The 72,089-nt window shown below is 38.6% G+C and overlaps 3 protein-coding genes across 3 annotated transcripts; 1 reads left to right on the top strand and 2 right to left on the bottom strand.

Annotated features, from left to right (window-relative positions):
- Positions 1–18,622: 18,622 nt before the first annotated feature.
- Positions 18,623–25,982, bottom strand: LOC140246871 (GDH/6PGL endoplasmic bifunctional protein-like). Its single transcript, XM_072326197.1, has 6 exons — positions 25,748–25,982; positions 24,746–24,891; positions 23,407–23,593; positions 22,572–22,724; positions 21,815–21,931; positions 18,623–20,959 (listed from the first exon to the last, which is right to left on the bottom strand). The coding sequence occupies exons 1-6, from the start codon at positions 25,980–25,982 to the stop codon at positions 19,323–19,325; spliced, it is 2,475 nt and encodes an 824-aa protein (XP_072182298.1). The 3' UTR covers positions 18,623–19,322.
- A 572-nt stretch (positions 25,983–26,554) lies between these two features.
- Positions 26,555–32,906, top strand: LOC140226386 (isochorismatase domain-containing protein 2-like). The gene is made up of 4 exons (XM_072306865.1): positions 26,555–26,758; positions 27,841–27,947; positions 29,291–29,430; positions 30,645–32,906. The coding sequence occupies exons 1-4, from the start codon at positions 26,575–26,577 to the stop codon at positions 30,799–30,801; spliced, it is 588 nt and encodes a 195-aa protein (XP_072162966.1). The 5' UTR covers positions 26,555–26,574; the 3' UTR covers positions 30,802–32,906.
- A 3,466-nt stretch (positions 32,907–36,372) lies between these two features.
- Positions 36,373–60,885, bottom strand: LOC140226592 (splicing factor 3A subunit 1-like). Its single transcript, XM_072307044.1, has 18 exons — positions 60,773–60,885; positions 57,909–58,105; positions 56,359–56,397; positions 54,840–54,997; positions 54,192–54,337; positions 53,291–53,450; positions 52,027–52,180; positions 50,793–50,941; positions 48,857–49,039; positions 47,754–47,913; positions 47,075–47,176; positions 45,968–46,137; positions 44,766–44,830; positions 43,111–43,194; positions 42,067–42,386; positions 41,289–41,485; positions 40,337–40,510; positions 36,373–38,036 (listed from the first exon to the last, which is right to left on the bottom strand). The coding sequence occupies exons 2-18, from the start codon at positions 58,027–58,029 to the stop codon at positions 37,935–37,937; spliced, it is 2,484 nt and encodes an 827-aa protein (XP_072163145.1). The 5' UTR covers positions 58,030–58,105; positions 60,773–60,885; the 3' UTR covers positions 36,373–37,934.
- Positions 60,886–72,089: the final 11,204 nt, after the last annotated feature.

Genomic DNA, 72,089 nt, shown 5'->3' with positions numbered 1-72,089 from the left:
GGGAAGAGAAAACCCTGAGTATTGTACCGGGTTACCGTCATTGTTATTTTCCTATAAATTGTACCGGTGTATACAGCAGTGGGAGGGTATTATTCTTGGTTAAAACGGTTTTGCGATCGTTTCTGATATATGTATTGATAAAGACAGACAATTTTCGATTCCCTTTATATTTCAAGAATGATGTCTTTGCGTGTGAGTGCGTGCGTGTGTGCGCGCGCGCGTGTTACACGGTGTTCGTCAATAGTGAAGTTCACACCTAGATCCCTTTACATTAAGGTTTTCAAAACCTCGAGGTTTTGTAAACCACGAGGCACTAAACACCAAGTTATCGTAGATGTAGACGCATGTAGTTTTGAAAACCACGACAAAACCTTAAGGCGAAGACACCACGACAACACCATAAGATTTCTTAGGGTGTTGTCGTGGTTTCGTCGTGGTTTTGGGAAGGCCCCCACAGCGTGCTTAAACTATGACAGATGTGAACGGAGTTTTGTTAACCACGACGGTCATTTTTTTTTCCACAATAGCGCGCAACCCTATGTGCGAACTAGGCGCCCTTTATTTTCTGTCGTAGTTAGCTTTACCTCGAGGTTTTGGTAACTGCATGTAGGTGTGACTACAAGTTTTTGGATAGGTGTAGACATGGCTTATAACAAAAAATTATTTTGTGACCTTAATGATGAATTATTTAACTACAAAGCATAAAGCATTTAACATTGGTATTTCGCGAACAGATTGTGTGCCAAATCCCTGTCTAAATGGAGGGACCTGTACGGAAACTTTAGAGGCGTTCATGTGTTCTTGCCCACGATCATTTGTTGGAAAGCTATGTGAAGTGTGTATGTATGGTTTTATCTTTTATATGATATATTATTCATCTATTGATTGTGAATAAAAGAAACAAAAGGTAAACCTTGCTGAATATGAAGACAATGTAAAAAATTTGGTTGAATGGAGAGAGGACAGATTCGAATATTTAGTGGTATGGGCTCCAAATATTTCCCAATCCCTTAACATCAGACGTAACATTTTACTTTTTAATGCGTACATGAATCAAAATGATTTAAATTTATTTCTAGTTCCATGAAATAAACAGAAATTAGTAATACTTTTATAAAAGTAATTTAATATAATAATTTAATATAATTCAATACAGTAACAATTGCAAAACAAATAAGTAACACATGAAGACAACATAGCTTCATTTTTTTTTCTTTTCAATATAAACATATATTACAAGTTAACTACATAAGGATGGGAATGAAAATGGAGGGTCGCACTAAGTCGCAAAGCTTGTATATATTGGGGTTACTAACAGTTCGTGATTCCGAAGGTTCGTTGTTCCGAAGGTTCTTTACGCGGAAGGTTCTTTACGCGGAAGGTTCGTTTTTCCGAAGATTCGTTATTCCAAAGATTCGTTATTCCAAAGATTCGTTATTCCAAAGATTCGTTATTCCGAAGGTTCTTTAATCCGAAAATATGATAAGGTTTTGTTATTCCGAAGGTTCATTAATCCGAAAATGATATAAGGTTCGTCATTCCGAAGGTCCGTTATTTCGAAAATTAAACAATCTCGTTATTCCGAAGGTTCGTTACTAGCCCTATACCGATTTCATTTCGGATCAACTAAACTTCGGAATAACGAATCCTATTACATTTTCGGATTAACGAACCTTCGCAATACCGAACCCTATTTCAATTTAGGATAAACAATCCTTCGGAATAGCGAACCCAATTTCATTGTCAGATTAACGAACCTTCCGAATAACGAACCTTTGGAATAACGCCACAATATAACGAACCACTTTTCATTTTCGGATTAACGAACCTCTAGGTATAGGGAATTTGTGTGTTTCGGAATAACGAACCTTCGGAATGACGACCCTTCAAAATAACGAACAGCACCCCAATATTTGACCCTCATGTAAAGCTGTATAATATATCTCCAATACATATTTTGTACCTTGATGGAGATAGGAATGTCATTTTAAAAAGGGGGATCAAATGGATGATAACAGGCTGGACAGTGGCATAGATTACATAGGACCACAAGGTCATGGAAGAAGATTCCGTGTAACAGCGCTCACATAGCATTTCAAATCTAATAAGAGCGAAAAAAAAAATATTGCAGAAACTTTAATTTATCGCAAATTTATGCCAGTATGTGTTTGTTTTGCTCTGTTCGCGTGTAAAGACGTAGTCTGTCCAGAGTCCACAGACTCGTGCTATCTCTACCGACAAGACTTCCTGCCCTGGGAGGTTGCGAGAGATGAATGCCAGGAACTGGGAGGATATCTTCTCGCAATGGAATCTCCCAATGAGAGGTCTCGTATTCGGGAGGCTTTTAGGTCGCGCTACGGAATTACGTCTCTCAGCAGGACGTGGACGGGAATAAATGATCGTTTGTCTGAGGGAGTCTTTACCTGGGAAAGAGTCAGTGGCACCTTCCCCGTCAACAGTACCATGTGGGTACCCGGTGAGCCGCATCCACCAAATGCTCATAACCAAGACTGCGTATCTTTGTGGCTATATAGATTGATAGATCATCCGTGCAGCCATTTCAAGAAGTATATCTGTGAGTTTAAACCGTGATTGTTTCTTGTTGGAGAAAGCGTGGGATCTCCCTGAATAGTAAATTAGTATACGTGTACTATCTCAACTATAAGAGACCGCAGTGTTTAGTGGAAAAGGTTCTGAGAGTCCCAAGATAGCGCTAAGGAGCCTATATAGGGTCATATCTGAAGAGGAAGCAGTCATAAATCAAATACCGTTACAATCATTACTTAAAAAAAGGGGGTTTGGTATAGTTCAAATCATTTAAGAAAACGAGTCATATCATTACACTTTAAATAAATTAAACCAATATGTTTTCCATGATGGCCTGTCGTCAAGGCCCTTCGTCTCCCCTTGTCCCATCTTAATAATGGAAACACGCAGAGGTCTAGCCTCTCTCCTAAAATCACACCCGATTCGTGAGGATGACGGACCGCTATCGACCACACTAATTTTGGAGTGACCTCAGGAGGGATCACTCCAAAATCTTCGAGTGATCCCTGAGGTCACTCCTAAAGTAGTGAAAATCAACATTTTCACTCAAAATTCACTCCAATTTCACTCGAAACTCACTCTCTTCTGTTATTCACTCCTTCAAGGGTGAACATTTTCATTCTTCTTTTTTTAGAGAGTAAAAGTATACCTTGTACATCTACACTCAGCAAAAAAAAGAAAGTAAGCACTTTTTCAAGTTCATATTTCTCAAAATTCAAATGGATTTTCTTAACCTGTATAAGTATCAGAAAGAAATCCCACACTCTGGAAATGTTACAGGGTCTATTCATGCGCTTAATCTTTGCCAAGCCGTGCTATCTGTGTCGTGAATGGGACAAAAAACATGATGTACACCACTGTAGAAACAACAGTGACGAGATTATCAGATTAAGCTGAATTTGACTGTGATTTATTAACACATTCTGCGCTTGATAGATGCCAACTTTCAAAGCGGTAGCATTATCCTTTCAAAAGTTAAAAAAGTTAAAAATGAAGAGTGTGCAAAAGATTTTCAAGAAATGAAAAAGGACCTCCAAGGAAAACCTGATCACATCACTCTGCCAGAAAGGGGTTGTAGGAAAAATGCTGAAAACCGGCTTTCCCATTCAAGCTATGATCCCAATTTCAAGAATAATGTAGAAGAATGGATCTTTCAGAAAATATGGGAAACTCAAGATTGACTCGGTTGACCCGTTTCACCTTTCTTGAGTCCTCACTTTTAATCAAGGAGTGCGACTTTTTGTTAGTTTTGTGATGCACGGCCACATATAAGGGATGACAAGATGATGATTGAGGGATAGTATGACAATGGGCGTCCATTCACTCATGACAGACAAGAGACAGAAGTGAATATATTTGTTATCAGAAGTGTCCACTATAATAGCAAGGCACTTAATCCACCTTGCTAATTCTTTTCACAGGAGTCTCAAAGGCGTCGGTCTGTATGTAGGAGAGACTGATATACCCCATCATCAGGACGAAAAGAAACCCTCTAAATTATCTTCTATGTGGAAACACAGGTGCCATTCCAGTGAAGTTGACAATAATGAAAAAGAAACTGGTTATATCTGTCACGGTCTTTAGGATTGAAGAGTAATGAATTATGTTGATTGCCCATAACAAAAAGAAGAAAAAAAATAATTCAGATATAACAGAATGAATATGACGACAGAGGTACGCTTTGTGATAAACTGGTTTACTTTACATAAATGACATGAATGATGTGGATTTGAATTTAAAAAAAAAAATCTAAATAGGTACGAACACTGTAACATTATATATGTATATTATACTGTAGGCCTATGTATATAACTATATAGTAACAGTTGGAGTTTTATATCGTGCAAGTTCTATAATTACATAAAGCTGATACGTTCTTAATTCAGTAACTGTTGTAAAATTTGCATGTGATAGATTCAATTAGCAAAGTTTAAAATGCGCTTTTCATTCTAACAGACTATTAGGAACAAGGCTGTGTGTACCTTCGGTGTTTCTTCCATCGTCAATCTGCATTTTCCCTCTCTCTTTGCGTCTCTGTTCTTTTATACCTCTCACTTACAGCTCAATAAATAAGCACTTATTATGCGCACCATATTTGTCGAGTTCAGCGTTTTTTGTGTTGTTCTCAGAGTAAAAGGAACGTAAGAAACAGCGTCTGCTGCTTGCCCTTTCTAAGGCATACATTTTTATTCCGAAATGAGTTAAGTAGCCATCTTTTATACGGTCATAACGCTGTAGGAAGAAATACTCGGCATATTATGTTTCATGACGTTCTATTAATATATTTCTCTTAAAGTTTCGAACCTACTATCTCATTCCTCATTCCACTATTCTTATTTATTGCCGGATTGGAATTGTAATTACAGTTACCCAATCGTTACAGACAACATCGGCGTTCTTCCTCGTTCAACTTTATTTCTATTATATAATTCCTTAATTCTCCCATATATAAGTTATTGCAATGTTGTATGGGGTACTTGCGACTCTACCAAAATAGATTCTATATTCAAATTACAAAAAAAAAAAAAAAAAAAAAAACAAGTTATACGTATTTGTACAGGATCTCATTTTCTGGCTCATACTGATTCTTTATTTCATGAGCTTAAAACATTGAAGGTTTTTGATTTGAATATTATTCAAGTAGCAGTAATTATGTTTAAATAATTATATACATGATCAACTTCCATCATCGTTTAATAGCATGTTTAGGTTTAACACTTCTGTCCATTCGTACCCTACTCGTATAATTAATTATGTAGAAATTTTCACCTTTTGAATCCCAAATTATTAGTGACACATAAATCTATAAGACATTCGGGTCCGGACATTTGGAATAATCTCCCGGATAATATAAAGTCCTGTTCAAGTATTTATTCTTTGAAAGCCTCACTAAAACGATATTTGATACAATTATATTCTCCAAACCAATTAAGCTAACAAATATTTATATAGTAAATGATTGTCATCTTATTGTCAATCTCTATTTTCTTCCTTCAACTGCATCTTGCACTCTCACCTGCAACTGCACTGCACTCACCTTCCTCCAAGAGAGTTATGTCGTTGGATAGTCATTTTATGAGGCCTCCATCCATTTCAAGCTTAATCGCTTATGATGGTGGTCTCCTGCATTTATTGATCTCAATTCAATTCAATTCATTTTAATTTCATACTTCTCATTTATGAACATTACAACAGAAACAAGACAAGTTCTTTTACCTTGTGAACAATGTGCAGAAAACAAACAATATACATGGTGATAACACAGTAATTACATGATAAACTGGTCAATAATGATAACTGGTCAAAATCGAAATCGAAATGGGGTTGATCAAAGAGAAGTATGACGGGACCTACATGAAAGCTAGCTTGTTTGGCTGTAAGCCCCGAGTAATCATTGTTTGTGAAAAAGAAACGGAGAACGGATAGAAGATAAGACCAGAATGATGATGTATGGTTGCCAAATTTTATGTAATAAAAAAGAAGAAGAAAAAGAAGAAAAAAAAAAAAAAAAAAAAAAAAACTATACATTAATATGAACTTACTGTGACCGAGCCATCATTATTATAAAGGCTACTTTGGTATATATACTATAAACTATTGTTGCATTAAAACTATCACCAGGATATGATCAGTAAGACACAAAAAGTAACATGTACAGCTATTAAGCCATTTGGTGCCTGCCGTCAAGCTCTGCATAGAAGGTTAGAGAGGGGTAGAGGGAAAGAGGAAGAGAGGGAAACGAAGTAGAATGTGGAATTGCTAATGATGAATTCAGAGAGCCTGATGGCAAGACCCTAAATGGAATCTGCAACGTGTTGACAAAATGTTTGGACAATAACATACCACAGTATTACATAAGACATTACGACTATTCAGTGTCTGCAAAATATGCACTCAATAAAAACTCTTTTAATTTACGTTTAAAGGAATATAAAGACGAGCAGCTTGTTATTTCGGGGGAGAGGTCATTCCAGTATCTAAGGCCCGTATATATCATCGTTTTTTTTAGCGAAAATTGTTCGAGTACGTGGAAGGTGAAATGCGTCACTTTGGCGGGTAGGATAATTATGAATCAAATAGTTTTTCTGAACATGCGAGTAAAAACATCCGGTAACTCGTTGGCAGAAAATTTGTACATAAATATGCCGACGTTGTAACTGAACAGATCTGATATTTTCAGTATTTTATTTTTCAAAAATAAATCATTCGTGTGGGACAAATATCCGACATGGTTGATATTTCTGATGGCACGTTTTTGAATACGGAACAGTATATCAAGAAGATTTCTAGTTGCATTCCCCCACACAATTATATCATAATTAACGTACGGAATAATCAAAGTAGAATAAAGATTAAGCAGAATTTGACTTGGAAAAACACTCTTAAGTTTATTAAGAACACCCGTATTTTTAGAAAGAATATTACTTAAATAACTAACGTGGGATTTCCAAGATAAATCACTATAAAAATTTTATACTACTGACTTGATTTAATTCAGTTTCATTAAACTTAATATGAAAAGGAAGGGTTTTAAGACTATTGCTAAAAAGCATACAATGAGTTTTATAGATATTAAGTGACAATTTGTTGGCGTATATCCAAGATTGCACAGATTTAAGTTCTTTATTCACTGTGTTAACAAGAGTTTAAGGATCTCTGTGTGTAAAAAACAAATTGGAGTCGTCAGCAAAACATATAAAGGAAAGAATTGGTGAGGAACTAGGTAGATCGTTAATGTACAAAATGAACAATAGTGGGCCTAGTAAGGAGCCCTGTGGAACACCACATTTAACTGAGAATCACGGCCATTTATACTCACAAATTGTTTTCTGTTTGATAAATAATTTCGAAACCAGTCCAAAGCCTTCCCACGTATACCATAATGTCGTAGCTCGTAAATCAAAATATCGTGGTCAATTGTGTCGAAGGCCTTCGAAAAATCAAGAAAAACTCCAATAGTGTGGGAGACATCATCTATAGCATGAGCAACTTTATGGATAAAAGTGAGTAAGGCATGGGTCGTACTGTGGTTTTTCCTAAAACCAAACTGGGAGTTACAAAAAACTTCACACTTTTCGAGAAATTTGTGTGTGCGCGTATATACCAACCTTTCAAGAAGTTTTGAAAATGAAGTTAACAAAGATATAGGGCGATAATTTGTCACAGATTCTTTTTGTCCTTTTTTAAAAATTGGTACTACTTTAGCTATTTTCATTTTTTGTGGAACTATGCCAGTAGATAACGATAAATTAAAAATGTGTGTTAATCGTATAACTATTTCATTAATGATGTTTTTAAGGAGAAAATTGGTGATTCCATCACATCCAGAGCTTTTCTTAGTGTTCAAATTTTGCACGATATCTTTGATTTCTTCTTCAATGACAGGTTCAAAAAAAAGAGACTGCTGATTCTGGTCTTTTAGAAAGTAATAAAAATCAGTATTTGAATGCGGAATACTGCTGGCAAGATTAGGTCCTATGCTTACAAAGTATTCATTGAATACTTATGCCAAATCAGCTTCATCTTCAATGTACTTATCATTATTAATAATATGCCTAGGTGGTTCGATGTTATTTTTAGTGTTCAGCGCTTCATTTATCACCTTCCACGTACTCTTGATGTCATTTCTATGCTTGATAAATTGCTTTGAAAAATACATTCGTTTGGCTAAACGTATGGATGATGTAAGAACGTTGCGATAATGCACATACCGAGACCGAGTTCGACTGTTAGGATCACTTGGGTATTTGTAGAAAAGAGCATTTTTACGGTTAATAGACCTCAGGAGAGATTTCGTAATCCATGGTTTTTTTGGAACCTTTTTACGGTTTGAACGAGTAAATGGCTTAACGGGTATAATGGAATTGAATGCGGATGATAATATTTGTGAAAAGTGTTCAAAAGCTAAGTTTGCATCGCTTTGGTTATTAACAATTGACCAATTAACGGATCCTAATCTCTCCCTAAGTCTATTAAGATTAGTTTCTGACATTTCTCGAAAACCAAAATTGGGCGAATAAAAAGAGGCATTATTTATGTTAACATTGGGCTGAACAGCGAAAATCGGAAAATGATCGGATACATCAGACACTATTACACCAAACGTGATATTGGAAAGAGAACTATTAACAAAGATGTTGTCAATTAGAGTTGCTGTGACATCTGAAATTCGAGTGGGCTTCTTTATAAGAGGTGAAAAGGACTCGGATAACATCACATTGAGGAAATCTTGGCATGCGGAGTTGATCTCTGTTGTTTACTGAAAAAATACTGTATATCTTATTTTATGTTTCTGTGTATCTACATTGCTCAATGCAATCACATATGTGTATCTATTTACTGTTATCGATTTATTTCACTGCACCTGTTATTCTTTGTTTTTTGTACTTTTTGAAGTTTGTATTCAAATTGCATCTGATTGAATGCAGAAATAAAAACAAACAAACAAACAAATAAATCAGTTGTAGTTTAAATGTGGGTATTGATATTGACAAATACGATAATTTAAGCATCTTCATAATAATTAGTAAGAAATGTCACTTTGCCTTGATGATATTTCCATAGAAACAATTTGATTTCTGAATGTTACAGTCCGGATTGTTGTTTTCCTCAAGCACGATCAGTGATAAAACTTTTGTATATCTCTCTTTCGGTGTCTGTTCGTCCCTACTGGAGATGTCATATATAATTATATAATATATATATATATATATATATATATATATATATATATATATATATAATCAATGAAGAGTTTGTTCGCAAAAACCGATGTCCATATTTGCCAAATGGAGATATTTGCGATTAAAGGTCAAGAAAAATAAAGAGAATAATAAGAAAATTTTTGCTTCAAAAATGTACCTTTATAATAAAGTGACCAAAATATCATTTAAAAGTTATCATTTTGTACTTTATGACAGAGACCGTACTTCAAACTCTTCAAAAATGGACTTATCGGTTTTTGCGAACAAACTCTTCATATATCATAATGATAAATGGTATATGGTGATTCTTACAGGTTTGTGCTGACAATTTCCTCTGCACACATTTTCTTTTCTCATATCGCACAATGTATGGGTTTATGTTTGTTTGTTTGTTTATTTGTGTGTGTGTGTGTGTGTGTGTGACAAGAACGTGCTATGTTTTCTGAGTGGCAAGTGTGAAGCTGTGATTCTGATCCATTATGAATCACGATTATTTTTTTTTTTTCACAATACCTGTTATACTTTGAAATATCTATACCTTGTATATCATCTTTTGGGGGTCCCATTTCAAAGCACGTATGTTTGCTTCAAAAAGGGGTCCTGGCTTCGATTTGTTAAACATGTGTATGTTAACACATTTCTCTTTTTATTGTGAATACGTAATGCTTTTTTATTTTTTACCGAGTGTACTGAATCGAACTGAAAACTAAAGAACATTTTGATAACTCAGATCTTTAAACTTCACAACGGCTGAGTTAGATTAGTTGTAGTTAAACGAAACGAAATACAATCACTCTCGAAAAATTCAGCCTTTTCCACGTTATTAATCATTCATATCATTCATTTATTTTTTTTCATCTTCAACAGAACTTGTAAATGCATTTTTTTCTCACATAAAACATAAGTACATATATGTGTAAACAATTACAAAATATGAAAAAAAAATAATATCTAAGGAAAAACAAATGATAGGGTGGAGAAAAAAAAGCGCAAAACATTTTGAAGTTTAGAAAATGCAGGAGATGGGGAGGAATGCTGAAGAAGCAAAGCTTGTACGATGCATTCCCCCGAATATAGTGAAACGACAAACGTTTGAAAAAGAATTTCGGATTTGCAACACGTGCGCAAAGCGATAGTTTGTAAGGTGTAGCAGGCGCTTCCCGGAATTGCTAAATGGACTGGTAAAAGTGCGAAATTGGCCGGGAAAACCTATACTAGTAGAGGGACTGTTACAAGTGTTCATTTTACATTTCCCCTCTATTCATTTCTTCTGGGGTCCCCCCCCCCCCCCCGTGACACGTTATGCGACAGTGTTGTGTCTCAAAATGGCGTCCATGCTCTCCTTTTAGTGTAGGCCCTAGAATTAAGGACTTCTCCTTCTGCAATAAAAAACGCATCCCGTTTTTTGATGTCCATTCTAGGGCATCTCTTCACATATTTTTTTTTTCTTTGACACATGTCATGTTCCATGCGGTTGCTACTAATAACGTTCACAAACTCGTTGAACGCTTATAGTGGTACTGCGAGGTGGCGATATGGCCAATCGGCATTTTTCTTTTTTAAACCAATCACGCTAATCTTTCTCAATAAACAGTACTGTTTGTTGTCTCTTAGTTGGTTTGTTTGTTGGTCTGTTAACTGCATTAGGTTGTCTTTTTTTTTTATTGCCACTTCTAAAGTGTGATCAAGGCAAGGTAATACTTGCCACTAACCTGAATATTATCGCTTACAGGAACGTACGCTAAAAGATTATAATGTTGAAAATGCGGCTACGCAGGACCGGCTTTCAGTACCATCACGTCCTCTGTGTTAGCGGTAATTTTATCACTTTTACGTGATTCTGTTCAAAATATAATCTGTTTCCTATTTACATAAAACAACCTTGAATTTAGAGAGAACAGGTAAGCTTATATTCTCCTTACAAGGTTCGTTATTTCGAAACAAACAAACTCTATAATATGCATACACTTGTATATCGGAAAATCTAACAGGGTTCATTTAGGTGAACATGATTTTGTAGTATTGATCCGAATGTTAGTTTATACAAATTTGAATTGGTGGTCGGTAATCCGAAAATGAAATGATGGTTGGATTTTCAGCGAGAAAAAAAAAAAGGTTTCTTAATCCAAACATGAAAACAAAATGATGCTCGCTTATAGATCTTCAGAAAGACGAAACTTATTTTGTGTTGAATATGACCTTCTGATTTACCATTAAACCTCGATATCACTGTTACTCAAAAAGTCCATCCATTCTGTTCTGTGGAGTCTGGTGTCAAATTTCTTAGAAAATTGTCACTTTTCTTCGTCTTTATCTTCCAATAGTTGGCTTCAATACCATACAACAAACATGCATGAAACCATTTTCCATATTATTTCCCAAGTATATTCCCAGATTACATCGTCGCAATAAAACCGATTCGAGAAAAAGTAGCTTTTACCAGACTGTAAGGGACTTTCATCATGATTAAATAGCATAAATTCAAACGGACATTCTCCATTCTCAGAAGGCCCAGTATTACGATAGATATAAAGAAAGAAACAAATTGTACCACTTCGTAAATGCTTTACAGAGCCGGTTCTGTCTACAATGATATCTTTGAGCAAATTTCGGGCTTCACGAAAAAAAAATGCTCGCGTTACACATCTCTTACGTCTATATTCATTCATACCGAATATGCAATTCATATGAACAGAAAGCCTTTTTAAAATACACACACACACACACACACACACACAAACAAAGAAGACATCTTTATATGGATATGTTATCTTCATATTGTTTTAGTGTATTAGTACAAAGAACCGATGTTTCATTCTATAATGATGGGAATAATTGTTTGAATTGTCAATGAAAATAAAGATGTCTGCACACTTTGATAGAAACCCAAACCAAAAGAGAAATATGGATTGAGTGAAAGCAACAACACTAATAGAGCGTATCGGAGAAACATTGAGGAAAATCAAAAAATCGATGCAAGAGTTATGCATTTTTTAAGTTTTTGTGTTGGAACCGCTGGATGAGAAGATTACTAGAAATTCTGACGTATGTCTGGACAACTGCAATATAATAAAAGGAATTCCACAAAAATTCAATTTTCCTGAAAAATAAACATACCATCAACTTCATACTGACATTTGTTAAGGATAGCAATTATTCCTCCTGCTATACGATCTTTCACAAGGATAAAAGTGTACTATGTGGAGACCACTGCTGCCGCTGGAAGAGAAACTTGTTCCATTGTCCCTATGGACATGAAAAAACTGTGCCACAATATTTTCTCGGAGAAGACTGGTAGTTATGTCCGGTTGACACCTAAATACATCCCACGTGACCATCCTCATTATGACGTCATGGTTCCCGAAGCAGCGAGAGGAAAAACCAACCTATACTGTGCCCAGCCGGGTAGGTTATCACGCCTTTCTGTATAGTGTATGGTAGAAGGTTGTTATATCGTTTTCCAAAGCTTTCCTGAATTACTGCCTTACACACACACATACTGGATATGGGGTGAATGATACCTACTCCTGCAAACAGCGACATGGTGATACACACTTTGTCATACCGCCGGAGAGAGATATACAGTGATCGGTTGAAATGGGACATACTGTCGGTAGTGATGATTTTCAAAGTGACGATTTAACTAGTGCAATAAATGGATACACTTGTTGATAAAAATTATCAATGTTACACAGCAGTACTAATGTTTAATGCACTTTGCTTCATTTTCACATCGATGACAGATCAGGAGAAACGTCAATAGGCCTTCTTATCGATAAGGAAATATGTAATATGAAATAGCCTAAAAATGTCTTTCTTTTATGAGTGCTGACGTAAAATATAGCGAAAAACAAATTTGATACAAATCATTTTCATCCCAGACGTAGAAAATAAGCATCAAAGTCATTTCCACATATATAAAATGTACACGTATTATGTATATGAATATTTATATACTGTATATATATATATATATATATATATATATATATATATATAGGTATCATTATCCGCGTGTTGGAATAAGAGCATGAAGACGATGAAGACAAACAAGTTGACATAATGCATTAGAATCCAACTTCATTTATTTGTAAACCAAATTTTCGACCCTTGCACGGATCTTCCTCAGGGTAACAGTCACCCTGTACCCTGAGGAAGATCCGTGCAAGGGTCGAAAATTTGGTTTACAAATAAATGAAGTTGGATTCTAATGCATTATGTCAACTTGTTTGTCTTCATCGTCTATATATATATATATATATATATATATATATATATATATATATCCATATATATATATATATGCGTGTGTGTGTGTGTGTGTGTGTGTGTGTGTGTGTACATGAACCTACATAGGTATATGTATGCAAGTGCAGACTTTGTATGGAGTAATGTGAGACAGGAAAGTGATGATGATGTGAATTCCCTTGAGATGTTTAACGAGACGAAGCGATAAAAAAAAATGGTAGCGATGGAGAAAGTAAATTTAGACTATGGAAAGCTTGGTGGTTTTCCTTGTATGATACAGTATAGTCATTTATTACATAATTGTTATGGCTATGAGACAGCAGCGTGTATAGAGGATTTATTTTTTTTTTTTTACTTCTCTTTCATTGGATTCTTATTTTCAGTTCCATCAAGTTAAGTAAATTTACAGTAAAATATCAACATAAAAATACGAGGTTAAACGAGATCAATAAGGAAAAAATGCGAACGGGTTTAAAGTATACGCCTAAATGTAGGTTTTTGTTTCGTTTTTGTTTTGTTTTGTTTTGTTTTGTTTTGTTTTGTGGGGTTTTGTGGGGTTTTGTGGGGGGGGGGGGGGGTTTGCGGCTGTACCGAAACAAAGTTAGTTGAATTGGAGGGGACTGCTGAAAACCACACCGGTTGTCATTTGCAAGTCGAAATCGTGCACAATAATTATCTTATCTTACTGAAACTTATAAAACGATTAAGACAGCTTGCGTATATCAAAGAAGTAAAACAAAAAAATAAATAAAAGAAAGTAAAATACAGACTCACACATCACACGGAGACAGGAAGCAGCTCTCTGTTTTGAAATACTTAAACTATTTTTTTTATAAGATACAACTAATATAAGAAATTTGAATTAATGCCTGCAAAGATGTACATTTTCGTAATTTTTTATAAGAATGTGGGGAAGAGTTGTTAGTTTGGAGGGAAACATTTTTATGCCTCTACTATTCTTTCAAACACAGAGAGATTAAGAATTGTGCAGGCCTACATAAATTGTTCTATGACTGCAGAAAATGGCTATATTCTAAAATTTCTTCTTAGGATTAGAGGTAGATAGAAACGCATTGTCAGAGAGTGGAAAAGAAAGAAAAACCGACTGAGTACACAATGAATTCTGCATAGTGCTGAAAATAAAAACAAAAAGCAAAAGCACAGAGATAGATGGGGTCCCAGAAAGCTTCCTTGCGATACATTGTATTATCACTGATGCAAACAATAATATTGTCTGCAGTTTGGTAATTTCTAACCAATTCGATGTGCTCTTTTCGAATACTCTACTGAATAGTTTATGAAGAACGCCTTTTCATCACTATCAATGGAAAAGTCCAGGAAACATATGAAGAGTTTGTTTGCAAAAACCGATAAGTCCATTTTTGAAGATTTTGAAGTACGGTCTATGTTATAAAGTACAAAATGATACCTTTTAAATGATATATTGGTGACTACATTATAAAGGTACATTTTTGAAGTTATGGTCAAAAGAAGCAACAAGTTTCTTATTCTCTTTATTTTTCTTGACCTTTAATCGCAAATTTTCTCCATTTGGCGAATATGGACTTACCGGTTTTTGCAAACAAACTCTTCATATGTTATGGCATACGATAAAATCCCACAATACCTTTTGAGACCGTGTGATAATGTGAGGATTACGTGTATAAGAAGCACCGGATTTGTGCCGAAATCGAGGAACTGTTTACAAAAGGCTCTATAACATGGAAACTAATAATTCCAGCAATTTGGAAAAAAAAAAAGATGTTAACAAAATAATTGTTAGTCCCTCCTTGTGACAGCTGTGAGAGCTACGTACTATACACACGAATAAAGGAACACGTTTCTCTTCTCTTGCACAGTGTGATGAGCAGGGCGAAATTCAAGTAAAGTGGTCAAACAGAAAAAACCGGCTGATATCTGCTTTAACTTAAAGGATTGGGTGAAGCACAAGAAGGAGGAGGAGGAGGAAGAAGAAAATGATAATGAGAAAGAGAATGGGCAAAAGAAGAAATTAAAGAACAGAATAAAATTCGACTGTAGATTTCACCAACTCGTTTGTTACAAACCCATCAAAATAACGAGTAGGAGTTTAACCCCCAAAAGCCACTTTGCTTTGATGGCATTTCCATAGAAACGATTTAATTGCATATTTTTAAGCAACGTCGTAAAAATGTTCCTCGGTCACGTCTAGTTACAGAAGTATCGTTTTTCCTTTTCTCTTATCTTTGGCAGTTTTTTGTTTCTGTTTTTGTTTTCAGAAACGGCGATTCTTAAAGTGTAATATGGACAGTTTAGTTTAAGGCACTCCACACCAAGCCTCGCACATGACACGCATTGTACATGACACTGTATTCCATACACGCACTTTATTCTAATGATATTCTTTATATGAATATCATTCTGTATCAGGCTCGTCATTACGTTGAAATTAATAAGAACAAAAAAAAAATGGAGCTGTAGTCGTCTTACGCTGCTTGTTCACATTTTTGAAAAAACATACAGTACAACTTATTCTAACACACATTGTATGAGCGCGCGCGAACACACACGTGACACTGGCATACACACTCGTGCACATGCACGCACTCACACTCGAAGCCTTACAAGACAGCCCTATACACTCACTGTCAATCAGCAAATTTGACCAAGATTCGAATAATTCAGAAAGTCATATTCTCAACCATTGCACCAAGTTTAGTCGTCTGATCAGAACAAAACAGAGAGCATTCCCTCACAAATCTTTTAGTATTCTCAATATTAATGACAAATATCTGATTCAGAATAGGAATATCGATTCCATGGGATGAATTTTCTCGTCCTTCAAAATATTCACCTCAGTACAGTAGTACAATTAATGTGTACATTATAGTTTTGAGCTGAAAATTGTAGAAAAGCTGTAAGTTATCTGTAAGATACCTGAAAGAATATAGCTTTAAATTAGTCTTTTCAACAAAATAACAAACATCTGATTCAGAGTCGGAATATCGATTCTATGGATTGAAATCTATTTTCCTTTCAAAATATTTTCTTCAACACAAGGATACAATGTGTATACATTGTACAGTTTTCAGCTGAAAATTGTACCAAAGCTGTAAGCTGTAAGCTGTAAGCTGTAAGATGGCTGGAAGAACATTTAACTTTGACGATGACACAGACATCTGGTAACATTTGACAATATTTAAAAAGGGTAGATTTTATGTCTCTGAAACAGAGATAAAAACTAATTCGAATAAATACACTGTATGATGATTCCCTTTTTGCATGACAAGTCCAGCATATTTCTCTGTAAACTTTTGTTTTGTTTCATAGCCATTGTTTGCATCTGATGTACAAATAAACAGTTGCATTGTTAAAAGAAGTAATTACGGTGTGACCAAGCGAAAATATCATGAAAACAAATATCAATGAAAGATCTACAGGATCTAAAGACAGATGGTGTAAATGATCCCATCAAAATCGCTGACTCAAGTTGCAAACCACCTGCAGGCACATTATGTAATCTGAAACTGAGATACTGTCACCTTGTAGTTTGTTGAAAGTTATAGAACTATCACTTTATATCCAGTATAATAATCACTGCCAATCATACCTTTGAATGAACCTCACTATTTTCCAGCTAAATTTGGCAACAGCTCGTCTCATTCCCAATGATAACGACAATGACAGTTACACCGACCGCCCCACATTCCACACATTGTGAGCGCTACTGGCCCTATGGCAAGCCCAATTCTTGCTGGTTTCAGTATCTCTGAGAGTGCAAAATGATCATATTTTCAAAATTGCAAGGGTTGACAAAAAAAGTCCTAAAATCATGAATGACATGAAAGAACATGGTGTTATTCTATTAAAAAAAAGAATGGCCTTTATCGGATAGTATGCAAAATAATGTCATATTTGCAACAATATTGCTGAAATTACAGATCTTAGGTGTTCCGTTCTTTCTGGGCCACCTTATATAACACTTTCTTTAAATTTGTGTCAGAAATAAACTGATACTGCAATGAAAAACACTCGTAAGATTCAACAACATGATGTAAATTTATTCTGTTAATAATCGCTGTAACATTTTGGAATGTACTGTGAAAGCAATGCAGAGTACCTTATTTAGCAATATGTGGACTTCAATTTCAGTTGCCATTTTGTAGTACTGAATATTTGATATATACACTCTCCAAGGCCTGTGAAATTATTCTGTTCCATTGAAATTTTGCTAAATCACGGTTTCAAGAACAATAAAATGTAGAGGAACTTTGAACTCTGAGGCAAAAAAAAAACAACAACCTAGTTTCTGGTCATAACAATAGACCACAGTAACTTTTAAATGAGGAATAATGGGACAGATCAAATCAAAATATCCAATGGACACAAAGAAATAATACAACAAATAAGATACACAACCATTAAAGAAATATATACGACAGGAATTCCAGTCACGTACAACACCATCATCCTCAGAAGTCTTCCTGATACACAAGCAGTCCAGACTTTTGATTCTTTCAACTTGTTTCAAGGTGTGTAAGTAGGTGAAAAGTTCCCTTTGGGGAATTCTTCAGGCATTTTGTCTGATATTTTTTTCTTACAAATTTGCTCTCAGCCAATAAGATGTAAAGATTTCATAAGCTTAAGATGGTTTGGCAATAAACATGCTGCCAAAACACTTCCTGAAATGCCCCCAGGTCCCTTATATGGTGTTGATTCATTAAAGGTCCAGTTTACCTTTGGGAGCAGTGATTTCAATAATGTTCAAGATACCACATTTGATGCATATGTGTAGGTCTGTTGTATCACAAAACATCCTACCATATAAAATTTTTGCAATAAAGCCTAAAATATGGGGAGATATCAGCATGCTTCTCAATAAACCATAACTGTATACGGTTTAGTCTGCAAGCATTCTTATTATAACTATTGTTCACATTTTGTGTACTTAACAACACTTAACATCGATTATACGGATTCAAATTTTTACAGTGGTTGTTTCTATCCCTAACTCACATTTTAGATCTATTTTAAAGCACTAATGTTGGGTTTTTGTTTCATCTGCAAATGGTAAATTATGCCTTTAAGATGCACTGCTTGGAATAAAAGATGATGGACTGTGTATAACTAAGAAAAATGGGGGTATATGTTAACCAAAAGTTAACCTGTTGTGTCCGTTTAATTTTTCTACAACAAATAATTCCCATACACCCCTGCCCGGGTATACAATGGTTCCATAAGCGTACTCGGGGACTCGTCCTCAACGGATTAAAGATTGATAGGAGTGAAGGATGTTGGAGAAACATGATGGAGGTACAATAACTCCAATCTAAAAGTTCTGAAAGAACCAAATGTGACCCTGCATCACTAAGCCAAGAAAAAGTCGCCAGACATTGATTCTGAAAGAGCAGACTCTAAGCTTTAAAATTATGTTTAATTGAATTCAAATGGACTCTCCTAACCTATCCTAATATTGGACAGAAAGCACACACTCTAGAAAAGTGTGAACTGAGGAAAGAGGCCCTGAAGTTAAAAGTTTATTCAAGCACTTTAATTTTAACTGCTACAAACACACTTCCCAATTCATGTTGTTTCAATCCCAAACTTAAGAATAATGTAGAAGAATATCTCTTTCCGTAAAGATGAAAAACTCAAAGTTTACTTGGTTGACCCATTTCACCATTCCGAGTCTTCTCATCAAATCAAGGGGTGCGCCTTGTTGTTGGTGTTGTGATGCAAAGTCAAATATATGAAGAAGAATGGGATTTTTTCTTGATGTTTCAGGAGGCTTGGGCTGTCCATTCATCATATAAGTGAAGCAGTTTGGGGGAGGAAAAGTCTACATTATACAGATAATAAGGCACTATGATCAATGAACCATGTCAGCTCTCCATTGCTGGGATCAACTCCTAGTACAGGTAGCTTGCTCCGGTCGTTGTGATGGGTGTGTCTCAAAGTCTCAACTAGGCTTTGCTTCTTCTCTCCCAGTATGTGTATTGCAATGTTTCTGGTCCTATTTATCATAAGGAAGCTCAAGCTCATTCTGTGGCGTACCTCCATTTGCACACTGCCCTCTGTCAGCACGACGAAATGTTTGTCATTATAGAGGGATGTATGATTTGGAAACAAAGAGGCTACATGTCCATCATTTCCAACTCCAAGGACGATGTAGTCAAAGCGTGAATCTGGCAGTAGGCGCTCCATCTCCGCCGAGTATATGCCAGCACCATTGTCATCGGGATGACACAATCCCTTGGACAGCTGGACCGGCATGGGATGGATGTTGGTGTACGGGATTGAGACGTAGCGCAGTAACTTGGTGTAGATGAGGTTGAAGTTTGATTCTGGCGCTGTCGCTGTGACGCAGCGCTCGTCCGTAAACCAGACGTGTGTATCAGTCCACGGAAATGCATTCCTCATGCGCATGGCAAGGTACATGAGTAAACGTCCAGGCGTGCTGCCACCTGGGAAAGCCACATGGAACACCCCTCTCTCATTGATGGCATTGTTTGCAGAATGGAGGATATGCATTGCCAGGAGTGCCACTGTCTCTTCGGTGTCACCAGTGAACAAACGATCAGAACGGAACGTGCGTGAAATCCCAGACATCGAGGGCATGGCAAACTGCTGCCCTCGCTCAGCATTCCACTCTGTGTCTATGTGGTGTATAAAGCTCAACCCTGTCTTCGCAAGTTTGAAATCCAGCCATCTTCCCGTACCTTTGCCTCCCAAGTAAATTCTCGGTTGAATTTCAGTGATATCCTGGAGGAGCGAGGTCCAGATATTCCAGGAAGCCATTAAATCGGGTGTGCCGATGAATTTATCCTGGTTGCCACGGTAACATTCCCGAATCAGTGACGAGTACGGATCACTTTCGGCACCAGCAGAGAAGACATAAAAATCGCTCAGAGGGTATCCAAGGATGTTGGTGCCTTCACTGACTCCTGGAAGAGTCCACGCCACAGGAACCACTGGCCTTGGAAGAGATTTGCTTACGGCCACTGTCGGAAGCTTGGACGAACCAATGAAAAATATGATCTGCTTTGTTTGGCAGGCATGATCTTTATTTGCATAATCTGGCGTTGTCGCACAAATATCAGTATTCTTGAACAAGATGCGCACATACACAAGCTTTTCGTCCAGCTTCTTGCCAGCAACAAGAACAAAGGGCACAGCTCCCCATCTTGGGTTGGATATGGACAACCTCACGGCAGCGTACGTTGGAGTGTTCGTCGAATCGTCTTGCCCGCGATCCATCTCCTCCCGCCATTCGTCGCCATAGCTGCTGTATTGACCAATCACGGCTTGTCTGGCAGTGGCAGGAGCCACCTGGCTGAGCACGGCCAGCTTTTCCTCCTGCTTGTCCGCACTGCTGCTGAGGTTTCTGGGTATTTCCATGGCAACCAGTGCCATGATCTCGGTCAGGTGGTTCTGCATTACATCCCGGATGACTCCGTACTTGTCGTAGAAACTGATGCGGCCTGAAACATTACAAGTGGAGAATCTTTGTACTAGTAGTGTTTATAAAAAGATAATAATAATAATAAATAAAAAAATCACACTTGAGATATTTACAGGCCTGATGTGCTCAAACAATTCACATAAGAAACTTGTCAAGCTTTTTCATCAGACAGATGAGCAAACAATATAGCATGCATAATTTCTTCTGCATAAGAACAGTACATGCATGTGTGTACATTGTATAAACCACAGTATATTTCAAGGATTTATATATCACTATGATTCGCTGGTGGTTAAATGTGCAATTGAGATCAATGGCAAGAGATTGAGGGCAAACAACAGTGGCAACTCGATATAAAGTGATCTATAAATATAACAAACTAATTTCTCCTGTGTTAATGAATTTACTTCCTTTGTTTTGTATTTTTAGTGACTACTAATATATACAAAATATCTGATATACAGAACAAATTGTCTTGGTCCCAAAAATCTCTTAAACTGAGATTTCCCTTTTTGTTTCTTTGTTTGTTTGTTTTTAAGTAAAGTTGCAAATAGCCTCCCACTGCTGGCTTGTTCTTCATTAGGACTCTGCCACTTTCATTGTCAAAACATTGCCATGAGCATTTTTCTGTTGTTGTTATACATCTTCAATGAAGATTATACACTTTTGCCATGAAGGGTTGAGTACAGGATCTTGTTTTCAAGAGCCAAGTATCCTATCTGCCATATCACACCATACTCATATAAACAGGCTCTATAAAAAGTGATCTATTACTTTCACTAGCTCAACAGTGAGTTTTGCCTGCCTTGAGTAAGGTTAGTGGGCGAGTGACTTTACAGCAGTTGTAATGAGAGTAAACAGTGGTGATACCTACCTTTGACATCGAGGGCCTCCTTCATGACTATCTCCACCCGCTCAACGTGTTCCTGGTCCCACAGCTCCCCATACTTTTCCTTGTTGGTGACTCTGAACGGGAGAATGCTTTGAACACCTGTGGGGGGACAGAGGCAGAAATTAGGATTTGTCATTTTACACCTAATAGCTGGCGTGGGAGGTAACACACAGAATGATGCATCCCAAGGGTGTGGTATGCTATTACTCACAGAGGGCATAAGATGGAAATCAGTTTAATAAGGACCTTATGACACCACTAGACGGGAATAACAATCCATCTAATTTGTATCAAAGTTTTCAAAATTTCACAAGAAAGAATGGAAAGACCATTATCTTTTGCAATTCATACAGAAACAGTGTGTGTGTTTTTGTTTGTTTGTTTGTTTGTTTGGTTTTTTTTTTTGGGGGGGGGGTAGAAACTTCTTATATGAATGCTTATCTCTTTCTCCACATCTAGGTTTACCATTCTACATTTTACATAATCTTAAAACTTTCAACAAGATACTCTGGCTGTTGTCAAGAATGAAATGCAATCAACTTTCTCGAGTTTGAACGATTTCTGGAACCTCCATTTTAAGTACATGTTATCTTTATTGTCTTCTTCTCCACTTTTATTCTAATTATTTCTCTTCTTCTTCTTTTTCGCCCTTTGTACGTCATGATTTGTGTGACTGACACTGTTTGCTTTTCATGACTGATGATGTAAACCCAATCCCTGGAAGAGTGAGCTCACTGACCAGTCTTTCCAAGATAGTGATCAATCCTGTAGATCTCACTCTCCTTCAGATGTTGCTTGAGGGCGCCAGACAGGTCCTTGGCCGATGCAGTGTCATGTCCAAATGGCTTCTCCACGACCACTCGCAGCCAGGCATTCCCTAATGGTCGGCACTCTTGTATGTCGGAACAGAGAGAAATTATTGACATTAATGATTTGTAGGGTGTTGGTTGACTTAGCACAGTGAACAGTAATGATTATAGTGAGAGTGTAGACATCAGAGTTTACATCCCTGGTCAAGTATTAAGCTGCAATAAATGAATGAATTAGAGAGAATGCGAACGAAAATGGTAGGAGTTGAATATTAAGAGTTCTGAGGTGATGGCATGATCAGTCCTGCCAACTAGAGAATGTTGATGTGTTTGCCACTAATGACTAAATTGTGAAATCCTCAGCAACTACAATGTACTGCCACAGTTATCAAATGTAGAAATCCTTGTTACAATAAAGTAGAAATTCAGGTCGAAAAATTATCATCTACTTGTACTTCTTTGCATACTGAACTGTTCTGCTATACATGAAATTCTGGCATAAGAAAAGAAAATAGCTGGTCCCGAGAATTCATTTATAACAGGAGTCATCAGTATTCTAATTGATGCAGGGCAGATGGCTGCGAACTTCACAAAGCAAACACAGAAAGATGAGAGGCTCCTTTTCTCTCACACCGCACATGCATCATTCCCTATCAAAATATTATTATTCCTGGCAACTTTTTGATGGTTGCGTAGACAGTGGTTTGATGCTGCACAGGGTACTCTTTATGATATAATGTATTTATACAAGATCATTGGTTGTACTTGTGTTTATGCTGGCTGCGATCTCTGCATATGCAAATGGCGGCACGGATAGATAGACGATTCGTCCCTTCTCTCTCAGTCCCACTCCTTGCATTTTGCGTTGGATGTCACCACACAGAGTATCATAGTCTTCATTCTTCTTCAGGGTGTAGTATGGAATATCCTCAGCAAATGCTGCCTTTCTATGCTGTGGATGAAGGAGTTAATAATGAAATGTAACTTTCAAAGCCATATATTCAGTGAGGATTATGAAGGGTCCCCCTCCAACATTTCCTTTGGACTTCAACCACTTCAATCAAAGACAGTTGTAATGACAAAACATTTATTTTCTACTATAAAATATATTCATTTGCAGGTCATCGTCTCAATGGTACGGGACCAAACAAAGTAATGTAGGTATCTTGTTTAAAATACATTCACAAATGATCTATCATTAACTGTACTTGCAAATTTATGAGTTAAGGGACAAGTTCACCTTCATTAGCATAAGGATTGAGAGAATGCAGCAAAATTAGTAGAACACATCAGTGAAAGTTTGAGGAAAATTGGACAATCGATGCAAAAGTTATGAATTTTTAAAACTTTTGTGTTGGAACTGCTGGATGAGGAGACTACTAAGGCTCGTGATGTCATATGAGTACAACAGTATAAAGAAAATATAAAGAAAATTCAACATATTTTCACTTTTTTTGCATAATAAAAGAGCACTTGACTTGCCTCTTTCTAAAGGCAATGGGAATAATATTACCCATAACATATGTCAGTAACGAGTCAACGGAATGTGTACTTTTTTCAAAAGATGAAATTTTGTGAAATTCTCTTTATATTTTCCTTATATTGTTGTACGCATGTGACATCATACACTGCAGTAGTCTTCTCATCCAGCGGTGACTGCACAAAAACTTCAAAAATTCATAACTTTTTAACGGATTGTCTGATTTTCCACAAACTTTCAATGATGTGTTCTACTAATATTGCTACATTCTCTCAATCCTTATGTTAATGAAGGTGAACTTGTCCTTTAAACTTACGTATTATAAACTGGATTATTATTTCACTAGTTACAAAGAAAAAGGAAAAGTCTTTAGGGAACAATAAAAGACAAGGTTCCACTGATAAATTCTCAAAGTTTCTTATTTGTTTTCTCTATAAAGGGTACAATCATATCATTTCATCACTTGGCAAAGGGATTGGTGCTGTTTTGTCTTCTTATATATAATAGATTAGAGTGTGATAATCATTCTTTGTTGAATTACTGTATGAATACTATTGAACAACAAAACCATAAATCATTACAAAGCTTTAATGAAAATTTGAAGTTGGAAAATGAGTAACATACCTCACAGTTTTCTATCTGGCTGGAGATGGACTCTGGGAGCCGATCACATGACACATTCTCACTGAGAATGGCCTTCATCTCTCTCGCACCTTTCTCCTGAGGTGAACGAGCTCCAGCAAAGAAGTGGAAAACTTGGGCAGACTCCTCTGCGTAAAAAAGAATATGTATATAAAGTTATCATATATAATGTGATTTTTTTCTCTCTCTCTTTGTATTTTTACACTGACATTTTCTTTACCCATTTCAACCGATTAAATTCATGACAGAACCGACTGACAAACATTGAAATTCACAAATTGACCAGTTAACTGTTTTGTAAGTACATGATTTACATAAATGTAGACCCTAGTGCATGTAAATACTACCTTTCTAGAAGTTTAAACATTTTTAATGTTAACAAACTCACTGGAAATTTGTCTACAGAGAAAGGCAGCACTAACTTCTACAATGTACCTAAGTCACATCTACGTACTCATATATAGATAGATAGATAGTGAGTATAATAATTGAACTTGATATAGATCTAGGCCTACTCTATGGCGGGTTCCGCTTACTTCAAGCTCCATGGAAAAATCAGTTCAAAACGATAATTAAAATCTATACTGTGTACTGGCATGTAGGCCTACAACTGTACGTGTACTACGTAGCACTAACACAAACTCTATGAACAGTGTCCATGCGTGTAAAAGCACAAGTTTAGTGATGAAATTTTACTGTTACCTACTCTAGGGAGTTTGGGTCATCGCTCTTAAAACCCTCCTAATGTGTACTTAGCATACCAACATGATATCACCACAGAATCAATTTTCTTGAATACTTTCATGACATCAGCAAAATCGAGAAACACAAATGAAAAACAAAAGATTGGAGCATCGTGCGTAGGGTCGTAGCTATAGTCTAGATCTGACATGATCTAGGACACAAATGTTTCTTGTTCTTCTCTTTCTTCTTGTTTGAAACCACTAAACCAACTCATTATAATTATCCTAATAGTTTACATACCATAAGCAAGGTTGAAGAACCCTTGCCACAAATACTTCTTAGCCAAGTCGCCAGTAGCTCCTACAACAACCACGTTCACCACTCCGTCAGTCCCGGCACCCGCCGGGGCCGCAGGCGGAGCGGCATCGCGATCCCCCGCTAGCTCGCTGGAATCCACTCCACGGGGATTGATACTTAGCCACAAACACAATAAGAGAACCGAGGCTCCGATGCCCACAAGTAAGTTTCGTCTCATCCTCACTTTTCTGAAGAACATAACCATTTCACCATAGAAGCCAAATACTTAGCCAAAATTCGAGAATTAATCGTGCAAATCTTTGGCGTCCAAGACTGAACGAGCGAAGAGTTACGCAATATGGATATGGCAACCTTTGACCTACGATGCCACACTTGTCGGCCACAACCATTATTTACTATGGGGAGGTCTTCTTCAGCTAACTGTACCAACTGATTTTCTTTTGAATTATCATTTTATTATTTCCGTTAATCATTCACGATAAGGACATATTACCATATTTTTCCGATCTTTTAAGAATTTTTTGACTATATCTGTCTGATTTTTAAACCAATTGAGAGAGTTGATTTTGTTTAAGGAGTTACTATCCCCCACTTGAAAATGAATTTTTCTATCTAAACCCTGGATGGCAGTAACTTGCCCGTGCTTTTCGCTGCCAGCCAGGGAAGTACACGGCCCCCTCTACCCGCGACCGTCGGCCTAGTGATTGTGCGTGTGACCCATCAAGCCCCTGGCCTAGCCTGCTACTGCGCTGTATAACGTGTACACTCCTAGATCCTGTAAATTGTAGCTTCTTTACCGTACCGGCACCATGGCTGCTAGGAATCTAGGAAAGATTGTCTTGCGGAATTCGGCTCTTTTCGTGTGCGACATGCAGGAAAAGTTTCGACCTACAATCAAATATTATCCAGAGATCATTGATGTCTCTACCAGATTATTCAGGGCAGCGAAAACCCTCGAAATGCCTGTGGTCATTACGGAACAATATCCGAAAGGTTGGTGAGATAACTGCCACTACAGAGTGCCAGTACCAGTGGCAGTACACTGTAGTAGGCTGGCAGCCAGAAAGTATTACGGATGTTAACTGTTACAAGTTGTTGACTGTGTAGTATTACCACTTCTTGATAAAGCCAGAATCTCTTTTACGTTTTACTGCTGTGTTAAATCTGCTGACTTCCGTGATTTCAACAATTACATATTCGCTGGCAACTTAACTGTTCGTCTCGTCTGGAGTTTCTATATATAACCTCGGGACCTCGGCAGCTCGGGGTTGGGTTGGTAGGGTCACTGCCACTGGTGCGGTTAGAATTTCTAGAGAAACCCAAACCTGATTGCTCTTCATAAAATCTAAAAGGTGGTTTGTAGTTAATTGCTACTTCGTGCAGCTTTCCGTGAGTAGCTTGCTGTATAATTATAGATGAATTTGATTATTTTAAGCAAATAAAAGAATTGTTCGTCAGGTTTTACTGACTTGAGTACAGTTTTGGTGAATCGCAATTGGTGATGGTGATTCATATTCATAGTTTTCTTAGTGTTATTGTTTATAGATATCTAATTGAGATTATAAGAATATTTGATTAAGAATTTGAATTTGTCTTTATTAGTAGATAATATACTGCCAATGCAGTAGCCAGTAGTACTGCAGTAGACACATCTCTTTTATATTTCGGTAGTCCTATAGAGTAGCTAGTACAAGTAGTTGAATCGATAACAATGCTAATGATTGATTAAAAGTACCGGTATCATTGTTATTTCTATCACTTGTCAATGTCATGTTATGTCGTCAGCCTAAAAACAGAGATGGTGGTGGTACTGGTAGGCCTACACTACAGTACATGTATCACTCTTACATGTAGGCCTATCACTTTTTCTGTTTTCTGATTGTTGCCATTACACATCAGTAATATTCCCAATTATCATTTTGTATGTTGTTATATCCCTCCTGCCATGATACATTTTCATCTCACCATTCCAAAATATTTTGTCCTCGCCTTCCGACTGAGTCCCATCCTTTTGTCCACTCTACAATTTTGTATCTCCTTGCTCTCCTCTTTTCCGCTCTCACTGTACTCCAAAGGTCTGGGGCCGACGGTCCAAGAGCTCGGTGTGAACCGTGATGAAGAGGACATCTATGCTAAAACCTGCTTCTCCATGGTCCTGCCTGATGTGGAGGAAAAACTCAAGGTATGAATAAAAAAAAAATACACGTACAATTTTTAACGTAATCATGTAAAAGAACACTAGACTCGATATCATTGGTGGTACTACCAAACATTTGGGCAGGTAGACTGACATTTTGAGCGCATAATTTTGTTTTGATCGCATAATTTCGTATTTGATATGGGATTTAAAATATGCACTGGCATTTCCATTGTCTTCCTCTAGTCCAGATAAGAATTCTTGTTAATCCGTTTCTTAACCCATTGAGGACAAGTCCCGAGTATACTCGGGCAAGGGTCTATGAGAAATGTGTTTTGTAGCAAAATCAAACTGTCATCAACAGGTTAATTTTCCATGAGCCTTCAATGCCCTCACACCAGATTCTTTTTGCCAGTTAACAGAGAACAGACAAGTTGGTAGTCTGGGTTGGTGATTCAAGTTTTATACAATGTATCAACACAAGTTAATGACTATATTGGGAAAAGGAAAATATTATAAAAATACATGCAATTTTGATACCATAGAAGATTAGATATTGATAGAAGAATCTCAAATCTTTCAATCAAATTCCTTTTTTCTGGTCCGCATAACACAAATAAACATGAATTTAGGCCCTCAATGCAGATACTCTTGTCTACATTTTGGGAACCTTCTATGCTAGGTTCCTGTAAGGAATGAATTAATTGCATTTTTATAACATCACTTGACTTCCACTGCAATGAAATAAACCCCCCCCCCCCCTCAAAAAAAAACCCAGAACATTAGATAACAAAAGTGAATGATAAATAAACAAACAAAAACAAATAAATAAATGGCTAAATAAAAAGAAAGAAACACAAAATAAAAATAAATATTTGGTAGGGAAATAACTATATCTACTCCATCTGTGCCACTCTCGTCATACACACATTTTGTGTATTGAATTTGTGTCACTTTAAATTTTCAGATTACTATTCCTTTATAACTGTAGAGGGTTTTGTACTGAAATATTGAAGACTTGAAATTAATGTGTTAGATTGTCACTGCAGATTTAAACTTGTTTTTTTCCGATAAACTTCCTCCAGAACATATCCTGTAATACACTTTATTTGTCGTCCAAATATAAAGTGACCAAACAGATTTGCAGGCATAATGAAATTGCAGAGACTCTGGAGTATGGTATATACACCACATGGAACATTGAAAGGAAATGTTTTCTTTATGATTTGGATCCATGAAATTTACTACCCACACCTGTTATTATGTTTGAAATGACTGCTTCTCATATCATAGGCCGTATAGTTTTATTTTTATTAATTTTTTCATATAATTATCACTGTGATGTTACTCTCCATCCAATACTCTGTATGTTTGGGTTTATTTTGCAGAAAAATGATGTAAAGTCTGTGATCATGTGCGGTATTGAAACACAAGCCTGCGTGCAGCAAACAACTCTTGACCTCCTGGACAAAGGCTATGATGTCCACATAGTGGCCGATGCTGTGTCATCGAGGAGTCTGGTTGACCGGTGAGTTTAGTCAGGATGACCCTGTTACCAATGCCTGTGGATGAAGCGCAGCAGCTAACTTTGAAATACAATGTACAGTCAAACTTGCCTTAGTCAAATCTATTTGTACACGTGTACTAAAGAAATAGCTTTGACTTCGAGAGAATTTGACTCATGTGGGCGTAAAATCAGTAGAATAGAAGAGAAATTGAAAAGACCTTTGACTTGTGCGAATATTCAACCTAGGTGGACGTAAGCAAGGTTGACTCTAGATTAACCCGTTGAGGATGGGCTGATTTTGCTACAACATGCATTTCCCATATAGACACCTGTTCAAGTATACTCGGAACTCATCCTCAATGACTTAAATCAAGGAAGCCAAATGGCTTTTAGACAATTTGTAGACCTTTCCCAAGACACATGCCACATTTTCAAAGGTGGGGGGGGGGGCAGTTTATATTTCTGGTGCTACTCCCAGATTTCATCAGCTAACAAGCCAAAAAAAAAAAAAAAAAAGGCCTACAGTGCAACTTTGTGGTGCCACTCAGGGGTTTCATCAGCTAACAAACAAACAAACAAAAGGTCTTCAGCCCAACTTTCTCATGCCACATTTGGTTTCTTCAGCTGACAAACAAAAAGAAGAAAAAAGAATGCGGTACCCACACTTTTTCTACCACTTCAAGGTTTCACCGGTTGGCAAAACTTGCAATCAGCTTCCAATTGACAACGACTAACAGCAATAAAACTTTAACCACATTTTTTGAAAGAAAGAATAAAAAAAAAGTGGGGAGTGGGCCCTAAATGGTTACACCTTTTGTATTCCCATGTATTATGCAAAAAAAATAAAAAGATTAAAAAAAAATGCCCCATCCCTGGTTGCACCAGCCCTGTTTCCCTTCTGCCAGTTGTGTCACTTTTGTTTTGTTTTGTTTTGTTTTTTTGTGTGTATTTTTTGGATATGAAGGGAGCAAATTGTAATTTTAGTCAATATAAATTTCTCCCGGAATATCTTGTAGTGATTAGCAAATCAGATTTAACCCATTCCTCTTGAGATCCTGCACTTCCCCAAACTTTTTGTATTAAAGGGACCTTCAATAGTCCCATTAGAAGTTCAGAATGCATTCTTCATATATATGTTAGTACCTGGTACATGCACAGCACATTATCCTAAATAGGAATACACTGAAAAGCCTGATGAATTCCCCCCCCCCCCCCCCCCCCCCCCCCGTCTTCAGGATGTTTGCCATCTCCAGGATGCGAGACAGTGGAGCCTTCATCACCACCAGTGAGAGCGTTCTCCTCAGCCTCGTCAAAGACGCCGCCCACCCCAAGTTCAAGGAGATCCAGAAACTCATCGCCACGTCCGCCCCAGACTCGGGACTTCTCGACTAAAATCACCTCAACCAATTCACCCTACCTGCAGAATCGATGTTTTGGATTGTGTGAATTTATTAGCTGCCAAAAACTCTGAATCGATTGAAGAGAGAATGAAGCATGTGATGTGAACATGAAAGCGTAATGAATAATTTCTCCATGCCGCACTTAATATGTGATAATGAAGCAGTGTGGGGTGTGCTCTTGGAGTTTCTGCCATACTCGGTCTTGCATCATCCTACAAGCTCTTCAAGCTTGTATTCTCCACCAAGGAGGTTGTCATGTCTTTGCTAACATTGGTTTGTCACTGTCTGTCTACAATTTTGTAAAGTACCTCAAAGAAGTTGTGAATGATTTCGGATGAACTTTCCAGGAAAAGTTGAAAAGGACAGAAGGAAGAGATGATTAAATTTTGGTAGTGATTCAAAAATTTCTATCAGTTTCGGGATTTGGGGGCAAATTTGGGTCAACAAACGAGGGAGGTAAAGCTGTGTATATTTTAAGTTTGCATAAATAATAAAATATGTACAATTAGCATGCGCTCAAGGTGCAGAGCAGGCAAAAAACTGATGATAAGGTATTAACCCGTTGAGGACGAGTCCCGAGTATACTCCGGCGAGCGTCTATGGGAAATGCATGTTGTAGCAAAATCAAACCTTTCTCAACGGGTTAAAGCAAATAAGGCTTCTCTATCATCAATGGGTATAGAGCGATATTCAGTGTGTGTATTGGTAGAAATGAGCTCCTTGGTTGGAATCTGCTCTCTCCGAGTGTTTCTCTACTTTCAAAGGTAGTCCACTTCTCCATCACTCCATGCAGATTAGAGGTAAAAAGAAAGAAGACTATTACAGCAGGAGGCCTAGACATGCAGCATCTGTGTTGTTGCCGTGCAATGTACAAGTTCTCATAATATTAGTTGCTTTGTACTGCTACATGTAAGTGCATTCAGTAACCATTTTCATGTGCGACCAGTAAACTTAAAATAGCTGATTTTTCCCGTATCCGGGCAATTACCCCGAGAGGGCAAATTACCCCCCGGCCAATTACTGGTTGGTGGTAAGGTTAGAGTAGAGATTAGGGTTAGGGTTAGGTTTAGGGTTAGGAGTTTGGGTTAGGGTTAGGGTTAGGTTCAGGATTAGGATTACGATTAGGGCCAGGGGAAGGGTGCGGGGTAATTGCCCAGGGGGTAATTGCCCTAGACCCGATTTTTCCTTACCAAAATAATGCTTTCAGACCATTTTGCATTTTTATTCCCCCGGTCTGTTCTAATCTGCAGTGATTTCAGTCTTTAAAGCAACATGTTTGTGGTTAATCTGTGTTTCATACGAAGATACCAAAAGAACTCTGTCCCCCAGGGAGTTCGTGATGATTACATCAGTTCTGATACCATGCTTGCAAAATGCTGCAGTTTTACCGAGAAAACGTAGAGTAATCAACCCAGTTTGCGGCAAGGTGCCTATTTCTGGTAGGGGCGCTTTTATACTTTTATTCATCTGTAAAACAGGTAATGAACATCATGTGCACTTTAGCCACACTTTAGAACACAAGCAGGTCCTGAGTTTCTTGCCAGTGTTATGGGAAGTGACATTGGGCCTTTTCATCAATGAAGGAAATGGCCCCTGCCGCAAATAAGCACCCTGTGCAAAAAAAAAAAAAGCCTGATGCAAAGCGGGTTGTTTGCTCTATATGCCGTTATAGGTTTTGCAAAGCATGGTTCTCACTTGCATACTACCAAAGATATTATGCTTTCAGTTGTATGAAAATGGAGAAAAAAAACAAAACATTGATTTTTTTTTCAATGTAAGTCTTGTGTCTCTTTGCATAAAAGAGTGCGTGTGACTACCTTGATAGAAGCATCAACTTCATTTACACTGTAGGTGATTATTTGACTTATGCAAGGTCAACTTGAGCAAGTTCAACTCTATTACATTTTATTTTGCCCATCACTGCATGCTTCTTATTATCTAAAATTCAGAAGTTTTGACTCCACTTTTAAGTATGTGAATCAGATGTGTATGTGTATAAATGAGGTACATGTGATTGTAAAAGTTTTGTATGAACAAGATTATGTTGAATGTAACATAAGGACAAAATTTATAAAAAATGAATAAAGTTTTACAAAATATACCAGTGGTATGTGGCTTTTATCAGTTTACATTATATTTACCTCAATGTGTGTGTGTGTGTGTGTGTGTGTGTGTGTGTTTCCTCTGCAGAGAAATGAGAGGTTACATTCAAGAAAGTTTCAGCCCCATTATTGTGGATTAAATCAGAGATGATGAATTTTTGAGCGTATTCTGTACATGTAATACACCATACAGCTGAACCTTTTTTCAGAGGTCTGATACAGCATTGGCAGCAAAACTGCTTTTGGGTGTCCCAACTCTTTGAACAATGTACATACTACAGGAGTTCATTGTTCTTGTACATACCCCAATATCATTATAAACCCAAACATGGTACTTGTCATGGTTTTCAGTGCTTGTAACAAAGTTCCCCTTAATGTACAAACTCCTATCTCTCACTCAGTCAAAATTACAGTGGACTCCCGTTAGAAGAAGTCCTCGGGACCAGCAATTTTATTTCGTTTCATCGAAATTTTGTTACAACCGAATGAATAAGCAATAAAAATACATGGAGTTGATTATGTTGCAGCCATAAGTTTATTTTGTTGTAACCAGAATTTCGTTATAAGCGTGTTCGTTATAACGGGAGTGCACTGTATGCACATTTATCTCCGTCACTTGTTCCTCTAGTCTGTCCCGAGATTTTTTTTTTTCTTTAATCTCTCTCTCTCCTTCTCTTTCTCTTCATTCATTCTCTTATGCCCTCTTTCCTCCTGTCTTGTTTTGTCCTTCCATCATTCTTTCCTTCCTTTGGTCTTTTTCACCTACATAAACATTCCATCTTGAAATTCTGTCTCCCTTCTTTCTCACACAGTATTTGGGTCGTTTCTGATTATCTGACCAACAGACTTGAAGAAAATACAGTAGTACCAGTATTACCATTCCCTCCTCCCCAATGGTTTATGTAACAGCAATGGAAATAAAATGGAACAAAAAAAAATACTTCTCCACAAAAAGTACAATTTTACAATTTTATTCAATTAAAAGAAAGAGACAAAAGTGATACATTTACAATGTATACAATCAGGACCATTATGCAGGCGTAACCAACAAGTGTAAAACTGGACTTTGCTCAGGGCTCAGTTACATAATATGTGCGTTGTGGATTAACCGGTGACTTGTCAAATTTTATGCTCACAAAAATGCACAGGGTTCATTTACACAGTCCTCAGATCCCGAGTACAAGAACTGAACCTGGACAGTATTGTATCCATAAGCTCTATACCATGGAAACAGCAGGATGACCTTTTCAGCACAAGGATATACACAGCTTCAATTCTAATATATGATTTAGCTCAACATAACCAAAGACAAACGAACAAACAAAACAAAACAAACACTAAGCTTTCAGAACAGAAAAACATCAGTTTCCCCCTGCAAAACTCTCCAATAATTTGAAGAAAACATCCCGGTAACAAAATAATTCTGGCACAGGAGGAATATGATAACAAGTTTTGTTACTTGCATTCACTTCTACCTTTTTCAGGTCATCCACTTTTGCTACTTCAAAAACAGCTCCTTACTGAATGACATGATCAATCTGCTCAAAGTGAAGTGATCACCTTCCTTGACACCCCTCCACGCCCTACCCTACCCACAAACCTCCTTGTACGTCCTCTCAATACTGCCCCCCCAAGGAAAAACGCAGTATCTACATCCAGCTCCATTTCTAAACAACCGAGATATTCACCATTTTATCTTTTTGCCAAAGCCCCTGGAAAATATACTCTTTTGAAAAATTCCTTCATTGTGGAATTTTAGTCTATCTAGCTACCAATTTTCCTGGAAAATATCATTTTGTGTTTTTGTTTTGTTTTTCAGTTATTGATGAAAATGTAGATACTTTGGGGAAACCCCACGCAATTGACTGATTTCCCCAAGGAAAAACGCAGTATCTACAATGGAACGAATTTCCCCAAGGAAAAACGCAGTATCTACAGCGGAATGACTAGGATTAATCTTCTGCCATAATTATGTATGCATGTATACATCATTGTTCAAGTATTCTCTGGCCCTGGGGGGTGCATCCTCCACCCCCCCCCCCCCCCCCATTTATGCCCTGTAGGCTTCATAAGATTATTAAATAACAGATCGTTCTTGGAACGTTTTGCTTAAAAGTGTATCCCAGACCGATCTTGCTGTAGGCCTAACGTTACGTCGATACGTGTTTAATATGAAGCTTGCCAGGGCTGTAATGTGATGCTACATGGCCTAGCCGCTAACTAGCATCTAGAATACTAGATCTAGATCTGTACAGTCTAGGTTACAGTCTGTCTAGACCAAAATAAATCTAAATCGGATGTCTGGACCTAGATCGATCTAGGCTAGGTCTAGTTTTTATATCGTTTATTCTAGGCTGGCTACGTAGCAGGCTACACGAGTCTACCGCCTCAGGCTATACATGCACGATGCTCACAGAAAAAAAAAAAGATAGCCTAACGTTAATAGAACTGCAGAAGGTTTAAGCCCTACACGAGCCAGGACTCTTAGATTAGAAAAAAAAAATACATCTAGAACCGGTCTAGAATGAAGTGACATCCGCTCTCTAGGCCTATTCCTTCTGGATTGAACCTAAGTTTAACGTCATGTAAATTTGTAATGTAACTTTTTTTTACTTGTAAGTTATGTATGCAGCATGGGATCATGCATGCATTTTACGCAAGCCAGTCTCACTAACCGGTTAGGGTCTAGACACTGTCTAGATCCGATAAGAATTAAAATACAACTTATTCTTAACTTTCTCTATTTCGTCTATTTACCGTGGGTACCTTTTTTTCCCATGGACCCTAATCTATAGTATTGTCAACTCTGTAATTTTAAGACATAAGTATGGTATGGAGTAGATAATTGAACATTGACACTTCACTAGACTTAGGATTCTAAAAAGTGGTTAAGTTTTAGACTTCTTACTACAGGCCTGCCCTAGAGTAGGCCTATTCAAGTCCTACACTTGCTAGATCTTTCTTTAGACTTTCGGAATACGGACCCTGAAAGTTCTGATTAACGTTAAGTCTAACATTAGAAAAGAGACGCAAGACTCAAACGTTAGGCATAGCCTACTGTCTAGACAAGTCTAAAACTAAAAGACTTAGACTTAGATCTAAGGGAGGGTGTAACATGTTACATAACCTGACGTTTATCCGATACAACACAAATAGATCTATTGCCTTTCGAAGAAACTTTCGGATTCGGAGCCTGAGGAATTTTGACAAGGGTCTAGGCCTAACAAAGTTACTTCACAACAAGTTATAGTACGGATAATGTTCATCATTGAGGTAGAATATGAAAGAATAAAGCTGATTGTTTATCACACGAAGCGAAGTAAACACAAATGTATGCATTTGTGTTTACCTCGCTTCGTGTGACAAACATGCATTGTGTTTACTTCGCTTCGTGTGACAAACAATCAGCTTTATTCTTTCAATATTGAAATAGTTTTGAATAACTTACTCATTATCTGCAGATAAATTTTTCTTGAGGGCTAGGCTCACGAGTAATTTTCCCCACGACAACATTTTGTTTTATTCCAAGTACACACTCCCACTGTATGCTGACTAGCCGGGCCCTGTGCTGACTGATGCACAGCATCAGTGCAGCTAGCTAGCTGCAAGCTGTCAGTGTTGTGTTGTATTGTTTAATGTGCACTCGGTTAGTCTTAATCACACACTGTGTTTTATATTAGGATCACGATCTCATCAAAATATTTACTAATCAGTATTGTTTCGGTTAGATATTTTGAACATTATGTCTTATTATTGAGCAAGTATATCTAAAGAAAGTAATTTACGTTCAAATTACAGAACAACCGGCAAAGTATTCACATATATAAATAACAGTGTCTGGTAATTAAGACTAGCTTTGTAGATACTGCGTTTTTCCTTGGGGAAATATTCATCATGTAGATACTGCGTTTTTCCTTGGGGAAAGTGCAAGTTGAGTGTAGATACTGCGTTTGGCAGTTACGGAAAAGTGGCTTTCTAAACATTTTTTCAAAAATCTGAATATGTCATATGAAGAAGGATTGCCCAATGACTATATTTATGCAAAAAAGTGAAAATCGCCAAAAATGTTAGATACTGCGTTTTTCCTTGGGGGGGCAGAATATAAAATGTGTACGTAAGTGAAATATTTATAAGAGGAAAACCACGCATCTGCATCCTGGTGCATGAACTACCACATTTAAAATCACACCAGAAAAGGAAGAAAATAAACTATTTATGGTGATATGAATTGACATAGTGGCCTAACTTCACGAAGGTGGAACAATTGAAACCATGGTGTAAACCATGGACAATTTGTATGGAGCGCCAAGTGTCGCATGGCCTATATCGTTACGAAATCGGTCATTTTGTAATGAAATGACATTTTGTCGACGGAATGATCCTTTCGTAAATGAAATGAATATTTCATCGACAAAATGACTGATTTCTTAAGGAAACAAGGCCATGCAACAATTGGCGCTCCATACAAATTGTCCATGGTTTAAATCATGGTTTCAATTGTACCACATTCCTGAATTCGGGCCATTAGGTCTGCATGACTGGATCTACAGTGTACATTTACAATCTGGAACTCACCTTAAACTGAGCTTATCTCATAGTCGACTGTGATTTGTTTTTGTTTCTGTGGTAGATTTTTAGAAGATTTATGTAAATAGCCTTAAACAATTATATTCCTCATCCACAAACAACTGACCATTTAGAGAATTACACAGTATACCAAAATCTGAACATATACATCTGGCGAGTATGTGTGTCAGGTTTTTATGCTTGACGGCGATATCTCCGTCCCGTTTCATAAAACTTGTTATCAGTAAGAAATGCCACAGCTCTATGACAAAATTACTCTCAGCCAATCAGATGCAAGAATTTCAGTAGCTTATAACAACCATCATAACTTGTTATTTGATTCTATGAAACGGGGCCCTAATGCAAGGTGACAGTCAACCACAGACAGTAGATATGCCTGTTCAGCGTGCAATTATTTTATGTAAACTCTGATTTGATTTCACAAGTAAGATGAGAGTTAACGCTTTCTTCCACCACGTTCCTTCAGCTGCAGCTGCACCACCGTGCCGTGGATGAAGTTGTAGAAAGCTAACGAGTTGGAGTCCTTGATAAACAGACCCTGTGAAAAAAGAAATGAGACAACCAACACAAAAATATAGCTATGGGACTATCAGGACATAAGCACAGAACTGTATGAATCTTCTGATGTCTGACCGAGGCAGGTTTTACCCAAAGAGATTTTCCCCAGTGACTGCTAGAGTGCGGAGTCTTCATACGCCCTGTACTATTGTTTTGTGAGCGCAAGGGTAGCATTGGATGACAACGAGGCGGTACAACGGTAGGCTCACCCCTCGTGCTAACACGCTAGCAAAGGAGCAACCGAGGAGCAGCCAAAATCAAGTGCGTACTCGCGTAAAAGTTCAAAAGTTCGCGTAATATACGCGCTGTAGAAATGTATACATAGTACGCAAAGTCCGCCATTGTTAAGTGAGCTATGGCGGCCCCCATGAAATCACTGACTCCATTGTAGAGTCCGCCCTCTAGTGGTGGGGAGGAGAAAAATCTCTTTGGTTTTACCTCAACAGCTCAGCCTGAGCACCAAACTTTGAGACAGCTTCCAAAACCTTGGCTAAGTTGCCAAAAAAAAAACACCACAGCTATTTGCATGTCGTTTGGTCAGTGCTGGCTATTCCATAGCATTATGTTCAAAATCAGCTCTTTTACAACTGTATTTAGATCATCTACCTGCTTTGTAGCTTCCTGGCACATTGTATACCATTTGTACATAGGGAAAAAGAGGCTGGCGGGATGTTTAGCCTCATTTTCAGGCTACACAATTTCACATTTTATCCATTTAATGATATTAAAAGTGATGTATTGATGAAACATATCAATGTGGGGCTGCCAAAACTTTAACAGCAATTCAGGAATGATTCAAAGATCAATGAGAAATGATATTTGTGTCCAACATGCACCTCATAGGGTGAAAACAATTCCCCAAATCGGAGATGCTTTAACCCTAACTAGGCCGGGGGGGGGGCCTCCGAGCCCCCCCCTCGTCGTTCCGCGCGATGTATCGCTAACGTGAAAAGCTATCGCCGCGACGTTTCATGACTTTTTTCTGTCGAGTCTCCCGCATCTTTTGACACCAAATTTGCGATGTCCGGGCGCACGGTTCCGAAGTTTCGCATAAATATGTACATGCATGTCAGACCAAAAATTGCTCAAAAACGTGAATTCGTGTACAATTTCAATGGAAACTGTGCTTACAGTCAAATTTCATAAAAGCATGATTATTTTGGGGTTTTATTGATTAAAATCAATTAATAACATATTTTCTTGTTCGGAACAATGTCGCGGACAAGTTTCATTGAAAAAACAATGAAAAACATAAAGTCGAAAAAAAAAAGAAATACATAAGAAATTCAAAAAACAATAAAATACTTAAGAAATTTTTTCGGATAGCTCAATTTTTTTCTCTTATATTTGCTTAGGACACTAAAAAGAATATTTACACAAAAAAATGTGCCCATTTCGAGCTTTATTTAGTGATTTATACCAAATTGTGTGATTTTATGCATCATTATGCATAAATTAGCATAATTTAGCATAAATGACAATTTTGTTAAAATCTAACTTCGTAGTACTTTAGATTACACCATAGGCAATGTGTGTGCCAATTTTCGTCGCGATCGCGCGGTCGACGGCCGAGATCTGGAGGGGGGGCCTGGGAGGCCCCCCCCCCCCCCCGGCTCTATGATCTACCTAAATAGCCCGGCCTAGTTAGGGTTAATATTCTCTTCCTAGGTTAGAAGAGATTTTTTTTTTTTTTTTTTTTTTTTTTTTTTCAGTTTTGCAGAATCCAAAATCTTGGCAGTTTCAGGGCCATACCACAGGGATGTTTGAGGATTCACAAGAGAGGGCTCATTTCTAGTACAAAACAGCGTCACTTTGGTGATCCCTCGCATTTATCCCCAAGTTGATTTCGATCAATCCCTGGGGTTTATGCAAGGTTTATCAAAGTTTTTGACCACACGACAAATGAGAGTCACAGGGTTTCTGAGATGAACACCATACTAGGGCTCTCCATATCTCACTTCATAAGAGCATCAGTCTAGCAATCAGGATGTTGGGCTCGAATCCCAATGGAACCCCATATTCTTTGCTCATTTTCATTCAATTTAAAAGACAAACGGACAGACTGTGACAGGGAGAAGAACAGTCAGTAAGAGCACCAGTCTAGCAATCAGGAGATCTCAGGTTTGAATCACGGTTGAATCCCATTTCCTTTTCTCATTTTCATTCAAAACGAACAATTAAATCCCTATGGTATCCCATTTTCTTTATTCATATTCATTCACGACTAAAAATTCAGATGGGCAGACGGTAATGAGGCTAGCCTCGCCTCAAGACTCTCACCTCGTGTTGCAGTTTCTGCTTGCCGGCCGGGATGCCCAGCTGCTCGAAGAGTTTGGCCTTGATGACCGAGACCTGGTCGGTCAGCGGCATATTGAGGGTGATGCGCTGACCCTGTAGCTTCCACTCTGGTTTGTCTTGGACCAGCGGAACTAGTACATTGAACATCACCGAGCCCTGGAGAAAATACAGAGGATTTTACAGTTGATTACTTTGGTCGTGTTGGGTTTGTGGTATCAAAATTGAATTTACTTCTTCTGTGATAGCTGCTTTCAAACACTAAACACATAAATGTTCCAAACACAAGTATCATTTGTGGCCATGTATCACAAAACTAACAAAGAGTCACACAATTTTTATGATTTTAGGTGAGGATTATAATAGGTGAAATGGGTCAAAAAAGATGATCTTTAGGTTTTACATTTCCTAAAAGAGCAATTCTTCTATATAGTTCTAAAATATGGGGTTGTAAAACAAATGGGGAATTGCATTTTCTGGCAGTTTTTTTTTTTTTTTTTTTTTTTTGGGGGGGGGGGGGAATGCTTGTCTGTAGAATTGCGTGATTAGGTATGTCTTAGAGGCCCCACTTCAATTTTGAATAACATTTCACCCACTCTTCACTTTCAACTCAAATCACTTTTGAAAGGATGACGTTCATTTTCATGCATAAGGTGTACTCTTTCAGAAACTACTCTTAGCTAAAGATCATAATCAGGGCAATTACCCCCAGAGACAACCTCCCTTAAGGTTTAGGGTTAGAGTTAGGGTTAGGATCACAATGTAGGTTCAGGATTAGGATTAGGATTACGGTCAGGGGAAGGTTCTGGGGTGATTGTACAGGGGGTAATTGCCCTAGAACTCTAAAGATCTGCTGATTTGAGGGTAATTTTGTGATTCAGGGTCATCACTGCACAGAAATCACCATCACCGTGGCAACCCCTCCGGGAGCTCATACCTTGTGTGTGGCCAGGAACTGCTCCTCTGGCATCAGGTCATCCTCCGTCTTCTGCCGCTTGGCAGGAGGTTCGTCCCCGCTCATATCCGGGCGTGGTGGGGCGGGACGGGGTGGTGGCTCTGGCATCACCCCTCGCACCATCTGGGGTGGGCCAGGAGGCGGCATGGGTAACGGAGCGTGCGGCATGGGTTGACCCCCTAAATATAATCATAAAAACAAGTTTTCATGTAGCAGTGACAGTGCTCTCGCTGAGATTAAAGCCAGTGCCATGATGCTAATCTTCCCATGAGAGAATCATTTGAAAACCTGGAATCAATGAGAATACCCAACTCCAACAAAAGACTCATCAACTGCCCTTTCTTCTCACATTTGTTTTTCTTATTCTTTTGTTACATTGATCTGTGTTATACTTTGCATTTGTTGACTCTCACTTTCATTTTTTGCCAGTACCCCTTCCCACTTCACACCTGCTGTTGTTACTTCACTCCTATCCTTTGCCATTCTGTTGTTCCTTATCTCTTTGATGTTGCCTCCCCATTCATCCTTCACAAGTTACCCCTATGATCCTTGGGATCATCACTGGTTCACCTCTGCTTTTTGTCTGTCCACCCTCTTGCTTTAATCCCCTCATTTACCTGCTTGGCTTCCTGTCTTTTGACAGTTTTTATTTTTCCCATCTCCTTTCCATGTTCCTCTCTCTCTATCTTTCCTCCTCTGCCAGCCTCTAAATTCTTTTAAGCTCCCCATTATCACATCATCACCGGTCCCATCCTCTCACCTGGCATCATGTCAGGCTGCCTGATCATTGCCTGAGGGGGCATGGCCATCCTGGGCGGGGCCGGCGGGAACTGGTTCATCAGGGGTTGCCCCGGCAACTGCATCAGCGGGGCCGACGGGGCCCTCACCATGGGCACCGGGTGCACCATGGGCATGCGCGGGGGCATGGGAGGGGGCGGGACGGGGGGCTGAGAGGTGGGGACCGCCTTGAGGATCGGGGGCGCCTTGGGAGTCGGCTTGGGCGGCTCCTGCGGAGGTTTGGGTGGGTGTGGCGTCTCCTTGGTTCTGTGAGGTCCTATTCTCTCCTTCTCCTTGTCAGGCCTGGGGAGAATGTTCAATATCATAAAAGTTTTGCAGCTAGGTTTACATCTATTACCAAGTTCTGTTGACCAAATTCTACTTCATGAGAAAGCCTTGAAATAGACTACTAGTAGCCAGTAAAAAAATATAAAAATAAATAACAATAGCAGTGCTATTCAAATTCATGAAATTCTTCCGTTCAGGTGTTTTTAATGCAACTAATTGGCAAATTGCCCTTCAGTGATCAACTCAGTGCTTATTATTTACGTCGATGTAGGGCAATTTGTCAATCAACAGCAATGCTGTTGCTCATAAAGCACATATTAATCATGTTCTGGTGCTTGAAGCAACTTACAGTATTTTTCCCTGTGCACAGGAATCAGGCCCATTTCAAATATTCAATCTCAAACATCAAATGAGTACAGGTAAGATTACAACTTAACACAATCCATGATGCTTACAGTCATGAAACAAGTAAACTACTGTATACGACAAATATTTTGCGAGGTTTTTATTTTCGCAAATTTTGCAAGTCAGGTGCTATTTGCGAAATTCAAGACACACAAAATTAATGACTCTGATCCAGATATCAATGTGACGCACACGTAAACATTTCTCCGTTCAGTACAGTACTCCACGATCGCGAATATAACCACTCGCAAAATTGTTGGGAAGTCCCGATCTGCGAAAATTTAGACTCTCGAAATATATGGTGTATACAGTATAAAGCAGCAGGTAGACTCACAGCAGTCCCTTAGACTTGTGGAAGGCGTTGATCTGATCTTCGAGGGTGATTCCTGCCTGGGCCTTTCTGGTAGTAGCTTCCATGCTGGTGGTTTTTGTTGTTGAAAAATAGGAGAGTTAGAGACAGTGCAGGCATGTTTGTCAACATGTATCTGAAAAGACTTTCTACAAGAGCGTTTGCTGCTGTTATCATTTTTTTTTTCTCTCTTTTTTTTTCATCATGCAATGACAGAGAGGCAAAAGTGAAGCCACATATCTGTAACAATATCAAATTTTTGGTAGATTTTTGTTGACAAAGTATCTAACAAAGTCTCGTAACACTAAAGAGACTATACATACGGTTTTTTTAAACTATTCATTTTTCTTCCCACACTGTAGTCTACTTGCAGAGATAGTACAGAATTGTCTGCTTTCTTAATAGTATGCAAAGACCAACAAGATTCCCACAAACCCTTTGGTTGTTAGCCCTTTGTGTGCAAAAAAAAGTGCAGATGGGCACAGAAAACACCAATAAGTTGTACACTCTGTTCAATATCCCTGGCACAGAAAGGGTTAAAGGGAAGGTAAACCCAAAGAGCAATGTGGATTGAGTGAAAACAGTAACATTAGTACAACGCATCAGTGAAAGTTTGAAGAAAATCGGACAATCGATGCAAAAGTTATGAATTTTTACAGTTTTGGTATTGGAACCGCTGGATGAGGAGACTATTAGAGGTTATGACGTATGAGTGGACAACAATATCAAGAAAATATAAAGAAAATTCTACAAAAATTCATTTTTCATCAAAATTACAAATTCCGTCATCTTGATACCGACATAATGTAAGGGTAGCAATATTCCCCCTGCTTTCTGAAAGCGGTTAGTCAAGTGCTCTTTCACAATGCTAGAAAAGTGAATTTTTGTTGAATTTCCTTTATATTTTCTTTGTATTGTTGTCCACTCATACGTCATAACCTCTAGTAGTCTCCTCATCCAGCGGTTCCGACACCAAAACTTTAAAAATTCATAACTTTTGCATCGATTGTCAGATTTTCCTCAAACCTTCACTGATGTGTTCTGCTAATGTTGCTGCTTTCACTCAATCCACATTGCTCTTTGGGTTTACATTCCCTTTAAAGGGATCGTATAGTTTTGGTTGAGACCTAATTTCAGCTTTCTAACATTTTTTGGTGAGACAATGAGAAACCTCTTATGAAATATGAAAAAACATGTAAATCCATGTGGAATTCAACGTTTATTTGATGAAAATTGGTTTTGAAATGGCTGAGATATCCAGAACAGATCGATTCTAATAAGTGTGGGACCCACACTTTTTTACAATCGCTTTGTTTTACTTTGTTTTTGGATGTTTCAGTCATGCCAAACCCGATTTTCATCAAATAAACTTTGAATTTCTCTTAAAATGGTATGCTCTGTACTATTTCATAAGTGTTTTTTTGGTATCACACAAAAAGTTAAAAGCCCAATTCTCATCTCCGCCAATACTGTACCATCCCTTTAAATGGTCAATTCACCCGGGACCATGTCCACCTCAAAATGTTTCTGTTCACAAAACAAAAGTGCCCATCTCTTCACCCATTGTTTCTTGGACCGTTGTAAGTCCTACACACTGCCTACGGATATATTCCAATCTAGCCTGAAATGGGTTAACCCACCTGGCACTGTGTCCATCCCAGATGACCTTCTGCTTGTTTTTGTCCTCCTCTTCCTCTTCACCAATCTGGAAAAGAACAATACACAATTACAACACCATATTACACCATTACAACACCACATAACACCACATTACAGCATTACAGCACCACATTACACCATTACAACACTGCATTGCACAATCATAACACCGCATTACCCCATTAAAACACCACATTATGATGATGATGATGATTCACAGCATTCAAAGGCACAGACTCTTCAAAGACAGTTAGCAATTGAAGGCCTGGTGAAAAATGTGAGTTTTGAGTGTTTTTGGAGAGTAAGGGCAGATGAACGAAGGCCAGAGCGAGGCTGCCGTTCTACCATTACACCATTAAAACACCATATTACAACATTGTAACACCGCTTATATGATTGCAACACCGCATTACATGATTACAACACCATATTACACCATTACAGCACCATATCACATCATTACAACACCACATTACACCATTACAACACTGCATTACACCATTACCTCTCGACCCAGGCGTGTAAATGGGTACCTGGCAACGCTAGGGTAATATTAACGGCAAGGCCCTCTCGTAGAGCAGTGGTAACACTGAAAAGGCTACCCAAATACAGTTACAATACTGTTTTTGTTTTACATTACTCCGAGCACTGAAACAGCATATTTGTTTGTTTGACAAACAGGCTCTATTCTGTTGCCTTCACTAGGTATCTCTACAGAGTATAACAATTCGGGTTATCAATATTTTCAATGAAACCTGCAGCATGTTTGGCAAAAAAAAAACAACAAACAAACAAACAAACAAAAAAGAACAACCCTTTCCATTCGCTTTCAAAAATGTAAACTACTCTTCATGGGGCAAGGATGTGCATACTGTAAAACGAGGAAAATTCATGCGCATTTTAATTTCTAGAATTTTGCGAGAGCCAAGATACGCGAAATTAAAATGCACATGAAAGATCTTGTCTACCTTACATGCATTAAATGTCAGAGGTAACTTAAGAAAATTTCATGACGCGAAAAAGGCCACCCGCTCCAAGTCGCGCAAATTTAATGCTGCGGAAAAAGGCCATCGGCTATAATTTGCGAAAAAATTTCATGCTGTGAAAATATAGTGTTTTACAGTAACTTGGGCAGAGGTGAACCCACTCTGGTCCCTGCTCATCATGACAGTCATCCACATACCTTCTTTCCGATCTGCGTCTCAATGTCGCCCTCGCCGAAGATATCGGTTCTCCTCTCGGCGAGGTTCTTGAGGCTCTCCTCGATGGCGGCGCCCGGTGGGTAGTCCTCCTCCTGGGCCTTGGAATTCATCTGGCGACTCCTCTCCTCCACCCAGCGAGGATCCAATAATCCTGGGAGATAAAAGGAAGAGATAAAAGAAGGATATTTCCATGGCATCACTTTTTATCTTGGCTAATACTAAAACACTGATCAATTCAGTGCTTAGTTACGTCGTTGCAGGGCAATTTCTTAATCAGTTGCAATCATCCTCAAATGGAAAGTACATGTTATCATATCAGTCTTTTAACCTGATTTTAAGTCTCAATGCCATCACTCTTCTTGTTCTTACACATGTATTCATTTTTCTTATTGAGAAGTACTGAAGTACTAAGCAATGCATGTAGGATACAGTATATACCCAAAAACACATTCGAGAGATAGGCAAAATCCGAAGCAACTGGCAGAAAAAACAGAGGGATAAAATCCTCCGTCCGAATCTCGGCATGCACGATGACGTATTGGTTCTACTGCGCGTGCACACATGGCGGCCTCTCTCCTGACGTAATATCTAACAAGTATTACGCAATAGAATCCTTGTGAAATGTCAATTCTTATTTTAACTGTTTCTGATCTTTAAAGTTGATGTTACACTTACATCAGTCATTCTATCTGTCCATACATATAATAAAATATTTGCCTTTTAGAATGATGTTGGAAGAGTACTAGTTTTAACAAAATAAACAAGCAAACAGACAAAGAGGCAAAACTGAAGATGAGCCTATTCAGACAAAGTTCAAAAATGGTTGGGAACAATGTTGCACATGCAGTGCATAAGAACATAGTCAGCATCAGGCTGAACACAATTCAACACAAACAACATCAGTGACAAAAGATCTTGTACATCAGTCACACAAAATGTGGAAAAACTCGTCATTGAATTCTGATGACCATAAACATACAATGTGGCACAGACTGGATGCCATAATTAGAGAAAACAGCTCAGAGATATAGAGTCTGTCTTCTTGAAAAACGAGAGATTTGTTAGGAGGAACCTTCCCATCAACTCACCGATGCGCATGTGTTCCTGCATCTTATCGGCGGCGATCTTCTCTCCAGTGATGGGGGAGATGAGGTACTTGGTGGTGTCCACTGCAGCCGTCTGCTTGGACACTGGATGGACATTGGGGGAGCAGAGTGGACAAAGCAAACACATGATCACTGTCTTACTGCTAAACCTGGATGTGTCTGATCCCAAGCTTCATACAATTTGATAAATTGGGCAATGATAACAAAATGAATAGTGAAATTCTGATGGCAAAATTGTACTATGGGGATAAAAAACTAGAACACTTACATGATTAGCAATTCCATCCACCTTTTTTTTTTTCTTTTTTTTTCTTTTTTTTTTTTTGGGGTGGGGGGGTTAATCATTTCAAAACCAAATTCTTTCCTGAAAGGAAGAGTACCTGTGCTAAAAACAAAATGTTTCACAGTTTTGACACAGTAAAAAAATTAAATAAGTTCAGTAAGAGATACTTAAACCGGTGACTCTCCTTCTCAACTAAACTCTACCAAACAACCAACTACTAAAATCTTATCTTTTGTCAACAGCATTTGCGAGCATTTGTAAGGAAAGGGCTAAATGCACGAAATTCATCTGCAACTGTGTATATTCATCCCTGGTTTAGTGTAAACGGGAAGCACAAATTATAAGGAAGAAATGCAGAGTAAGTTCATGTCAGCTCACACTTTGGGTTGTAGTCCTTCTTGATGATGGCTTCTCCAGGCTGTGGGGGCAACGGGGGAAGCATGGGGCCCTCTTTGGGCGGAGCCGGGACGGGCGGGGCCTCTTCGTCCGGTGCCCCCTCCTCCTTCTCCTCATCACTCTCCTCCATGTCTGAGTCAGACTGATAATAGAAGAGATTGAGATTGACCATAGTTAGTTAGCCTGTTGAGGAATAGTCCTGAGTATAGTTGAGGCAGACATCTATGAATACATGTGTTACACAACAAAATCACCTTTTCCTCAACTGGTTAATACAGAAATTCATATCAATCAAAGCAACAGCAACAACAACAAAAACAAACGAACAAACAAAACAGTCAGTACGATTGTATGTTTTTTGATGTTGTTGTTTGGTTTCTATTATTTTCTTTTATTTTGTTTTCATTTGTTTTGTTTTTTAACCAGCAGCATTTATTAAAGATTCTCTGCCATACAATGTGAGCAGGATGTAATTTGCCTACACACATCTTTACCCTGCTCCATTATGAAGCAGTCAGCATATTCTTAACAGTGGAAATCCCTCCCCTCTATCATTTTGAGGGCTGATAAGGCAACAATGCAATTGTGGGGGGGGGGAATACAGTATTCTTCCCTGCAATAAACTTGTGTAGTAAATTCCATTTGGAAAAGCAGCAATTTTCTCTCAAGCCTGCAGTATTTTTTGGGGGGATAAAAGAGTGTAAAATTCAAAAAAAGGGGGAGGGAAATAGCTGTTGGCACCTCTGCTCTATCATAGCAAAGCATATCATGTTATAAACTGTCATAGTAATGTTGCTACCCTGGACAATATTTTCTTCTTTTTTTTAATCAACTTCATTGCATACCCCGACCAAATAAACTTTTAATATCTCAGTTTTGCAACATAGCAAGAACAGTGCAGCAATAATAGGATTTGTTGTTGTTGTTGTTTTTTTTTTTCCTTTTTCAGGTTTCATGTATTGACCAAGGTCAATACATTCAATGTATTGACCAAGGTCAACATATTCAATGTATTGACCAAGGTCAATATATTCAATGTATTGACCACAGTCAATATTGCCCTCAACAAAAAATAATGCACTTACTCCCTCCTCCATGTCCTGGACCTCTGTGTTTTGATCTGTGACCTTCTCCGCCTCTCCCTCTTCTTCTTTGCTTTCTCCTTCTTTCTCCTTCCCTCCCTCCTCCTCCTCTTCCTCCTCCTCCTCCTCATCCTCGTCCTCGCTGGCGACCTCCATCTCAACGTCCTCCTCCTCGGCCAGCTCCTCCTGGTGGAAAACAAGCAGGAAAGGAATTTGTCAAAATTGTCTGGTTTCCTCTGTTTTGCATGAAGGATTTCATGAAAGAATTCAATTCTCGGTATTGCCAATGCGCAAACCATGCTGAAGAGCTCTGTCACAGATGCACTGTGGGATTCCCCGGTGCCATTGTCGCTTCCAGTTGTCTTGTGCACATCGCAGTTCCTATACCATTCAATAGAGTTATTTGTCTGCTTTTACATTGTCACATTGTCACTCCTTTTTTCTTGGCTATAATTCAGCTTTAAAAGAGTTGAAAGTTTCTAAATTTCAATGATTTGCGATCACTAGAGTTATGGTTCACTACTGCTAGGCTTCAATGTGCTGGTCACATGATGGAAAGTGAAGAAATCTTCAACAAAAAATACCCCTGGATGAAGACAGAACGTGACCTGAGGGCATATGCAGCCAAAACAGAGGCAAGTTTCCCCCAAACTATACCACAATGCATCTTAAACGCTGCTCTGCGCACGGCATCTGGGTATTGGCGATACCGAGAATTAGTTGATTGTCCGTTTATTTGGGCTACTGTACTTCCACCAAGACTCAAGTCCGTGAAGAACTGAAGATGTGACATTATAAATATGGGGAATGTTTAGAATACAGTGTATTAAAGGTAAAAGAGGTTATTATCTCCCGAGTAATTTTTCACGCTCGGCTGGGCAAGATGAATTTCGCATGTTTTGAATTCTGCAGAATCGAAACATTTAATAATAGCACATATGAGGTGCAAAAATATTTGTGTGTTTTTATTTTGGGCTGGTTTCTGGTTGTGCAAATTGTGCAAAAATTGCCACTTTTACAGCACATTTTGAAGTCAATGTTGTTGTTCTTTCATTCAACAAGTTAGAAGATACAAAAGGAGAGGAAAGGCATGATATGAAAGAATGAAGACAGACATACATGTACAGAAATGACACAGACTTGACGGCACTGCACATTGTGACTCATCTAATTACCATAATATGCTGACTAAAAGAAGAAGATGAGGGTTGGTGCAGCAGAGAGTGAAAAACCTATACTGCACATAAACTGATTATTTCTTCAGTAAACAAGAACATTATTTACATGTTTCAGGCTTTGTAGATATTATACATTATCCAGGAGTAAATCTTTAAAGAGTGTGAGAGTTGATGTGTTGCCATGTTTCAGTAATAGGGAGCTCTAGATTTTCGCGACAGGAACGTACAAAGGAAAAAAAAAATGTTCTGAGCATACGCAAAACGCACATCTGGGGGGCGTTTCATCAACGAGTTCGTCGGAGATTTCACCGACAAATTTGCTATCAGCCAATCAGACGCAATGATTTACACTGACAATTGTTACAAGCTAATGAAATCCTTGGTCTGATTGGCTGATAGCAAATTTGTCGGTAAAATCTCCGACGAACTCGTTGATGAAACGCCCCCCAGGTCGACCTATTTATAGCTTGCGTCGTCCCGAGTTTTTCACTACGTGTTCTGGGCTATTTGTACGTCCGCTCAATTCACGACGTAGAGAGCTACTTCATGCAGCGATCATTTGGGGTGCCATTTATTTTTCATAGATTGCGTCCTAGCGTAATCAAGGCTACTTTTTAGCACGACACAGGGAGAGAGGAGAAAGTCCAACGCAAGCGTCGTCTCAAACGTCCACCCTGCAAATCTAAAGCTCCCTAATATCGCACAAATGCAGCAGTGCCGACAAGGAGGAAATCATATCTTCACCAAATTTCCGTGCTCACCCCGAACTGCTCATATCTCTCCTCAGCAAGAATCCTGGCACCAATCTCGCTAGGTTTCAAAGGAGGCGGGAACTGGCCCTCCTCGTCCGGCTGGTAGTCAACTGTCTCCACAACGACAAAGTCGTGCCAGTCCACCTGTGAGTATGCAACTGTTGTGAAAGACAAAGCAGAGACAGAAAAAATACAATTAAAGACTTCTTTCTAGAATTTATTCGGCAGCACCAAGTAGATTTTTTCAATCTATTCAGAAGTTCAATCCATGGAGTCGATGCTAAATCATCCAGTGTGTATATCATACATATTGCTGTGCTTGTTTGGAAGCACCACTGTAATTCACAAGTTTGAAAGCTTGATCCAGGCGTGGAAGGAGTAAGTATAGAATGGGAAGAGAAAACTCAGAGGCCTCTTTGGTCAAGAGCTGTGCACTGCATTTCACTGGAGAGACATGCGATATCAAAGATAATTACGTTCACTGACAACAGCCACAGCAAACACACTCTCTCTAACTTGTAACAAGAGTTGGCACACTTGTAGGGAGAGTTAGTTCACTTAGCGAGCCTTCAAGCAGTTAGCTTGAGATAGTTAGCTATGCATCCAACAAATTTACCATGCCTCAATAATTACTGGACCTGTGATTGAAAAAAACAAACAAACACAAAAGATCTCTTGGAAAAAAAAAAAAAAAAATGTTCACCATTGTACAAAACAGATGATGCACATTTTCACTGCATCAGTAGGAATAAGCTGCATGCAGTGGTAAAGTCTAAACCAACTCAGCTGCACCTCGTGGCTTCAACAATTCAGTAGTTACCCTTTGCACAAAATTCCTGCCAAAGCGCTCAGACCTGTGATGACGTCAGAGTCTATTGTTTCAGCATGGTTTAGCAACCGTTCTGTTAACAGATATATCGTCGCTGGGGTGACAAGACCTTGTATCTGCAATTTTGGTGAAAATGACTTTTTTTGATTGATGGTCAAATAATCTAACCTAAGTGTCTTAACCCAAAAATGAAGCCACCACAGCATTTCCATGGAAAGGCTATCTCATTCGCTATAGTGCTTTGGCTGCCATGTTTTTGTTTTTTTTGGCTCCCCTGAACATTTGACATTTTGTAGATACGAGGTCTTGTCGCCCCAGCAACGATATGGGCTATATGAGGTTGTTTAGCATCAGTTTCCACAGCAATGGATGGCTATGATGTCACACTTCGATACTCTATACCGAGATGCCCACCTCTTTCTTTCTCTCTCTCCTCCTCGTCTTTCTTCCTGAGTCTCTCCTGGTGTTTCTCCCACTCCACCCTCTGTGAGACCTGCTCCATCACGGCACGGCGAGAATCGCCCTCGTTTGTCAGCTTGCCGTGGAGGTCCTTGGGCGGGATCAGTACCTGGGGCATAGAAACATTGAAGGAAATACATGGAAAGTTTTTGTGAGCTGTCTGGAACTGAATGTCCTGTTCAGTCATTCTATAAAGTGTTATGTGTAGCATCAGCACATAAGCATGTATAGATAACAAAAAACAGATACGTGTAGGCAAATACGTAATTGTAAATGGATGGATAGAGAATATAGACATGTAAAAAGAAAGATGTGTGGAGAAAGATAAATGTATACGGAGAAAGATACTGTACGAGCTGAAATTTTCACGGTGGTTTTATTTTCGCGAATTTCGCGAATCGCCTTTGAACCGCGAAAATAACAACGCGCAAATAGTTACGTTCAGTTAGACCGTCACAACCGCGAAATTAACAACACGCACAAATGTCCTACAAGTAGCAATTCGCGAGAATATCTGTACGCGAAAATTTCAGCTCATACAGTAGATACAAACAAGACATAGTCTGAAGAAATGATTGACTGTTGAATACTAGTAAGATGTGTAGTGAGCAACTATCTCTAATACATGGTATAGATTGGTATAAATGTAGTACACAGAAGTGCTTCATGAATTCTACTTCACTTTTGTGTTACTATGCAACGAAATGATATCACAGAGTTCTAAACTAAAATATAGCAGCATAGAACACTGTGTACAAACATGTGGTTTTAATCAGTTTCAGCAACTACCGTACTGTAAAAGTGGATATTTTAGCGTGACTAGTTTTTCGCGCTTGGCCGAGCAAGAAGAGTTTCGCGCGTTTTTAATTCCGCGGAATCAAGACATCACGCACAGGAACATATGGCAAGCAAAAATATTTGCGTGCTTTTATTTTTGCGCTAGTTTCTGGTTGCGCAAATGCGCGAAAATTTCAACACCGCAGAAATTTCCACTTTTACAGTACCCTGGTAAGGAAAGCCACCTTCAGGAAAGTTGCTCCTTATTGGTTTTACAGAAGCAACAGTCTATAAAAGTGATTCGTGGGTAACACATGACATCAGATCCCATTGTAACGAAACATAAGGAACATAAGAGATAACATCTCCATACAGAACACTAGACAGCTCTGCATTAAAGGCAAGATGCCATGGATGCAAGGCCTGAATTTCGCTGGCATACCTTGATGTACTGCTCCACAAGCTTGGTGAAGTAGTTGAACATGCTGTGCTGTGGCCTCAGGAAGTCAAAGATGAAGTTGCGCTGCTCTCGGTTCATAAGATTCGTGAGGAACTGGCCGCCGTTCCTCGCCACAAACTGGGCAGTCAGCTTCACAACATCCCTGGTGTTGACAAAAGGCGGAAAAACTGTGTCACAATATGAATTAAGATTTACTTGCAATTTTTAGATTTCTTATTTTTAGATTTTAGATTTCTTACTATATATGTTTCCAGGGCAATGAAATTTCTTGGCTTGGTATCATGTAAGACAGAAATATTTGGAAATCAATTGGAAGGTCTGGGAATTATATATGAAGATAACTTCATTTTACAAATAAAGATTAATTCAAATTACATTCAAAACTTGGTTACAGTGCACTCCTGTTATAACAAACATGGTTATAACTAAATTCCGGTTACAGCGAAATAAAAATCTATGTCGCAAAATAATTGGCTGCATGTTTTTTATTGTTTATTTGTTCGGCTAGACCAAAATTTTGATACAACAAAAGACATCTCCTGGTCCTGAGGACTTCATTATAACGAGAGTCCACTGTATCAAATAAATGAAGTATGATTCTTTTTGAATGTGAACAATTTCTATTTTACAGGTTTAGCATGCATTGCTTTTGTAATGTGGGGAGCATTTTTAAATGACAGAAGTCACATTTACTGATATCAAAATGACTTTTTATTTCAGTGGTTCGGTGTTTTACAGGCAGTGGTCAACCATTCCGCTTTTAACCCATTGAGGAAAAATTGCAAGTAAACTGGGGCAGGGGTCTAGGGAAATGTGTGTTGTAGCAAAATTGGTTCGTCCTCAACGGGTTTAATACGGTAAGTTAACAAACAACATAACTCACAGTTCAAAGGCATTGATGGATGGAGGATCGCAGACAAATTCAAATTCCGGTGGGGGCTCCTTCGGAACGACAGGTTCCACTAGTAAAGTTGGCTTCGGCTGGGTGACAGGAAGCTGAATTGTATAGTGAAAACAACAACAAATCAACTACATATCAGCATAAATTACTGTGTGGAGTTTGGTACATGTACGGCATGGATGAATCTAAGAGAAAAAAAGATATTAGAGGGGTGAGGGTTCAGGTGTGAGTTTCTTCAATTTGTCTCCCAATACAAATAAAATTTGTTAAGATCACAACTGACCTGTAAATTAACAAACATGTCAAAAAAAAAAAAGGAACCAGTGGGACTCAAACCGGTCATCTACTGCTTTCCGGGCAGCGACACTCCCACCAGGCTATCCCTGGTTGCCAGCAGTGACACAATGAACGAATATCCAAGCTCGACAATTCCGACATTGTTATGGTAGGAAGTCGAAGGCAGACAAGGCATATTAAATTTAATTTCATTTAATATGCCTTGTCCAGCTTGGACTAATGTCGGAACGTCGGAGATTGGGTATTTGTTCCATGCTCTTGCGACTTTTGCCTGACACTGTTGTCGCGGGTAACAAATTCTATCCACTTGTCTGAGTTTCTGCCATACAGTACCTTGATGGGAGCGATGCCGACTGGCTCCGCAGCTTTCCCCTCCTGGAATTCTTTGACCTTGTGCCTGTAGTATGCATGGTAGGGGTCGCCGGGGTTCAAGAAGTTGAACTTGGCGTTGGAGATCTCGTTCTGTCTGATCCTCGTCTCAAATTCCGGTCCTGTAGTCAACGTGTAACATAGTCAAAAAACACATGGTGAGAGAGCAGGAGCCAAACTGTACTGCCAGGGTTCCCAGCATTTTCAAGAAAGCCAAATTCCCTGATTTCCCCTAATTTTTCCCTGATAAAGTCTCAAAATCCATGATAATTATTTCAATTAATTGCCAGTTTTATGTTTTCTATGTTGTTGCAGTGAACTATTTTCAGTACCCTGTATTTTCAAACACTGTAATGTAAGACTTATTAGTACTATTACACAGGCATCTAATGTCCTCCCTTCTCCCTAGTCAGAGGATACACTAAAAAAACACCATAGCCAGTCATCCAGTGGACGTTGTCTTGATATGGTATATGCAACAAAATATAACAGAGTCTCACTAATTTCGATTTGGGCCCCCCCCCCCCCAAAGATCTCGGCCATCGCAGGTGCGATCGCGGTGAAATTTTGCATGCATGAGACCCGCGTCATAATCTACAAGATTGTGTCATAAGATTTTTTTGAAACCATCAATTTCTAATTTTAATTAATTAATTATGCAAATTAAGCTCAAGGTGATATTTTAGCCTAATTAAAAGCATTGAGAGTCTAATTTTTGATCTGTAAATCTGTTTTAGCATATTCAACAATTGTACATCACAAAAACTTCCAAAACTCATTTCAATTCTTATGTATTATATTGTTTTCAGAATTTCTTATGTATTTCCTTGTTTTTCACCTTTTGTTTTTTTCTTGTTTTTTTCATCGGAAATTGTCACTGACCACTTTTCTACCATAATTAGCACAAAATTAATCAATGAAAGTGATTAATTGTAAAAATAATCAGGTTTTTATGACTTTCATGACAGAGCACTGTTTTCCATAGGAAATGTACACAAAATCACAAAATTTTGCCCGTTTTGGGGCAACATTCCGTTACAAAAAAGGCGTGGCTTCGCAAAGGTATGCGCGGACGTTGCAAATTTGGTCTCAAAAGTTGCGCGAGACTTGAACGAAGAAAGTCAAGAAGCCTCGCGACGAGGCCTTCTCGCGTTACAGTATTATAGCACGAAACGTCGAGGGGGGGGGGTGGATTTCCCCCTCCCGGCCCTTTTAGGCTTAATGAATGTCCAAGTCAAATACTGAGTTAAATACTGGTCTTACTTTCTGGAAGTCTGCAAAGTTGGCTGATATTCCTAAAATACGAAATATTTCCTTTCCTATTGCACTCAAATTCACTAGCGAATCGTTGCTTCTAGAAAAGAGACATACGGTCTTTCATAAAGTGGTTCCTGGTCACTATTTTTTTTTTTTTCGTTCTTGGTTTCTACAGATACACTTGGTTGTTCGCTTTAAATCAAAATAGCTCTTCAAGTACACTTACCATTTCTAGCCACAAAGCTGGCGGTCTTGTCAACAATATCTGTCAGGAGGATGGTTCAGGAATGTCAACCACGACTTGCAAAGTACAAGCTGAAATAGAAGCGCACACTGGTAAGTTTACACACACAGAGGCATCATACTCACCTTTAATGTAATTCACTGTGATTACTGCATTCACCATACATTTGTGGAAGTTAAAATTTTTGTGAATTTTGCAAGTTGGGTGCTAATCGTGACTTTAACTATATGTGGAAACATCAACTCTGGACCCAGTGGAAAAGGAGTTGTGCAGGTGTACATTTCTCTGTTCATAACTGCACTCCACCATCCCAAATTTGACCACTTGTGACTTTGCTGGGGCATCCCGATTTGCAGAAAATTAGACTCACTAAATATATGGTAAATACAGTAACAAAACACAGCAAAACCTCCCATCAGCTTGGGTGAAAAATGACAATCAAAGCCTTACATTTGTAGATTACCAAGTTTGGATTGTCATTTGCGTTTCAGAGCTTACATTGTAGCATCAATGCCGCAATGAATATTACACCTTCTGTGGATACAGGATCTGCTCTCCTGAAAGCCGCAAAGAGCAACATACCTTATGCCTTGTTGCTCCAAATATTATTTCACTCTTCAGTCCCTAAACCAGCCACAAATGTCCTCTCTTAAAAACTACTGAGACATCTTTAAACAGGCTTGTATGTTCGTGCATATACACGTAATGCTGTGTGCAGTGTGTGAAAAGGTACCTAAGCTTCAATTATTATGTTCTGCTGCCAGAGGTTTGTTGTTAAAACAGAGATTAATCAGTAGGATTCAATTTGAAGAGAATTTTCTGTACAATCTACGTATTATCAGTTTACCCTTTGCATTGATGGCCAAAGAACGGGTGAGTATAAGATATCATTACTGTGGCACTTGAAGCAAGTAATCAATTTATTTGGTAACTTAAATAGCAAGTACAATTTGTAGGTATGAGGTGTCAATTACACTTTTCCTTGACACATTGTATACACTATTTTTTAACTGCAGATCTCAAATAGCCCTTGCACTGACCTGCTCAGCTTCCTTTACAACAAGTCATGTTGTACGCTATCCGCACAATACTTTACGAGGGCTGTAGTATAAGGCTTTGACTGTTCATGAGGCAATCCCATTTCACTTCAAACCCATCACCCATGCAGAGACTCCAACCCCACGCACCTTCTGACCTGGAGATTCTCCCCCCTGAAACCCCTAGCAAACAGGAGACTCCAACTTGATGTGTGCGAAGTGCGAAGTTCCTTGTGGCCGGGGTCCAGGGCCCGCTTAAGGACCCTGGAAGCTCTAGGGTTCTACATGCTCTCTTGTGCTCTCTAAGGCTTATTTTTCAACATACGATGACTCTAAGTAAGAAATCATTTCAAGCAGGAGACATAAGAGCAAGGGCAGAAGAAATTAAATCTCAAGCAGGAGAACGGGGGATTTGCAAAAATGGGCTTTCGGCGGGAGATCTCCCGTCGAAAGCGGGAGAGTTGGAGTCTCTGCCCATGTAGTGTGTAAGGATACTCCTGACTTCAGGGGGTGGGTAGATGATGCCCACCATAGGTTTGGGGGCTGGAGTGTCAGACTTCTCGGCTGGTTCCTCCGCCTCCGACGTCGCCACCATTGTGGGGATCAACTCAGGCATGGTGAAAACACAGGGGTTCTACCACTGCCGCTGCCTAGTGAAGAGAACTTTTGGCTAATTCTGCTGCGATGAAAGGCTGTATACAAAGACAATGAAAATTCAATAGAATGTACAATGTATGTGTAGAAGTTAAAATGCATGGAGAGAGAAAAAAAAGATCATTTATCATTCACGACTTGTGAGTAGACACTACAACACAAAGAGACATTTTAAGACACTGCCTTATACATAGTAAATCTGAATCTTATTCTTACATTATTCCATTGGTATGGTATACAAAACCTGCACCAGTGGCAAAATTCACCTGCGCACAAAAAATGTTTGGCAGTTGAATTTTGTATGGTATTATGGTGTATGGTTGAATTATGGGTAGCTTGATTTAGAGATCTACTGTACAATGTACCATACCATGCAGGTACACAGCAAAAACAGCCAAAGAAACACACAAAAAAAAAGGTGAAGTGGATCACTTTAATAAAAGCAGAAGTAGAACTTTAGATTAGAAAAAAAAAATGTCATCCAATGCTGCAACACTTGTACTTTACATCTAGCTACAAACAAAATATTTCTTCATACAATTAATGTATTACTTTGTATGTTTATTGTTAAAACTATCGAGTGTCTAGCGACAGTTTTGACAACGGGTTGATTTTTTTTCCTTTATCTAGACTATACAACCATTCTACACAGTAGATCTGGGGTGGTATTATAAAATCTTCCCAAGTTTCAAGCTAAGTTTTTTTCCTTATTAAAGTCAGAAATTTAGGAAGTGTCTAGGAAAGAAGAATTGATATTCTGAAATTTCTTCCTAGGAACTCCTCAATGCAAATTAGGCCATCCTTTATCCCCACCTAATGCTCTTTCTTAAGCCAATATAAAATGTTGTATGATAAGCATGAGGGACTAACAAATGACGATCCGATATATCTATTCATTTATTTTACCCGTGTTGTGCATGCTCACATGTCATGCCCAATTTTCTGTGCCCATTCTGCGCACATGAAGTGCTTACTGTGCAAAGTTAAATGACACGGCCTATCAATAATCATTGTGAGCAAATACAATGTACATGTTATGTAAATTTCTTGTATACAGACTGCAATGATTACCGTACTGCAGATTACCGTACTGCAAATTACTGTCTTCTTATTGGATGGACTTGAGATGGCAAAACAACGTACTGTAGGGTCTATTTCAAATGTACAATTGTATTTCAACGTATTTCAAACATATTCTACCTTCCTGGTTGGGTACAGTCCTGTCATTTTTTAATTTTAATTTTACAGAGACTGGGCTGTGGTGCAAATTTATAGTCAATTAATAATAGGCCTACGTAATTGTTCTTCTTCTACTTCAAGTACTGTGAAGAACCTCCTGAGAGTGTACCGATACTGTAAAGATAAAATACCCAATATGCGACAGGGTGCCTTTTTCTGGCAGGGGCACTTTCATTCATCAATAAAACAGCTAATGAACATTGATGAACAGTGTACATGTACGGGTGCTTCTCAGTCCCACTTTAGAACACAAGCAGGAGTTTAATACTCACAAGTGTTACGGGAAGTGACATCTGATTTGACCTTTTCATCAATGAATGAAATGGCCCTTCCGCAAATAGACACCCTGTACAAAGCCTGCCTCATTCCACAAACAGGGTAACTTTATATTTTTAATTTTACTCTACCCGCACGCGCACCAAGTAGTGTGTGTGTTGTAGACAAATGAGTAGAACTAACGTTAGTTAGTTCAAAGGGGAGCTGCATGGTTCATTCTGAATGATTACAAACATGAAAGCTCTGTCACAGCCATGCTTGCATCCCTCCAACTTCCAGTTCCACCCCTCCAACACAGAAGATTCATCAACAGGCAGGTCATGATGCACAAGATGATCCACAACAATAGATCTCCCTATTACAGACCACTTGGAATTCAAGAAACAAGACCCCTCTGTGACTACAACAAGAAGATCTCACCCGCTCTCCCTTGAGGTTCCTTTAGTTTTAGCAAGACCAACTGCTGCTTTCAATCAGTCTTTTTTCCCCAAATCTGCCAAAGATCAGAACTCCATCCCCCACTCATTGACATTGTCATTGTCACATTAACATTAATTTCCATCATTACAATTTGTACATCACGGACTCAAAGGCATTCAAACAAAAGCTAAAGAGCACACAGCTTGATCAGATACCGCTCCCTCAAAGACCGTTATCAACGTTGAGTGATGTTCCAGATGGAGCTTTTCAACCCTGATCAATCTGATAAAGAATCCATAACTCATGATGAAGTGAAACCGTGCCCATGGACCATCGACAACGTGTCCGTGAAAGTTAGAAGGCTAAAAAAGGAAAACAAAGGGAATCGTCCTCATTTCCATAGTTTCCTAAGTTTCTTCTTAACTCTAGGAAAAATAGGAAGAAACTTAGGGGGAAGTCCTGACTTTGGAAGAAATATTGGCCACAGTGTTAAGAATCAATGTCAGAATACCACCCATAGTTTCAAAGCATGAAGCACACATTAGGCAAACGGTACGTGATATACAGCGTGTCGGACTATACCAAACGTGCATGCCAAAACGTTTGTTGGAATGCACGCACACGTACAATACGCGTAGCGGTATACCGAGTAGATTCTAAAGGTAGCATGCTTGACTTTATTCGTACACACGAACAGATCATAGATTGGAATGATTTACAAAGATCACAAATCTGCACATTTCTCACTTCCAATACATATTGAATATTACCTCTATCAGCTCCAGAGTGTTGATGTCATTGTGGAACTCTAATTTCGTGAAAAGCAGGGTTCGAAATTGTGTCAACACGGACAGCCAGAGAAGTCGAGAACGCGAGAGTACACGATCACAACGCGATCTTTGACGACATACGCCGCGGTAGCGATCTATATAGCGCCCTCTTGGGGAAGAACAGTGCAGCTAGCTCATAGCTCTTAGTCTGGCTGCCAGAGGCTGAACCTTGTTTTACCGTCCACCCAATGTTTTTTGATGGTTTTACCCTATTTCGGGGGTGTTGAATCCGAATCCGGCTGATGCAACTCTTGCATCCTTGAGGGTTTTGAGATATTCAAGATGGCCGCCAAGATGGCCGCCAAAACCGGAAATTCCCACGTATTTCCTTCTAAATGGTGAGATATTGAAAACAAGTGATAGTTTTACCCTATATCGAGGGTGCTGAATCCGAATTCGGATGATGCAACTCTTGCATCCTTGAGGCCTCACGCTCCTTTTCCGGGCTCCCATAGAAACCTGTGTTAAATGCAGCATATTCCATGAATCATAAAAAATTTATCGAATCATAGAATTTTTTTAAATTGAAGCAGATGAAGGGAAATTTTCTCTGCTTTCAAGCAAACAACATATTTTGGGATGTTTTCCAGCTCTAAAAAAAAGTTAAGAGCCTCCATACGAGACTAGTCATCCAGTCACTCTCAAAAATGATAAAAAATAGCAAATTACCTCATACATCAATAAAAAATCATTAAAAATACAAAAACCCTGACTCATTCAACTTCTTCATAACCTGCAGAAGCTCCAGTCCTCAAGCAATATCAAACACTACCAAAAGTGGCAATTTTCCACTTGACTGATTTTTAATGATTTTTTGGTAAAAAATAACATTACCTCATCTTGGAGCGTGAGGCCTTGAGGGTTTTGAGATATTCAAGATGGCTGCCAAAATGGCCGCCAAAACCGAAAATTCCCACGTATTTCTTTCTAAATGGTGTGAAATTGAAAAGAATTGATGATTCTCCCTATTTGGAAGGTGCTGAATCCGAATCTGGATGATGCAACTCTTGCATCCATGAAGTTTTTGAGATATCCCGTATTATTTAAGATGGCCGCCAAAATGGCCGCCAATTAAAACCGGAAATTCCCACGTATTTCCTTCTAAATGTTGAGAAATTGAAAACAATTGATGGTTTTACCCTATTTCGAGGGTGCTGAATCAGAATCTAGATGGTGCAACTCCTGCATTGTTGAAGATTTTGAGATATTCAATATGGCCGTAAAAATGGCCGCCCAAAACGGAAGTTCCCATGGTGACAATTTGAAAGCAATTGGTGGTTTTTATCTTATTTTGAGTGTGCTGAATTCGAAGCTCAGGATACAACTCTTGCATCCTTAAGGGTTTTGAGATCATAAAGATGGTCGCCAAAAATGACCGCGAAAAACGGAAATTCATATCTAGACCCCCTATTTCCTTCTAAATGGTGTACAATATAAAACAGTTGGTGGTTTTACACTATTTTGAGTTGCTGAATTTGAAGCTCCAGTATACAGCTCTTACTTCCTTGAGGGTTTTGAGATAATAAAGATGGCCGCCAGAATGGCCTCTAAATGGCCGTAAAAAACGAAAATTTCCATGTAAGCCGTATATTACCTTCTAAATGGTGTAAAATTGAAAACAATTGGCGGTTTTGCTCTATTTCGAGGGTGCTGAATCCGAACCTGGTTGATGCAACTTTCGTGTTCTTTTTTAAGGGTTTTGAGATGTCCAAGATGACCGCCAAAATAACTGTCAAAAAATGGTAAATTTTAGGCCCTATTCAGCACCCTCGAAACTTGGTTGTTGAAATTCGTCCATTCTTTAGGGTTTTTAGACGTCCAAGATGACAGCCAAAATAAGTGGCAGAAATTCCAATGTTAATATATTTTTTTCTTAATGGTAAAAATTTCAAAATTAATTGATGGTCTTACCCTATTTCGGGGGTGCTGAAGGTCTTTGAAGGTTTCGGACATTTATAAATGTCATGTATGAACGGAAACTCCTTAACATGTTCTTATACTGAAATGGTCAAGTATTGTGCTCCAACGCGAAGCGGGAGATTAAACCCATGCAGGGTGAAAAGCAATAATTCGTATTCTTGAATTCAACTCAGTTGAGCGAATTTGTCAAATCAGCCAAAATTTATTGACAGTCAAAATGACTGTCACAATGGTATTGTAATATACAGAGATATTCCGATATGTCTCAAACGGAACTTTAACACGTACTGGAAAAAAAAAAAGAAGTGAAATTGACATCATACTGAAACGTACAAACGCAAAGAAAGATACGACTGAAAATGTCTTTATGCATAATTGTTATGAAACAATGCTTGTGATCGTCAATAATATGGCTCCGTAGATGTAAAGTCAATCCTTTTCGGCTATCAATAGAGTAAAATTAAATTATGGCATGTTGGTATTTGGTGTTTAAACTTCTCTTGTATTCTGACGAGTCTCGCCTCGTATTCTTGTGAAACTTGTCGAATATTCTGATTAGGTCATTGGAAATGGTTGCATCCATGACCACTATAGTAGATATCAATAAGGGTAATTTCAAAAGCACTCTGCGCGATTATGATATTCGTAAGTACTGGATTATCAACTATTACCTTCCATGTTGTCGTTTGATTTTTATTTAGTTTTTTTTTTTCACGGCGCGTTACCTGTGATTTGTCCGTCCCCTCGTATGAGTTTGTAATGGATTATATATACATAAGTATTTTATACACATACATAATGTTACATCATATTGAAGAAAAAAAATGAAGCATAACAATAAAAATGTCCCACTCGTGTCTTCAACAATGTCATCAAGACCACCAATATAAACCAAATAACCAATTCGAGTGTTCATGGATAAAGAGATTAAAACTGCTCATGGATTAAGGCAGGTAATGTTGGGTAATTTCAGTACACTTCTCTACATCACTATCACAATATGATTTAGATGAACATGTCTTGTCCATTAATTGTTAGTGTTCAAAACTTATCCATTATATGTAGAGGAAACAGTGTAATCTTGCAATTATTCAACCGCATCTGTAGTCTTGAAGGGTTAATTGCTGGCACACTTGTGTCGTACCAACTCAAAGATATCCAGTAGAGCTGGTTTCACTGTATATACAGCAAGTTCAAACTGTGCCATTGACGAAAACCATCAATTGTTATCAATTTCTCACCATTTATGAGAAGGAAATACATTGGAGTTTCCGTTTCGGCGGCCATTTTGGCAGCCATCTTGACTATCTCGAGGTGCATCATCCAGATTCGGATTCAGCACCCTCGAAATAGGGTAAAATCATCAACTGTTTTCTATTTCTCACCATTTAAAAGCTAATACATAGAAATTTCCGGTTTTGATTGGCGGCCATTTTGGCGGCCATCTTGAATATCTCAATAGCCTCAAGGATGCAAGGTTTGCATCATCCAGACTCGGATTCAACACCATAGAAATAGGATAGATCCATCAATTGTTTTCAATTTCTCACCATTCAGAAGGAAATACATGGGAATTTCCGGTTTTAATTGGCGGCCATCTTGAATATCTCAAAAACTTCATGGATGCATGAGTTGCATCATCCAGATTCGGATTCAGCACCTTCCAAATAGGGAGAATTTTCAATTATTTCCAATTTCACACCATTTAGAAGGAAATACGTGGGAATTTCCGGTTTTGGCGGCCATTTTGGCGGCCATCTTGAATATATCAAAATCCTCAAGGATGCAAGAGTTGCACCATCCAGATTCGGATTCAGCACCCTGGAAATAGGGTAAAACCATCAAATGTTTTCAATATCTCACCTTTTAGAAGGAAACACGTGGGAATTTCCGGTTTTGGCGGCCATTTTGGCGGCCATCTTGAATATCTCAAAATCCTCAAGGATGCAAGAGTTGCACCATCCAGATTCGGATTCAGCACCCTCGAAATAGGGTAAAACCATCAAATGTTTTCAATATCTCACCATTTAGAAGGAAATACGTGGGAATTTCCGGTTTTGGCGGCCATTTTGGCGGCCATCTTGAATATCTCAAAACCCTCAAGGATGCAAGAGTTGCATCATCCAGATTCGGATTCAGCACCCCCGAAATAGGGTTAAATCATCAAAAAACATTGAGTGGACGGTAAAACAAGGTTAGGCCCAAAAAGTGGCTTTGGCACCCAGACTTTATTATGAGCTAGCTACAGCCGCCGCGGCTGCAGTCACACGGTGACTCTATCTGCGCAGCTGCAATTAAATTGTATAATAATTTACCAAGTTGTGGATAATATCGAGGCTTGCCCCTTCAGGAAAACTAACAAAAGCCAACAAAAACCATTAATAATACTGCTTCATGAAAAGTGGATATGCTTCTTCTTCTTCTTCTTCTTCTTCTTCTTCTTCTTCTTCTTCGAGATACTCCTCAACGTTCCGTCTGGAACCAAACGAGATTTTACGACATGAAGAGTTTGTTTGCAAAAACCGATAAGTCCATTTTGTCAAATGGAGATATTTGCCATTAAAGGTCAAGAAAAATAAAAAGAATAATAAGAAATTTTTTGCTTCTTTTGACCATAACTTCACAAATGTACCTTTATATGTAGTGACCAATATATCATTTAAAAGGTATTATTTTGTGCTTTATGACAGAGACCGTACTTCAAAATCTTAAAAAAATGGACTTATCGGTTTTTGCAAAAAAAAATCTTCATATGCTAATCGTATCAACAATGGAATGGAACTTTGGGAACATAAAATCAGATGAAGAATGGTACCGATAGATAATACACAATGACTAAGATTTGAAGGATTTCTAAGCAGCTGTTAGAGGAGCATAAATGCATTCTAAGCAAAACATTATAGTAAATAATGTTCAAAGGTGTTCAATAATTAAAGCAATAAAGCACATAACATCAGAAACACATGTGAATATAACTTCGTAGAAAAATGAGAGAGAGAAAGAAAATTCAAGAGGAAGAAAAAAATGTGCTGACATTATAGATTTTGCTTTGTTTGTTTAGTTTTAAGCATTACCTGCACGTATAGCTGCAGTTACCACAATTTAGGACAGGTAGGAGAGTGAATCGTATCACCATCACCGGACGCTTTAGGGTCTACTTTTTATGGCACTGAATTCTGTACTAACAAAAAACAACAAACAAACAAACAATACAAAGCAAATCCGCTATTCGCTTTTCATAGTGTCCTGAATATTACAAATTTCGAAACATTATGCAATTTAGTCGCTCCGATTTTTGGAAAATAGACCTCAAAGTTACTCCTTTACAAAAAAAAAGAAGTTCATTTTGGTTGCTATGGAGTTTCACATCCTGTTTTGTATTTGTTTTTGTCCCATTCATTGCACATAGCAAGGCTTGGTGAGATTTCATTACTAGTATACTTGAATATTAAAACGTAGCGGTGGTGGTAAAGATCCATTGTTGTGGGACTATTTAGGGTTTAAAGCTTGCGTGAAATTTAAAAAAAAATGTCTGTCAACAAAAGTTCTAAAAGATTTACTTGAATTTTCACAACATGAACAATTTCCTATGCAACCAGGCTTTGTTTAACTTATGTAGCACATTTAATGAATGTGTCGAATATTATTGCATCCGTGTTGCTGATCACAATCTATTAAAAAAAAAAGAACAGATTACAGGACAAAAAAAAAAAGTTTTAAATTGTGCATGATTGCATTTTGAGTTCCTATATACTTGTCGACATTAAAAATCAGTATTCCTGTTTTGTATTCCTTCAGTAGAATTTTGCATTTTTATTTATCATTAAGGGTTGTGCTGTATATATAGCTCAGACATAATTATGCTCAAGTTCCGGACATCGACAAAGAGAGAGTCACGTATGATGAAGAATACACAATGCAGACTGCTTTAACGTGGATCAAGTTGCATTTGTTTGAATGCATCGATCTATTTTGAATGATTCTGAAATATTGTTCTCGTTAGTGTAGCAAACAATGGTAACAAATGAAGGGTTTGTTTGCAAAAACCGATAAGTCCATATTTGCCAAATGGAGATATTTGCGATTAAAGGTCAAGAAAAATAAAGAGAATAATAAGAAAATGTTTGCTTCTTTTGACCATAACTTCAAAAATGTACCTTTATAATATGTAGTGACCAATATATCATTTAAAAGGTATTATTTTGTACTTTATGACAGAGACCGTACTTCAAAATCTTCAAAAATGGACTTATCGGTTTTAATTGCGAACAAACTCTTCAAATATTTCCTTCGTCATTGCTGTTTTTCTCTCAGTTGTGCATCATGTAAAAGTCGGATTGATAAAACGCCGTTGAGCATGGACAAAGATTGTGTGCAAAAGTATGATATTATTATATGAATATGTGATCGATAGTGACATTTTTCTTGCCTTAGGGTCTACAGTGTTGCGTTTGACTCAAGATTGCTCTGATCTTAGTCCATACTTTAGATCATGTGCGATAAGAATCTTTCACGACGTCTTTTACTATTTCCCCTCGTTCTCTCAATGTTATCTTTGTCGTATCTTCTTCTGTCTCTCTCCTATATCTCGGGTTCTCTCTCTCTCTCTCTCTCCCCCCCCCCCTCTCTCTCTCTCTCTCTTCCTCTCTATCTATCTCTCAACCTCTCTATCAATCTATATCTATGTATCTATATATCTATCTACCCATCTATCCATCCATATTTCATATCTATAATATTCCTCTATAGATATACATCTCTCTCTCTAAATAAATGTATGATATATCATAATATATGATATACATAATATGTCATATATATATATATATATATATATATATATATATATATATATAATTATGTATGTATATCTACCTTTGTCTTAATACATTAGATACAAGGTGTAAACGAGTCAAGAAACTATGTTCCTAGTGCAAAGATCGTATCCAAATCTGTCGAAATTGATTTTAAAACGCATTGTTGTGAAATAAATCATCGCTTAAATTGTATTCGTTGTTTTACAGAAAAAAAAATAGATAAACGTTCGTAAAAAACTTTTTCTGAACCGTAGAATATGTTAATATTAAAGAAATATTATTCACAGAGTTTTGTATTTCCTTTCCCATCGAGGCAGCACCATCTATTTAGTAATGAAGGCAATTATATTCATTAGCGAAAAAAAAAATCCTCAGTGTCATGTTTCAAGTGATTAATGAGGACAAGGTGTCACAGTAACAGGTAAATTTTGTCGAAATATCAAGACTAAACAAACCTCTTAGATTTATTTATAATATTCATTTTATTCATTCATATCATCATATTGGAAAGTTTGTTTTTGTTTTTGTTTTTCACGGAAAGATTTTGTTTTTCACGGAAAAACAAACGAACAAACTTACACAGTTCTATGGGCAAGTTTTAGAGTAATATAGTTGGCTCTACTTTTACCTTATACTTATCGTACTACCTAACTGAATTATTATAATTATTGCTGATCAATGTGAGTTATTATGTCCACAGTGATGGTCTATACCGACTTTGCTCAACAGCCTGTGTCCTTTTATACGCGAGTTGAAACACAGGGTCCAAAACAATTAAGAACAATATGAAAACACTACAGGAATATTGATAATGAACAGGGAAACACATGAGGCATATCAGACATAAACTCGTCTCACTCCCCTTAAGGCTACGGTCACAACTCAGAGCGGCGACCGACCGATTTGTAGCCTGCTCGGTCGCTGCTGAAATTTTGGCACCGCCCAGCAGTTTTTGGAGATGCTGAGCAGGCTGTAAAACCCTAGCGATGGCCGAGCAGTGCCCTGTCGATTTCCCGTCGGTCACCGATTGATTTTCAATAAAATTTTGGCGAAATATGGGGATCTGCATCGCGCAGAGTCCGAGCAGTCACCGAGCGATGCCCCATCGGCAACTGGACGATCTCCCACCGGTCACCGGCCGATTTTTACGAAATCGCTCCGCGACCGACGGGTGATCGATAGGTCATCTACCGGTGACCCGTATAGGGGTACCGACGGCCACCCGCCGGTCTCTGCCGGAAATTTCTCACGAGCTACCTGTGTTTATTAGTGTACCTATGTGATTTGTGATGTGTTAATTAATTAATCAATTAAGATAAAACTCGAGGAAAAAGATCTAAGAGTTAAATTATCAACTAACAACCTGAGCTATGTGATACCACAGATAACTAGAAATTAGGAAATAAAACAAAAGGGAGGAACACCCAAGATGGAGTTAGAATAGATTACATTTTTCCAAAATATCTTCAAAAAATCTCCAAAATATCTTCTACATTTTACAGTATTTTTCTATTCGAATCCTCTTCAATTTTATATTTCAATTTTCCCCATCTCTTGTCATTCATTTCTTTTTCAGTCAATAGGTCTTAAATGAATGATATGGTAACCAAACCATATTTTACAATGTCAACATATCAACACTAACTTTTAGCTTTCATCTCTTTTGCCCGAAGTGGTTGCCTCTGACTTCCATGTCCCTCAAGTTGGTTGCTGAGATGTTGCTGGGGTTTCTTTGCCTTTTATTCCTCCCCCTGCTTCTGTACCGTTAGATTATCTTCTCCATCTAGTCCCCGGTTTCCTTCAGTGCTTCTTATTTATCTTAACATTTTTAGTCCCCAAGTCGCTCGACGGCAACCGCTCGATCTATTCTCATGGTTTTCTACTGTGCTGTTGTCATTTTTGTCTCTATTATTGTTTTTCCCTAAATCGCTCGGCAGCGACCGCTCGATTAGGTCAGTTCCTGGGCGGTTCCCGCTCGGACACCGAGCGTATTTTGGGCAGCGAGTAAAAACTGGTCGGTCGCCGCTGAAATTTTAACTCCGCGTAAAAACATCAGCGGCGACCGACCGATGCCCCCAAAATCAGTGGCGCCTGGTCGGTCACCGGTCGGTCACCGGTCGTTGTCCGACCGGTTTTGGCTAAAAACTCGCCGACCGGTCGCCGAGCAGGCTGATTTTGGGGGTTGTGACCGTAGCCTATAAGGTACAATCAGCAGAATTTTGTACTGACTATCCCATACGCTTTTTTGCATGTTTCAGAGATTACATTTCTTTTCCTTTTTTTTTTTTCGTTGGTTTTAAAGAATAACTCTACTGTCCACGTGGATGAGTTATCATTAAAAGGAGACATATTATTAATAGAGTCTATGTGTGCGAGCAAAAATCGGCTGATGGGGTTTTAGTTACTAGCGAAGTTACTGAGGGGCGGGCCGGCCAGTCACATGGGGCCGTGGTCTGCCTCCAGTCCATTGTGACGTCATCTGAAAGGTCCTCTAATCACTCCAGGGTCGTGGGATTCTTGCAAACACCAGTGCGATGGTAGAAAGGGCTGACGAAGAGAGGGAGACCGCTCTTTGGGTCCACGCAGCGTAACCCGGAAGAACAAATTCCATATCCGTTCCACGGTCCGCCACATTTCTCGCCTTCACCCTGACGAATCGACAACAACAACAACAACACGGATAATTGTCACTATTATCACCAGCCTTGATGAATACGCATTACTTTGGACTGAACTAGTCATGCAGTGACTACATACTTTAGAAAGTGCTTTGTCAATGTATCTTCTGTTTTCTTTAAAAAAAAATGACAAAGTCAATTTATGATGATATACATCTTTATATTTTGGTTTTACTTTAATGCAAGCAATTACTGAGATCACTTATGGTTAGGCTACATCATTAGTTTTCGAGAACTGATACAAACGGGTGCACGTCACAAGACCGACACCCACGAGTCACAGGGGCCGCGGAACGTTTTTCAGTGTGGGGGGCTGCGGGACCGGGGACGGGGGGGGGGGGGGGTGCAAGGTCAAGACCCCCCCCCCCCCCCCCCCCCCCCCCCGCTTAGACGGGAAGAATGTAAGGGCGGAATCTTTGGGAATTGAAATTCATGAGTGTTGTGATTTTTTTTTCAATTTTTTTTTCGATTTTTTTTTTTGTTTTTTTTTGACGAACCAAAAGTGTGTGTGGGGGGGGGGGGGGGCTGCAGCCCCCCAGCCCCCCCGCTTCCGCGGCCCCTGAGTCATACAGCCCACGAGTTATACAGCTCACACATTATAACCCACTAGTCATACAGCTCACCAGTCATACAACCCAAGAGTCATACAGCTCACAAGCCATACAGCCAACGAGATTGACAATAAGTAAATAAAGCCCACGAATTCGACATCAAATAAATTAAGTCCACGAGTTACACAGCACATGAGTTCGACACTACGCAGAAAAGGCTCACGAGACCGACACTAGGCAAACAAAGCTTACGAGACCAACACTATACGCAAAAGAGGCTCATGAGACCCACATAATAATAATAGGCAAATTAGGCCCACACGAGACCAACAGGATGAACAGCGCCACCTATAGACCAGTTAACTGAGTAGGGTGTCCAGTAATGACATAAGGCAGAGAGATGCAAAAGGAGAGTTACTATGGCGTTACCCCATCATTACCCTCCCTCACCACCTGAGATAATCAAGATCTTAAATTAATTGTGTTTGTGTGTGTCTTTGTGAAAGAATCAAAACAGAAAAGAAAAAAAAAATAATCCTTTCCATCTTCTAGCTAGAAAAAAATGGGAAAGCCTATGTAAAAAAGAACGATGGATTTACCAAAGCTCTAAAATTAAACCATACATAGCTCCTGTCCTCATATTTTTTTAATGCTTTGCTTATTTATTTTTCGGGGGGGGGGGGATCCATGAACAGTACAAGTCTAATTTGGAAAAAAAAAAAAAACGGTAACAATGTCGTTCCCCGTAGCGTGCACAACTGCCACTAAAAGCCACTTAGTGCAGAAAATCATACTTGATGTCATTTGTCGCTGATCGATTAGTTAGTTACAATCTCTCGCTCGATAGCATGACAAAATTGCACCCGCCAGAAGGGCTTATCAAATTTTCCCCTCATGGAACATCCTGTACAGGTAGCTACATACTTGTAATTGAAATGTAGATGGTGACGTTCATCCTGTCAGTCCCGTAAGCCCTTTTTGCGTATTGTCGGTCTCGTGGGCTTTCTTTGCCTATTGTCGTTCTCGTGAGCCTTTTTTCATGCGTAGACACTACTGTCGGTCTCGTGAGCTTTAATTGCGTATTGTCGGTCCTGTGGACCTTTATTGCGTAGTGTCGGTCTCGTGAGCCTTTTTTGCGTAGTGTCGAACTCATGACTGCATGACTCGTGGACCGTATGACTCACCGGGGGTGGTGGTCTCGTGGGACGAACCCACAAAAATGACGGGGTCATCCTAGACCGACATCAAAAATAAGTTCATGAGTCATACAAGCCACGAGTTATACAGCCCA

The sequence above is a fragment of the Diadema setosum genome, chromosome 3 (genome assembly GCF_964275005.1).
Source record: "Diadema setosum chromosome 3, eeDiaSeto1, whole genome shotgun sequence".
Taxonomy (NCBI): Eukaryota; Metazoa; Echinodermata; class Echinoidea; order Diadematoida; family Diadematidae; genus Diadema; species Diadema setosum.
This window is presented reverse-complemented; position numbering and strand designations above follow the sequence as displayed.

Coding starts and splice junctions, on each gene's coding strand:
- LOC140226386 (XM_072306865.1), top strand. CDS start 26,575: ATGGCTGCTAGGAATCTAGGAAAGATTGTCTTGCGGAATTCGGCTCTT. Junction 26,759..27,840: donor TACGGAACAATATCCGAAAG/GTTGGTGAGATA, acceptor TGTACTCCAAAG/GTCTGGGGCCGACGGTCCAA. Junction 29,431..30,644: donor TCGAGGAGTCTGGTTGACCG/GTGAGTTTAGTC, acceptor CCCCGTCTTCAG/GATGTTTGCCATCTCCAGGA.
- LOC140246871 (XM_072326197.1), bottom strand. CDS start 25,982: ATGAGACGAAACTTACTTGTGGGCATCGGAGCCTCGGTTCTCTTATTG. Junction 24,892..25,747: donor GTTCTTCAACCTTGCTTATG/GTATGTAAACTA, acceptor TTTTTTACGCAG/AGGAGTCTGCCCAAGTTTTC. Junction 20,960..21,814: donor GGAGGCCCTCGATGTCAAAG/GTAGGTATCACC, acceptor GTAATGTTTCAG/GCCGCATCAGTTTCTACGAC.
- LOC140226592 (XM_072307044.1), bottom strand. CDS start 58,029: ATGCCTGAGTTGATCCCCACAATGGTGGCGACGTCGGAGGCGGAGGAA. Junction 54,998..56,358: donor CAGCTTTGTGGCTAGAAATG/GTAAGTGTACTT, acceptor CGTTGACTACAG/GACCGGAATTTGAGACGAGG. Junction 46,138..47,074: donor GCAGGAACACATGCGCATCG/GTGAGTTGATGG, acceptor TTTATCTCCCAG/GATTATTGGATCCTCGCTGG.